The sequence below is a fragment of the Molothrus ater genome, unplaced genomic scaffold, assembly GCF_012460135.2.
Source record: "Molothrus ater isolate BHLD 08-10-18 breed brown headed cowbird unplaced genomic scaffold, BPBGC_Mater_1.1 matUn_MA503, whole genome shotgun sequence".
NCBI lineage: Eukaryota > Metazoa > Chordata > Aves > Passeriformes > Icteridae > Molothrus > Molothrus ater.
This window is the reverse complement of record NW_023416565.1, coordinates 187,179-258,579: the sequence shown is the minus strand read 5'-3', so window position 1 is coordinate 258,579 and position 71,401 is coordinate 187,179. Positions and strand designations below refer to the sequence as shown.

General features: G+C 45.8%; 1 long non-coding RNA gene across 1 annotated transcript; it reads left to right on the top strand.

Moving 5' to 3' along the window:
- Positions 1-35,883: 35,883 nt before the first annotated feature.
- Positions 35,884-37,246, top strand: LOC118700989 (uncharacterized). The gene is made up of 2 exons (XR_004982385.1): positions 35,884-36,344; positions 36,389-37,246. It is a non-coding gene; the product is annotated as an uncharacterized LOC118700989 (long non-coding RNA).
- The last annotated feature ends 34,155 nt before the right edge of the window (positions 37,247-71,401 follow it).

The window sequence follows — 71,401 nt, the reverse complement described above, 5'->3', positions numbered from 1 at the left end:
GCCAGTTTGGGGGAGAAAGAGAGGAAGAAATGGCTCCAGCCCAAATCCAATTATGGAACTGAAAAAGGGAAGCAGGGAGTAGAGTGTTCAGGTGGTTCCTAAGTGCCTCCATTTCTACCCCATTTCAGGACAGGGAGCAGAGCCAGCAGCAGCCTCATCTTTCCAGAGCATCAGAGAATTCTGTTGAGCCACGGGCAAGGAATGATGAAGAGGAACCAATAGAAGATGATGGGTATGTGAGAGAGAAAGTGTCTATCAAAACAGTAATTTCAGATAAGTGGTTGAAAGAGGTTTTTGCCAAGCTTTTGGGTTCTGCCTAGCTCTGTGCAAGTACTTCAGACCTGGAATACAGTGGCCTGCCTGGAAGAGAATTAAAATAAGCCCAGCAAAATCCAGCAGAAGCCTTTCTTCTCTGTTTGTGATGCTTTAACTTCTTAGAAGCTGTCCATCTAACATTGAATGTAAGAGAATGGCTGGCCACACTGAAATGCTTGCCGTCCATAAAAATTCTTGGAATGATTGTGTTTCTGAGCTGGGATGTTGCTGAATCAGAATAGGGGATGTATAAAGTGCCAATGTTTTCTTTGTTGGTAACCTTTGGTGCCCAGTGAAATTCTTCTCTCCATATTTAAATGGCTGCATGTTCTTCTGGTTCTGCTCTCTGTTAGTGCACGGCCAGCAGGTCCTGCTAGTCCTCCGATGAAGGAGGGTGACAACTCTCAGGTGCAGGACAGGGAGCAGAGCCAGCAGTACCCACTTGGCTCCAGAGAGGCAGAGAGTTCAGCTGAGCTACGGGCGAGTGACAACGACGAGGAACCAAGAGATAACAATGAGTATGTGACTGATGGAGAGTCTCTCCAAAGTGTAATTTCTGATATATGGTAGACACAGGTTTTTCCAGTCTTTTGGGTTCTACTTGGTTCTCTTTGGAGAATTCTTACTTGAAATGTTGTGTCTTATCTGAAAGAGAAATAACAGTAGGAAAACCCTAAAACCCAGCAAAATCCTGGAGAAACCTTTCTTCTCCATTCAGGAATTCATTATTGAATGTTTCTTACATTATGGATTGCACTGAAATGCTTGCAGTACATAAAAGCTCTTGCACTGACTGTGCTTCTGGGTTGGGATGTTTCTTAATCAGAACAAGGGTTTGTTTCAATTTTTGCAATTGTATGTCTTGGAAGCCCTCTTTGCACTGGGAAATTGACAGCTGCATGTTCTTCTGGTTCTGCTCCCTCTAGTGCATGGACAGCACGTCTCATTAGTCCTCCGATTTGTGAGAATGACAATGCAGAGGTGAGGATCCACAGCCCTTGCTGGGAGGCTCCAACTTGCCCATCCCTCCAAGTCCTTTCTTGATGGTGTCCATAGAGCGAGACGCCCTTTCCAGGATGACACTGGCAGATCAGTGTGTTTCCTATAGTTCTACAGCATTGAGTGACAGACTGCACGTAGTTTGCCTGGTGCCAATAGAGCAGCAAATTGGAATTCTGTGCTCCAAATTCCTATTGTGGTTTCTATTTTTTAGCAGCTGTCTATCTAACACAAAGCGTTTAGACGAATCATTTGGCCTTTTGGGGAAGAAAGAGGGAAAGAAAGGACTCCAGGCCAAATCAACTTAGGGAACTGATACATGAGAGCAGGTTTTTCAGGAATATTCAGGCAGCTCCTAATCTGTCTCCATTTTTACCCCATTGCTGGGAGCAGAGCCAGCAACATCCACTTGGTTCCAGAGAAGCAGAAAATGAAGCTGAAGTACCGGCGAATGACAGTGAAGAGGAACCAGAAGATATTGAAATGTATGTGACAGATAAAGTGTGTCTTCAAAGTCTAATTTCTGATACATGGTAGAAACAGGTTTCTGCCAAGCTTTATGGTTTTTCTTCCCTGTTCATGAACTCCTAATTAAATGTATCTTTCAGTAACACTTTAGTAACACTGAAGAGGCTGAAGTACATAAAACTAATTGAAAGGGGGCGGGAATGTTTCTAAATTAGAATAAGGGGTGTTTTACTTTTTGGCATTTCTCTATCAGTAACCTGTCATGAATGGTGAAATTAATGTTCTAATGTTCTAATGCTGCATGTTCTTTCTGCACCTGTTCTCTATAGCACAAGGCCCTCTAGTAGTCTCCTCTGCGTGATTTGCATGAGATGCTACTCACAGGTAAGGATCCACATGTTTTTGTCCTGTCACATTAGTGGGAGGGGAAAGAACAAAAAGGGGAGCTGCACAACTGAGCTGTTTGAGGTGGGTGCCACGGGCAGCTGGCTGGAAGCACAGCCCCTTCTGGGAAGCTCCAACTTGCACATCCTTCCAAGTGCCTCCTTGGTGGTGTCCTTAGAGGGAGAAGCCCTTTCCAGCAATGGCACTGGCAGATCTGTGTGTTCCTTGTAGTTCTAGCATTGACTGATAGAATTCTTTACTCACAAATTTCTGTTGTGGCTTCCTTCCTTCAGCAGCTGTTCATCTAAGATGAAGTGTTAAGGTTATCATAGCAGAATTTGCCAGTTTTGGGGAGAACAAGGGAAAGGAAGAGCTCCAGGTCAAATCTGAATAGGGAACAGGAACAGGGGACCAGGGAGGAGGCTGTTCAGGGGGTTCCTAAGCTGCCTCTCTTTCTACCCTGTTGCAGCAATGAGAGCAGAATCAGCAGCACCCACTTCTTTGTTTTTCAGGGCAGCAGCTCTTTGTGCTACTGCTTTGAATGTTCCCAACCAAACATAGAGGGTGATACCCTACCCTTGCTCACCTCCCCTGCTGTAACTGCTTTCTGAGCTGAGGCTTGTGTGAAGCACCAGTGGGCTCACCAAATCTAATTGTATCTTCTTTTCTCTCCCTTCCCATGTGTTCCCTTCCCATCAATGGAAGCTTCTTGAAGGTGAGTTGATGTTTTACAATTGGTAATGGACTTTTACCTAAAAGGTAATAGTTATTTTTGTTGTTCTTTTCCAAGAAAGTCGAGCAGCAGGGATTGAAACTGCTTTTTAGCAAAAGGCAAAGCACTGGGCTAAAGCCTCTGGCCAGTGTCTCAGAGAACAGATGCAATGTGCGTGTGATGGCCTCTGTCAGTCACAGTGGGAAATCCCTGCAAGAAAAGTGGTAGCTGAATACTTATGCAGAAGGAACTTTTTAAGTGGTAACACTTTCTGCACTTTTAGCTGATTGGTGGTTGATTAGTGTGACATGGACACTGGAGTTGCAGAGGTCACCATTGCCTGCGGTTTCTGAGAGTTAAAGAGCAAACAGCATTTCTTGACCCTTTGGCTGTTACAGACCAGGCATTAGAAATGGTTCTCCCTGTAACTTGGTCAATATGTTGTCCACAAAAATTGGACTTGTTGCTGGGGTGCAACAGGTAAATAATGATACACTTGAGGGAGACATTGGTTGTTTGTTTCAGTGTTTCACCAGTCTGGGTGCTCAGTGATATTTCACAGATCTGACACACCCACTATCAAAATAACTTCTCTTATTCATAAATTTAAACAAACAAGAAATTAGCTGTAACTGGTTGCAAGTGACAAGGTTATCTTCTGAGCTAGTATTCTGTCTCCTTTTGGTTAGTGATTGTCTCACTTCTCACTGTAATTAGTCCACTCAGTGCATTGCTCAGTCTCCCTCTTCTTTTGGGCTGGGGGGTTAATCTTGAGTTGCTGCTCCATGAGTCGGGGCTCACCATCTCCCCCTGCAGGAATTACTTTTTACCAGTCAGAGCTGATTTCAGGAGAGTTGGGTTTCTTAGTTTCTTCCTTATCTTGGAGTTGTGCCAGATGTCCATGTGGCCCCTCAATTCTGCAGTTTTTGTGTCCACTCTCAGTGGGCATCCTTCTCCCCAAGCTTTGTTAAGCCTTCCCTGGCTCTGAGCTCCTTGAAGCATGTCAAGCCCTGAACCTTAACAAGGCAATTCTACCAACAAGGAATTTGCCCATGGGCAGCACTTAGATCTTGTTTGTGAGTTGTTGTCTATTTAATGGAATAAATCTCCCTTCCAGCTGATTTGGCTTGCAGGTGTACAATGATCTGACCTAGAAACACACAGAGCATCCCTCCTTAAGAAATCTTTTACATGTTCTGCATTTTGCATCACATATAACTTATGAAAATTAAATTACAGTTTATCGACAGCAAAAGAGAAGGGCCACCCTGAAGAGACATGGACAGGTGGATGGCTCTGGTAATGGAACAGGAGCTAATGATGCACCTGGTGCTGACTCAGCCCCTGCAGAACAGGGAGCAGCAGAGGAGGGAACTTCACTTTCAGAGTATGTATGCCTCATGCCCCTACCAAACGTGAATTGTTTTACCTTTTTTTTTGTTTTCTGCATCGGACTAACTTATACTGCTGTGCCTGGTTTATTTTTGAAGCCTTCCCATACTCTATGTATTTCCCTCCCTCTCCCATTTTGCATGATGATCAAATGATACCATTTGCATTTTGGGAGAAAAAGGCAGCCCAGGGCAGATGTACAACCTTGCACAGAACCTGAGAGATGAGTGTGGGGGTATGGAGATGGGAATTACTTGCATCAAATCCGAGAGCTGGGTGACTGACTACACCTTTCTTCTAGTGAAACCAGGACACCCTTTCCCTCAGGACAGGGAGACCCCAAATCCTCATTAAATGCAGCACACAGAGACTTAAAGAGAGCTGGGTTCTTCAGAGGAAATGTGTCATGGCTAGTCAGTGCAGTTGCATGATTATGTGAGATGTTATGTATCAATAACTATTGAAGTGTGCTGATCTTAACAGCTGCGTGTTCTTTCTCGTTCTGTTCCCTCAAGTGCACAGCAAGGAGTTGTCATTAGGTGTCCCATTTGCATGGATTCTTACTCAGAGGTAAGGATCCACCTGTGATGGTCCTTTCTGCTTTGTGGGAGGAGAAAGCCAGAAGGGGAGCTGCACAAGTCAGTTGGATGATGTGGGGTGCTGTGGGCAGCTGGCTGGAAGCACAGCCCTTGCTGTGAAGCTCCACAAGTCACTTCTTGGTGAAGTGAAACCAGCAGATCTGATAGTCCCTTGTAATTTTTATTCCAGGTGCTTTAAGTCTCATTTGCCTGGTGCCAATAGAGCAGCACACTCAAATTCTTTCCTCTCAATACCTGTGATTTTCTTTCCTTCAGATTTTACAACGTGGACGACTGATTGTGGCAACCATGTGTGGCCATGTCTTCTGCAGCGAGTGCCTCCCTGTTGCCCTGGAGACTATCGGCGCGTGCCCAACCTGCAGGGAGGAACTTACTCCAGATCTATACCACCCCATTTATTATGAGTACTTCTGCTTCTCAGGACAGACTCAGATAGATTTGGACTATAGGCAGTGTAGAGAGTTGTTTCTTTATGTATATAGTTCTTCCTGTATATGTTTCATTTTGCTCAATTCAATTATAAATAAAGTTTTGATAGTTGAAATATTGTCTGTCTGCTCTTCTGTGTTGGACTGTGCTGATAGGCAGAGATGTTGTGTAACAGGTGGAAGTAAGGCTCTTGGTAGAGCAGTCAGAAGCTTGTTCTTTTCCTCTCCCTGTAGTCATTGATTTGGGGGCAATGTGCTAGAGCCACAAGCTTTGTAGTTCTTGTGGCCAGCGTGTGTTGTACGGGGAAAAAGAAGCAGGGCCTGCTCGGGGTGAGAGGGATCCGATTTCTCAGGGCAGACTCTGGTGCACGCTTTGGTGAAAATGTGCTGATTTCATAGCTCAGAAGATAGAAAGAGTAGCAGGTTGTGCACACATCCAAAGAAAGCAAGGTTCTTTGAGAATAACTGGTACATTAACAAACTGCTGCTTTGAGTGTTGTAAGGTTTCATTAGAATTAGAATCTGGAGGCTTTTGAAGGAATGTGGTTTTGAATGCATATAGTTGGTAGCTGACTTTGAGCTGTTGGCAGTACAAGTGTGTTGTAGCTCCAGTTCCTTCAATTACAGCCAGACAGTCCTAAGTTCCACTGAAGAGAAATGCAATTGTCCAGAGATAAATTCACTGGACATAAGAGAGGAAAGAAAATGATTCTGTTATCCAAAAGTAATAAAGAGACAAAGGCAGATCTCAGCTAGAAATGCAACTGTAAATTCATTGTACCATGAAACAGAAAACTCAGATGAACAAATTGAACTGAGGTCCTCTGTGTGTTTAAAGTTGGTCATCTATGTGGACATGTATCCTTTATTTTGGTTTTTAATTTTTGTCTTTAGTGTGTTATTTATCTGCTTCCTCAGTCATATCTCAAGATGTCTTAATATCACCATATTTAGGCAGAGGTAGTAATAAACAAGGTTCATTGTACCCCCTATTTTTATGTGGCTTGATCTTAATAAAAAAATGAAAACATTTGTATTGTCCTGATAAAGTGATCTTTTGATTTTTGTTTTTAAGAAAAACTACTTGAGTTGTCAAAATTACTCAAAGATATTTCTTCAACAGATACAAATAAAATCATGTACTTACAGGATGGCCATAAAGTTTAGAGCGGTGCTTTCTGTTTCCCATTTTTGCTAGACTTTTAGCTACTTGGTGGATGCAACGACAGTAAGCAGAAATGTCTTTCTAAATTGTCTAAATTGTCTTTCTAAACTAAATTGTCTAAATTGTCTTTCTAAAAGCTGTATTCCTAGGTGACATGCAAGGCCAGGTATTCTCAGTCAAGAGAGCAATTGTTGGTAAAGTAAGTTTGATCTTAAGTAACCTGCAATGAAATGGCACTGCGCTGATTTTACAATAGGTTTAAACAGATGTTAGTATGGCTCAACAGCATAAGCTGAGGCAATTTTCTTTGAATATTTTGGTATATGGTTAATAATTAACCCTTTTCTTGTCTAAACAAATATATATAATTTTTAGAAAGTATTGATCTTGGAATGCACTGAATAGCAAAAGGTAACTGAAGAGTTGAAGCACTGGTTTCAGTCTTGGTGTGCAGTTGTCAGCTGAAGGAAAAGCACATTTTCAGCTCATTTCATCATTGATCTGTAGGCATAGGAGAAGTGGGGTTTTTGAGCTTTGAAAAGCCAGACCAGAAAGAAAGCATATTTACATGGTTCATTTCTCATAATCAGTGCTTTGGGAGTCATACAAGGTGCTTAATTATTCATATATTAAATGTATGTTTGGAATTGCTTTAGCATCTTAGCATTTTTATGTAAAGTGTTAAATCTCCTTTGGGATTTTTCAAAAAATGGAAAAGTCATCCCTCCCATACTTCAACACTCACCATGCTGTCAATTACCCAAAAGGATGGATTGTAATAACAGAGAAACTTTTGTAAGAAATGAGCCGCCTGACGTAGAGCATGAGCGGAACAAATCCTTGTGCTCTCCACAGCACTGGGTCAATTCCCACCATTCTCCCCACAGCACAGAGCACCCAGCAGGACCAGGGCCTGAGATGGGTTCCCTGCTGCTCTCAGGAGCCCCAGCCCACCCTTCTGAATGCAGGTGCCGTGGCAGAGTGGCTGGAAGGAAAACTGAGCAGTAATTCTGCTGCTTCTGCTGTGTCACCTTCCACAGCAGAGCAGGGCCTCAGGAGGAAGGTGCTGTCCCCGGGAGCAGAGCAAAACTCCTCAGCCCTGTTGGGAAATTCTGATAGAGGAGTAGTTGAAGACCTGAAAATGTCAAGACTTCAGAGACTTGAAATAAGGATCAGACTGCTTAGATCTTTTCATCAGTTTGGAAAAAAACCCAACAAAACTGGATTTTGTTTTAATTGCTATTTACTAGGGTTAAAGTTAAAACACTCTGGTAGGAGTTTAAAACAGCAACAGACTAATAAACCTGGAGGAGGAGGGTTAAGGAAGGGTTTAAATTTCCTTCTGATTGGGGGAGGTGTGGTTTGGTGAGGTTTCTTTAGCCACAGAAGACTCCAGTGATGCCTGGGTTGCTCAGGCTGAGGGTGGCGGGAGGTGCAGCTCTGTCCCTGCTCTACCCCCGAGGCCTCACGTGTGGAGCTGTGCCCGGCCGTGCCAGCAGTGCCCAGCAGGATGTGCCTGTGGAGCTGTGCCCAGCAGTGCCCAGCAGGATGTGCCTGTGGAGCTGGGCCCAGCAGCAGCAGCAGCAGCAGGATGGGCCTGTGGAGCAGGGCCGGAGGAGGCCGTGGGGATGTGTGCAGGCCTGGAGCAGCCGTGCTCTGCAGCCAGGCTGGGAGAGCTGGGGCTGTCCAGCCTGGGGAGGAGCAGAGGCCGGGAGGCCTCACTGTGGCCTTGCAGTGCCCAAAGGGGGCAGAGAGCAATGGGGAAGGGAAGGGTTTTAGATCAGAAGGGGGAGACTGGGATCAGATGTTCAGAGGAGCTGTGAAGGCAGTGAGACATTGGACCAGGCTGCCCAGAGAAGCTGTGGATGGCCTGGAACGTTCCAGGCCAGGCTGGGCAGGGCCCCTGAGCACCCTGATCTGGTGGGTGGCAGCAGCAGCAGGGGATGGTTGAGGTGCCTCCATTGCCCTCTGGAACTCCATGGGTGGGCAGAGCAGACACCCGTTAGCTGAGCATGGAATGTTGCCCCTGGTTGCCAGGGGCACTCCTGCTCCCAAGGTTCTGTTGGCATGGACTCTGTTGACGGGTTGAACCCGAGCCAGTTGACGGGTTCTCTGCTGCACAGCAGACGTGGAGCATCCGTCTTCTCCATCCCGGCTGGGAATAGAGAGCAATTTGCTGACATTTGCGAGCCAAACTCTGCACTGACTGTACAGGTGAGGGCAGACGATTCTTGGAAAGGCTTCTGATGCTCGGGGGCTGGGCTGGGCTGCAGGATGGGTGGATGGGCTGCAGGTGGGCTCAAGTACCAGAGTCACGGATTCCCCTCTGGATTTGGACAGGAATTGGGGACTCCGGAATGGGAGTCTTGGGGCATGGGGGTGTTCAAGAAAACTGGCATTCCAAATAGATAATCTCCCCTCTACTTTTCTGATAGGTTTGGAAGAGTAGTTTTCTGTCACACCGAAAAATCTGCAGTGGGCTGCCTGAAGGAACCAAAGGGATTGATCACATCCCTGACGTTCCTTTTTTGGTGTTTGCCCCACTTATTTTGCTGGTGGTTTTTGATCAGAAACCACCATGAGCTCAGTAAGTACTTTGCTACTCAATGGAAACCTGATTCTTAAAACATTTTCCGGGGGTACTTCTAGAAAGCATTTCAAGAGTTTGTAGCAAATGCAGAGGAACCTTTGAAAACTTCATGTAACTTGATATTCTGGAATAGTGAAGGTTTTGAATCTCTGTGGGTGTTAGCAGTAGTGCAGAAATGCTTACGGTGGGGGCGGGAAGGTGCTGGAATTGGGAACTGGTCTTTTCATTCCCAAGCCATTGGGACAGGCTCGCTCTTGGGGAGGAGGTTTGTGGGAGATCAGGGGTGATGTCTTTTCCCTGATGTGATGTGCTCCGGTGGAATGGCCCATAGCACCATTTGGTGTGTATTCCAGCCTTTTCAGGAGAGTTTTCTGTATCCTTGTGTGCTGTCATTGGTGTTGCAAAAACGAGGTCTGTGTTGAGATTGGTGCCACAGAAAATGCTCAGGCTTTGTTCCCTGTCAGCGTCAGCGAAAGCGCCCTGGAGGAGCAGTTCGTTCCAGACCAGCTCGGAAACGGAGCAGGCTGCTGCCCTCCAGCGCAGGTGGAACTTCGCAGACGGAGCCAAGAGACCTTGAGCAAAGTGGTGCACCTGCCTTTGAGCCTGGTGAGAACAGAAACTGCTTCTGGAGGGTTGAAGACCATCTGGCCATGTGCTTTTGCCAGGTTCTAGGCCCTTTACTGGGGAGGAAGGGAACCTTGGGATTGAGGAAGCACCTGGAATGGCATCCCTAAACAGCAAGCCTTCTGACAACTCTCTGGGTGCTACTGAGCTCGATACACTGGCTGCTAGTGGCAGAGGAGCTGTGTAGCAAAAGTCCTCAAGTGCTGCTCAAAGCCCTGACTGTGTGTTCTGATGAGCTGGCAGTCACTGCAGCTGCCACAGTGGAGGGTGGCAAGCTGAGTTTGGGATCTCCCAAGCTGGATGAAGATGAGGGAAGCCTTTCAAAATACTGTGCCCCGTCCTTCAAGGAACCAATCTACAGCATGGTACCATGAAATTGGTGTCCCCTCTAGTGTTGGTTGGGATATGGTTTTGCCCGGTGTGCTAAACATTCCTATATATGAACTGAATAATCTGTTGATGTGAACATCCTGTAAGCTGTTGTCATCCAACAGAAGTTGTGTGGAGCTCAGCTGCTCTTCCTGTTGTTTTGTCCCTTCAGAGGGACAGGGCTGGCAATGCACCCTGTGGACTGTTGAGGGCAAAGCTTGAGTGAAATGTGGTACACGTTCCTGAAAAAAGAGACCGAGGGCACAATGAATCCAACCACAGCCTGTTCTACAGTGGCAGCCCACCTAATTCCTTAGTAATCTCTGACCTTGGTTCTAATGTTCTCCCTTTTCAGCTGGTGGAGAATTCATAGATATCACAGCTGAATCTGCAGAGCCTGAGGTCATCGCTATCAGTGAAAATGAGTCTCCTGTGGTAAGTACTGAAGGGCACACTCCTCTCCATCTTGCATTCAAATTAGTTTTCTTGTCTGTCTTCTGGAATCTTACTGAGTACTCTGGCCTCAAGGGTTGAAAGAAGGCTCTGATTTATCACTTTAGACACAGTTCCCAGTCAGCCCCAAACACACTCATGAACACATCAGCATGCCTGAGAAGTGCTTGCAGAGAGTGGGTGAACAACCTAAAAGAGGTTGTTGCTTCCCTGATTTTAAGGAGAGCACAGGAAGTCTTTGACTTCCCAAGTAAGAAGTTTTTAGCTGCAACATCTGCTTAAGGAATCTCTGTCATTGAGCTGTAAAATGCAACTACAGCTGACTGGGGTATGCACTAATTCTGTTTCTTATTCCAAGAAGTCTTTAAAATGGTCACATTTGGAATTTTTTCATTTTCCCCCTGCTATCTTAAAAGAATATGCTTGGATCCAGTCCACAGTGCAGTGTATCTGCTCAAATTTGGGATGCCACTGCTGCTGTGCAATACAGAAACGTGCAGCAAGCAGCACGGGAGTTTTATCCTGACAGGGCTGTTCCTGAACCTTTGCAAAGAAAAGGCCTCAAGTTTTACAACACGATTTTCATGACCCAGCTCCATGTGCACCAAACACAAGAGCAGGTTTGGGTATGGGGTTTTTTTCTCCTCACTAGTTGTTCACATGCTAAGTAGTGTTCAGGCTGTCACAGGTGAAACTGCCAGTTTGGGGGAGAAAGAGAGGAAGAAATGGCTCCAGCCCAAATCCAATTATGGAACTGAAAAAGGGAAGCAGGGAGTAGAGTGTTCAGGTGGTTCCTAAGTGCCTCCATTTCTACCCCATTTCAGGACAGGGAGCAGAGCCAGCAGCAGCCTCATCTTTCCAGAGCATCAGAGAATTCTGTTGAGCCACGGGCAAGGAATGATGAAGAGGAACCAATAGAAGATGATGGGTATGTGAGAGAGAAAGTGTCTATCAAAACAGTAATTTCAGATAAGTGGTTGAAAGAGGTTTTTGCCAAGCTTTTGGGTTCTGCCTAGCTCTGTGCAAGTACTTCAGACCTGGAATACAGTGGCCTGCCTGGAAGAGAATTAAAATAAGCCCAGCAAAATCCAGCAGAAGCCTTTCTTCTCTGTTTGTGATGCTTTAACTTCTTAGAAGCTGTCCATCTAACATTGAATGTAAGAGAATGGCTGGCCACACTGAAATGCTTGCCGTCCATAAAAATTCTTGGAATGATTGTGTTTCTGAGCTGGGATGTTGCTGAATCCGAATAGGGGATGTATAAAGTGCCAATGTTTTCTTTGTTGGTAACCTTTGGTGCCCAGTGAAATTCTTCTCTCCATATTTAAATGGCTGCATGTTCTTCTGGTTCTGCTCTCTGTTAGTGCACGGCCAGCAGGTCCTGCTAGTCCTCCGATGAAGGAGGGTGACAACTCTCAGGTGCAGGACAGGGAGCAGAGCCAGCAGTACCCACTTGGCTCCAGAGAGGCAGAGAGTTCAGCTGAGCTACGGGCTAGTGACAACGACGAGGAACCAAGAGATAACAATGAGTATGTGACTGATGGAGAGTCTCTCCAAAGTGTAATTTCTGATATATGGTAGACACAGGTTTTTCCAGTCTTTTGGGTTCTACTTGGTTCTCTTTGGAGAATTCTTACTTGAAATGTTGTGTCTTATCTGAAAGAGAAATAACAGTAGGAAAACCCCTAAAACCCAGCAAAATCCTGGAGAAACCTTTCTTCTCCATTCAGGAATTCATTATTGAATGTTTCTTACATTATGGATTGCACTGAAATGCTTGCAGTACATAAAAGCTCTTGCACTGACTGTGCTTCTGGGTTGGGATGTTTCTTAATCAGAACAAGGGTTTGTTTCAATTTTTGCAATTGTATGTCTTGGAAGCCCTCTTTGCACTGGGAAATTGACAGCTGCATGTTCTTCTGGTTCTGCTCCCTCTAGTGCATGGACAGCACGTCTCATTAGTCCTCCGATTTGTGAGAATGACAATGCAGAGGTGAGGATCCACAGCCCTTGCTGGGAGGCTCCAACTTGCCCATCCCTCCAAGTCCTTTCTTGATGGTGTCCATAGAGCGAGACGCCCTTTCCAGGATGACACTGGCAGATCAGTGTGTTTCCTATAGTTCTACAGCATTGAGTGACAGACTGCACGTAGTTTGCCTGGTGCCAATAGAGCAGCAAATTGGAATTCTGTGCTCCAAATTCCTATTGTGGTTTCTATTTTTTAGCAGCTGTCTATCTAACACAAAGCGTTTAGACGAATCATTTGGCCTTTTGGGGAAGAAAGAGGGAAAGAAAGGACTCCAGGCCAAATCAACTTAGGGAACTGATACATGAGAGCAGGTTTTTCAGGAATATTCAGGCAGCTCCTAATCTGTCTCCATTTTTACCCCATTGCTGGGAGCAGAGCCAGCAACATCCACTTGGTTCCAGAGAAGCAGAAAATGAAGCTGAAGTACCGGCGAATGACAGTGAAGAGGAACCAGAAGATATTGAAATGTATGTGACAGATAAAGTGTGTCTTCAAAGTCTAATTTCTGATACATGGTAGAAACAGGTTTCTGCCAAGCTTTATGGTTTTTCTTCCCTGTTCATGAACTCCTAATTAAATGTATCTTTCAGTAACACTTTAGTAACACTGAAGAGGCTGAAGTACATAAAACTAATTGAAAGGGGGCGGGAATGTTTCTAAATTAGAATAAGGGGTGTTTTACTTTTTGGCATTTCTCTATCAGTAACCTGTCATGAATGGTGAAATTAATGGTCTAATGTTCTAATGCTGCATGTTCTTTCTGCACCTGTTCTCTATAGCACAAGGCCCTCTAGTAGTCTCCTCTGCGTGATTTGCATGAGATGCTACTCACAGGTAAGGATCCACATGTTTTTGTCCTGTCACATTAGTGGGAGGGGAAAGAACAAAAAGGGGAGCTGCACAACTGAGCTGTTTGAGGTGGGTGCCACGGGCAGCTGGCTGGAAGCACAGCCCCTTCTGGGAAGCTCCAACTTGCACATCCTTCCAAGTGCCTCCTTGGTGGTGTCCTTAGAGGGAGAAGCCCTTTCCAGCAATGGCACTGGCAGATCTGTGTGTTCCTTGTAGTTCTAGCATTGACTGATAGAATTCTTTACTCACAAATTTCTGTTGTGGCTTCCTTCCTTCAGCAGCTGTTCATCTAAGATGAAGTGTTAAGGTTATCATAGCAGAATTTGCCAGTTTTGGGGAGAACAAGGGAAAGGAAGAGCTCCAGGTCAAATGTGAATAGGGAACAGGAACAGGGGACCAGGGAGGAGGCTGTTCAGGGGGTTCCTAAGCTGCCTCTCTTTCTACCCTGTTGCAGCAATGAGAGCAGAATCAGCAGCACCCACTTCTTTGTTTTTCAGGGCAGCAGCTCTTTGTGCTACTGCTTTGAATGTTCCCAACCAAACATAGAGGGTGATACCCTACCCTTGCTCACCTCCCCTGCTGTAACTGCTTTCTGAGCTGAGGCTTGTGTGAAGCACCAGTGGGCTCACCAAATCTAATTGTATCTTCTTTTCTCTCCCTTCCCATGTGTTCCCTTCCCATCAATGGAAGCTTCTTGAAGGTGAGTTGATGTTTTACAATTGGTAATGGACTTTTACCTAAAAGGTAATAGTTATTTTTGTTGTTCTTTTCCAAGAAAGTCGAGCAGCAGGGATTGAAACTGCTTTTTAGCAAAAGGCAAAGCACTGGGCTAAAGCCTCTGGCCAGTGTCTCAGAGAACAGATGCAATGTGCGTGTGATGGCCTCTGTCAGTCACAGTGGGAAATCCCTGCAAGAAAAGTGGTAGCTGAATACTTATGCAGAAGGAACTTTTTAAGTGGTAACACTTTCTGCACTTTTAGCTGATTGGTGGTTGATTAGTGTGACACGGACACTGGAGTTGCAGAGGTCACCATTGCCTGCGGTTTCTGAGAGTTAAAGAGCAAACAGCATTTCTTGACCCTTTGGCTGTTACAGACCAGGCCATTAGAAATGGTTCTCCCTGTAACTTGGTCAATATGTTGTCCACAAAAAATTGGACTTGTTGCTGGGGTGCAACAGGTAAATAATGATACACTTGAGGGAGACATTGGTTGTTTGTTTCAGTGTTTCACCAGTCTGGGTGCTCAGTGATATTTCACAGATCTGACACACCCACTATCAAAATAACTTCTCTTATTCATAAATTTAAACAAACAAGAAATTAGCTGTAACTGGTTGCAAGTGACAAGGTTATCTTCTGAGCTAGTATTCTGTCTCCTTTTGGTTAGTGATTGTCTCACTTCTCACTGTAATTAGTCCACTCAGTGCATTGCTCAGTCTCCCTCTTCTTTTGGGCTGGGGGGTTAATCTTGAGTTGCTGCTCCATGAGTCGGGGCTCACCATCTCCCCCTGCAGGAATTACTTTTTACCAGTCAGAGCTGATTTCAGGAGAGTTGGGTTTCTTAGTTTCTTCCTTATCTTGGGAGTTGTGCCAGATGTCCATGTGGCCCCTCAATTCTGCAGTTTTTGTGTCCACTCTCAGTGGACATCCTTCTCCCCAAGCTTTGTTAAGCCTTCCCTGGCTCTGAGCTCCTTGAAGCATGTCAAGCCCTGAACCTTAACAAGGCAATTCTACCAACAAGGAATTTGCCCATGGGCAGCACTTAGATCTTGTTTGTGAGTTGTTGTCTATTTAATGGAATAAATCTCCCTTCCAGCTGATTTGGCTTGCAGGTGTACAATGATCTGACCTAGAAACACACAGAGCATCCCTCCTTAAGAAATCTTTTACATGTTCTGCATTTTGCATCACATATAACTTATGAAAATTAAATTACAGTTTATCGACAGCAAAAGAGAAGGGCCACCCTGAAGAGACATGGACAGGTGGATGGCTCTGGTAATGGAACAGGAGCTAATGATGCACCTGGTGCTGACTCAGCCCCTGCAGAACAGGGAGCAGCAGAGGAGGGAACTTCACTTTCAGAGTATGTATGCCTCATGCCCCTACCAAACGTGAATTGTTTTACCTTTTTTTTTGTTTTCTGCATCGGACTAACTTATACTGCTGTGCCTGGTTTATTTTTGAAGCCTTCCCATACTCTATGTATTTCCCTCCCTCTCCCATTTTGCATGATGATCAAATGATACCATTTGCATTTTGGGAGAAAAAGGCAGCCCAGGGCAGATGTACAACCTTGCACAGAACCTGAGAGATGAGTGTGGGGGTATGGAGATGGGAATTACTTGCATCAAATCCGAGAGCTGGGTGACTGACTACACCTTTCTTCTAGTGAAACCAGGACACCCTTTCCCTCAGGACAGGGAGACCCCAAATCCTCATTAAATGCAGCACACAGAGACTTAAAGAGAGCTGGGTTCTTCAGAGGAAATGTGTCATGGCTAGTCAGTGCAGTTGCATGATTATGTGAGATGTTATGTATCAATAACTATTGAAGTGTGCTGATCTTAACAGCTGCGTGTTCTTTCTCGTTCTGTTCCCTCAAGTGCACAGCAAGGAGTTGTCATTAGGTGTCCCATTTGCATGGATTCTTACTCAGAGGTAAGGATCCACCTGTGATGGTCCTTTCTGCTTTGTGGGAGGAGAAAGCCAGAAGGGGAGCTGCACAAGTCAGTTGGATGATGTGGGGTGCTGTGGGCAGCTGGCTGGAAGCACAGCCCTTCCTTGCTGTGAAGCTCCACAAGTCACTTGTTGTTGGTGAAGTGAAACCAGCAGATCTGATAGTCCCTTGTAATTTTTATTCCAGGTGCTTTAAGTCTCATTTGCCTGGTGCCAATAGAGCAGCACACTCAAATTCTTTCCTCTCAATACCTGTGATTTTCTTTCCTTCAGATTTTACAACGTGGACGACTGATTGTGGCAACCATGTGTGGCCATGTCTTCTGCAGCGAGTGCCTCCCTGTTGCCCTGGAGACTATCGGCGCGTGCCCAACCTGCAGGGTGGAACTTACTCCAGATCTATACCACCCCATTTATATATGAGTACTTCTGCTTCTCAGGACAGACTCAGATAGATTTGGACTATAGGCAGTGTAGAGAGTTGTTTCTTTATGTATATAGTTCTTCCTGTATATAGTTTCATTTTTGCTCAATTCAATTATAAATAAAGTTTTGAATAGTTGAAATATTGTCTGTCTGCTCTTCTGTGTTGGACTGTGCTGATAGGCAGAGATGTTGTGTAACAGGTGGAAGTAAGGCTCTTGGTAGAGCAGTCAGAAGCTTGTTCTTTTCCTCTCCCTGTAGTCATTGATTTGGGGGCAATGTGCTAGAGCCACAAGCTTTGTAGTTCTTGTGGCCGGCGTGTGTTGTACGGGGAAAAAGAAGCAGGGCCTGCTCGGGGTGAGAGGGATCCGATTTCTCAGGGCAGACTCTGGTGCACGCTTTGGTGAAAATGTGCTGATTTCATAGCTCAGAAGATAGAAAGAGTAGCAGGTTGTGCACACATCCAAAGAAAGCAAGGTTCTTTGAGAATAACTGGTACATTAACAAACTGCTGCTTTGAGTGTTGTAAGGTTTCATTAGAATTAGAATCTGGAGGCTTTTGAAGGAATGTGGTTTTGAATGCATATAGTTGGTAGCTGACTTTGAGCTGTTGGCAGTACAAGTGTGTTGTAGCTCCAGTTCCTTCAATTACAGCCAGACAGTCCTAAGTTCCACTGAAGAGAAATGCAATTGTCCAGAGATAAATTCGCTGGACATAAGAGAGGAAAGAAAATGATTCTGTTATCCAAAAGTAATAAAGAGACAAAGGCAGATCTCAGCTAGAAATGCAACTGTAAATTCATTGTACCATGAAACAGAAAACTCAGATGAACAAATTGAACCGAGGTCCTCTGTGTGTTTAAAGTTGGTCATCTATGTGGACATGTATCCTTTATTTTGGTTTTTAATTTTTGTCTTTAGTGTGTTATTTATCTGCTTCCTCAGTCATATCTCAAGATGTCTTAATATCACCATATTTAGGCAGAGGTAGTAATAAACAAGGTTCATTGTACCCCCTATTTTTATGTGGCTTGATCTTAATAAAAAAATGAAAACATTTGTATTGTCCTGATAAAGTGATCTTTTGATTTTTGTTTTTAAGAAAAACTACTTGAGTTGTCAAAATTACTCAAAGATATTTCTTCAACAGATACAAATAAAATCATGTACTTACAGGATGGCCATAAAGTTTAGAGCGGTGCTTTCTGTTTCCCATTTTTGCTAGACTTTTAGCTACTTGGTGGATGCAACGACAGTAAGCAGAAATGTCTTTCTAAATTGTCTAAATTGTCTTTCTAAACTAAATTGTCTAAATTGTCTTTCTAAAAGCTGTATTCCTAGGTGACATGCAAGGCCAGGTATTCTCAGTCAAGAGAGCAATTGTTGGTAAAGTAAGTTTGATCTTAAGTAACCTGCAATGAAATGGCACTGCGCTGATTTTACAATAGGTTTAAACAGATGTTAGTATGGCTCAACAGCATAAGCTGAGGCAATTTTCTTTGAATATTTTGGTATATGGTTAATAATTAACCCTTTTCTTGTCTAAACAAATATATATAATTTTTAGAAAGTATTGATCTTGGAATGCACTGAATAGCAAAAGGTAACTGAAGAGTTGAAGCACTGGTTTCAGTCTTGGTGTGCAGTTGTCAGCTGAAGGAAAAGCACATTTTCAGCTCATTTCATCATTGATCTGTAGGCATAGGAGAAGTGGGGTTTTTGAGCTTTGAAAAGCCAGACCAGAAAGAAAGCATATTTACATGGTTCATTTCTCATAATCAGTGCTTTGGGAGTCATACAAGGTGCTTAATTATTCATATATTAAATGTAGGTTTGGAATTGCTTTAGCATCTTAGCATTTTTATGTAAAGTGTTAAATCTCCTTTGGGATTTTTCAAAAAATGGAAAAGTCATCCCTCCCATACTTCAACACTCACCATGCTGTCAATTACCCAAAAGGATGGATTGTAATAACAGAGAAACTTTTGTAAGAAATGAGCCGCCTGACGTAGAGCATGAGCGGAACAAATCCTTGTGCTCTCCACAGCACTGGGTCAATTCCCACCATTCTCCCCACAGCACAGAGCACCCAGCAGGACCAGGGCCTGAGGAGCAGTCCTGCACCTGGCAGGCCTGAGATGGGTTCCCTGCTGCTCTCAGGAGCCCCAGCCCACCCTTCTGAATGCAGGTGCCGTGGCAGAGTGGCTGGAAGGAAAACTGAGCAGTAATTCTGCTGCTTCTGCTGTGTCACCTTCCACAGCAGAGCAGGGCCTCAGGAGGAAGGTGCTGTCCCCGGGAGCAGAGCAAAACTCCTCAGCCCTGTTGGGAAATTCTGATAGAGGAGTAGTTGAAGACCTGAAAATGTCAAGACTTCAGAGACTTGAAATAAGGATCAGACTGCTTAGATCTTTTCATCAGTTTGGAAAAAACTCAACAGACTTGGATTTTGTTTTATTTGCTATTTACTAGGTTTAAAGTTAAAACACTCTGGTAGGAGTTAAAACAGCAACAGACTAATAAACCTGGAGGAGGAGGGTTAAGGAAGGGTTTAACTTTCCTTCTGATTGGGGAAGGTGATGTTTGGTGAGGTTTCTTTAGCCACAGAAGACTCCAGTGATGCCTGGGTTGCTCAGGCTGAGGGTGGCGGGAGGTGCAGCTCTGTCCCTGCTCTACCCCTGAGGCCTCACGTGTGGAGCTGTGCCCGGCCGTCCCCAGCAGTGCCCAGCAGGATGTGCCTGTGGAGCTGTGCCCAGCAGTGCCCAGCAGGATGTGCCTGTGGAGCTGGGCCCAGCAGTGCCCAGCAGGATGGGCCTGTGGAGCTGTGCCCAGCAGTGCCCAGCAGGATGTACCTGTGGAGTTGTGCCCAGCAGTGCCCAGCAGGATGTGCCTGTGGAGCTGTGCCCAGCAGTGCCCAGCAGGATGGGCCTGTGGAGCTGTGCCCAGCAGTGCCCAGCAGGATGGGCCTGTGGAGCTGTGCCCAGCAGTGCCCAGCAGGATGTGCCTGTGGAGTTGTGCCCAGCAGTGCCCAGCAGGATGTGCCTGTGGAGCAGGGCCCAGCAGCAGCAGCAGCAGGATGTGCCTGTGGAGCTGGGCCCAGCAGCAGCAGCAGCAGCAGGATGGGCCTGTGGAGCAGGGCCGGAGGAGGCCGTGGGGACTGCTCTGCAGCCAGGCTGGGAGAGCTGGGGCTGTCCAGCCTGGGGAGGAGCAGGGCCGGGGAGGCCTCACTGTGGCCTTGCAGTGCCCAAAGGGGGCAGAGAGAGATGGGGAAGGGAAGGGTTTTAGATCAGAAGGGGGAGACTGGGATCAGATGTTCAGAGGAGCTGTGAAGGCAGTGAGACATTGGACCAGGCTGCCCAGAGAAGCTGTGGATGGCCTGGAACGTTCCAGGCCAGGCTGGGCAGGGCCCTGAGCACCCTGATCTGGTGGGTGGCAGCAGCAGCAGGGGATGGTTGAGGTGCCTCCATTGCCCTCTGGAACTCCATGGGTGGGCAGAGCAGACACCCGTTAGCTGAGCATGGAATGTTGCCCCTGGTTGCCAGGGGCACTCCTGCTCCCAAGGTTCTGTTGGCATGGACTCTGTTGACGGGTTGAACCCGAGCCAGTTGACGGGTTCTCTGCTGCACAGCAGACGTGGAGCATCCGTCTTCTCCATCCCGGCTGGGAATAGAGAGCGATTTGCTGACATTTGCGAGCCAAACTCTGCACTGACTGTACAGGTGAGGGCAGACGATTCTTGGAAAGGCTTCTGATGCTCGGGGGCTGGGCTGGGCTGCAGGATGGGTGGATGGGCTGCAGGTGGGCTCAAGTACCAGAGTCACGGATTCCCCTCTGGATTTGGACAGGAATTGGGGACTCCGGAATGGGAGTCTTGGGGCATGGGGGTGTTCAAGAAAACTGGCATTCCAAATAGATAATCTCCCCTCTACTTTTCTGATAGGTTTGGAAGAGTAGTTTTCTGTCACACCGAAAAATCTGCAGTGGGCTGCCTGAAGGAACCAAAGGGATTGATCACATCCCTGACGTTCCTTTTTAGGTGTTTGCCCCACTTATTTTGCTGGTGGTTTTTGATCAGAAACCACCATGAGCTCAGTAAGTACTTTGCTACTCAATGGAAACCTGATTCTTAAAACATTTTCCGGGGTACTTCTAGAAAGCATTTCAAGAGTTTGTAGCAAATGCAGAGGAACCTTTGAAAACTTCATGTAACTTGACATTCTGGAATAGTGAAGGTTTTGAATCTCTGTGGGTGTTAGCAGTAGTGCAGAAATGCTTACGGTGGGGACGGGAAGGTGCTGGAATTGGGAACTGGTCTTTTCATTCCCAAGCCATTGGGACAGGCTCGCTCTTGGGGAGGAGGTTTGTGGGAGATCAGGGGTGATGTCTTTTCCCTGATGTGATGTGCTCCGGTGGGAATGGCCCATAGCACCATTTGGTGTGTATTCCAGCCTTTTCAGGAGAGTTTTCTGTATCCTTGTGTGCTGTCATTGGTGTTGCAAAAACCGAGGTCTGTGTTGAGATTGGTGCCACAGAAAATGCTCAGGCTTTGTTCCCTGTCAGCGTCAGCGAAAGCGCCCTGGAGGAGCAGTTCGTTCCAGACCAGCTCGGAAACGGAGCAGGCTGCTGCCCTCCAGCGCAGGTGGAACTTCGCAGACGGAGCCAAGAGACCTTGAGGAAAGTGGTGCACCTGCCTTTGAGCCTGGTGAGAACAGAAACTGCTTCTGGAGGGTTGAAGACCATCTGGCCATGTGCTTTTGCCAGGTTCTAGGCCCTTTACTGGGGAGGAAGGGAACCTTGGGATTGAGGAAGCACCTGGAATGGCATCCCTAAACAGCAAGCCTTCTGACAACTGTCTGGGTGCTACTGAGCTCGATACACTGGCTGCTAGTGGCAGAGGAGCTGTGTAGCAAAAGTCCTCAAGTGCTGCTCAAAGCCCTGACTGTGTGTTCTGATGAGCTGGCAGTCACTGCAGCTGCCACAGTGGAGGGTGGCAAGCTGAGTTTGGGATCTCCCCAAGCTGGATGAAGAGGAGGGAACTTCACTTTCAGAGTATGTATGCCTCATGCCCCTACCAAACGTGAATTGTTTTACCTTTTTTTTTGTTTTCTGCATCGGACTAACTTATACTGCTGTGCCTGGTTTATTTTTGAAGCCTTCCCATACTCTATGTATTTCCCTCCCTCTCCCATTTTGCATGATGATCAAATGATACCATTTGCATTTTGGGAGAAAAAGGCAGCCCAGGGCAGATGTACAACCTTGCACAGAACCTGAGAGATGAGTGTGGGGGTATGGAGATGGGAATTACTTGCATCAAATCCGAGAGCTGGGTGACTGACTACACCTTTCTTCTAGTGAAACCAGGACACCCTTTCCCTCAGGACAGGGAGACCCCAAATCCTCATTAAATGCAGCACACAGAGACTTAAAGAGAGCTGGGTTCTTCAGAGGAAATGTGTCATGGCTAGTCAGTGCAGTTGCATGATTATGTGAGATGTTATGTATCAATAACTATTGAAGTGTGCTGATCTTAACAGCTGCGTGTTCTTTCTCGTTCTGTTCCCTCAAGTGCACAGCAAGGAGTTGTCATTAGGTGTCCCATTTGCATGGATTCTTACTCAGAGGTAAGGATCCACCTGTGATGGTCCTTTCTGCTTTGTGGGAGGAGAAAGCCAGAAGGGGAGCTGCACAAGTCAGTTGGATGATGTGGGGTGCTGTGGGCAGCTGGCTGGAAGCACAGCCCTTGCTGTGAAGCTCCACAAGTCACTTCTTGGTGAAGTGAAACCAGCAGATCTGATAGTCCCTTGTAATTTTTATTCCAGGTGCTTTAAGTCTCATTTGCCTGGTGCCAATAGAGCAGCACACTCAAATTCTTTCCTCTCAATACCTGTGATTTTCTTTCCTTCAGATTTTACAACGTGGACGACTGATTGTGGCAACCATGTGTGGCCATGTCTTCTGCAGCGAGTGCCTCCCTGTTGCCCTGGAGACTATCGGCGCGTGCCCAACCTGCAGGGTGGAACTTACTCCAGATCTATACCACCCCATTTATATATGAGTACTTCTGCTTCTCAGGACAGACTCAGATAGATTTGGACTATAGGCAGTGTAGAGAGTTGTTTCTTTATGTATATAGTTCTTCCTGTATATAGTTTCATTTTTGCTCAATTCAATTATAAATAAAGTTTTGAATAGTTGAAATATTGTCTGTCTGCTCTTCTGTGTTGGACTGTGCTGATAGGCAGAGATGTTGTGTAACAGGTGGAAGTAAGGCTCTTGGTAGAGCAGTCAGAAGCTTGTTCTTTTCCTCTCCCTGTAGTCATTGATTTGGGGGCAATGTGCTAGAGCCACAAGCTTTGTAGTTCTTGTGGCCAGCGTGTGTTGTACGGGGAAAAAGAAGCAGGGCCTGCTCGGGGTGAGAGGGATCCGATTTCTCAGGGCAGACTCTGGTGCACGCTTTGGTGAAAATGTGCTGATTTCATAGCTCAGAAGATAGAAAGAGTAGCAGGTTGTGCACACATCCAAAGAAAGCAAGGTTCTTTGAGAATAACTGGTACATTAACAAACTGCTGCTTTGAGTGTTGTAAGGTTTCATTAGAATTAGAATCTGGAGGCTTTTGAAGGAATGTGGTTTTGAATGCATATAGTTGGTAGCTGACTTTGAGCTGTTGGCAGTACAAGTGTGTTGTAGCTCCAGTTCCTTCAATTACAGCCAGACAGTCCTAAGTTCCACTGAAGAGAAATGCAATTGTCCAGAGATAAATTCACTGGACATAAGAGAGGAAAGAAAATGATTCTGTTATCCAAAAGTAATAAAGAGACAAAGGCAGATCTCAGCTAGAAATGCAACTGTAAATTCATTGTACCATGAAACAGAAAACTCAGATGAACAAATTGAACTGAGGTCCTCTGTGTGTTTAAAGTTGGTCATCTATGTGGACATGTATCCTTTATTTTGGTTTTTAATTTTTGTCTTTAGTGTGTTATTTATCTGCTTCCTCAGTCATATCTCAAGATGTCTTAATATCACCATATTTAGGCAGAGGTAGTAATAAACAAGGTTCATTGTACCCCCTATTTTTATGTGGCTTGATCTTAATAAAAAAATGAAAACATTTGTATTGTCCTGATAAAGTGATCTTTTGATTTTTGTTTTTAAGAAAAACTACTTGAGTTGTCAAAATTACTCAAAGATATTTCTTCAACAGATACAAATAAAATCATGTACTTACAGGATGGCCATAAAGTTTAGAGCGGTGCTTTCTGTTTCCCATTTTTGCTAGACTTTTAGCTACTTGGTGGATGCAACGACAGTAAGCAGAAATGTCTTTCTAAATTGTCTAAATTGTCTTTCTAAACTAAATTGTCTAAATTGTCTTTCTAAAAGCTGTATTCCTAGGTGACATGCAAGGCCAGGTATTCTCAGTCAAGAGAGCAATTGTTGGTAAAGTAAGTTTGATCTTAAGTAACCTGCAATGAAATGGCACTGCGCTGATTTTACAATAGGTTTAAACAGATGTTAGTATGGCTCAACAGCATAAGCTGAGGCAATTTTCTTTGAATATTTTGGTATATGGTTAATAATTAACCCTTTTCTTGTCTAAACAAATATATATAATTTTTAGAAAGTATTGATCTTGGAATGCACTGAATAGCAAAAGGTAACTGAAGAGTTGAAGCACTGGTTTCAGTCTTGGTGTGCAGTTGTCAGCTGAAGGAAAAGCACATTTTCAGCTCATTTCATCATTGATCTGTAGGCATAGGAGAAGTGGGGTTTTTGAGCTTTGAAAAGCCAGACCAGAAAGAAAGCATATTTACATGGTTCATTTCTCATAATCAGTGCTTTGGGAGTCATACAAGGTGCTTAATTATTCATATATTAAATGTATGTTTGGAATTGCTTTAGCATCTTAGCATTTTTATGTAAAGTGTTAAATCTCCTTTGGGATTTTTCAAAAAATGGAAAAGTCATCCCTCCCATACTTCAACACTCACCATGCTGTCAATTACCCAAAAGGATGGATTGTAATAACAGAGAAACTTTTGTAAGAAATGAGCCGCCTGACGTAGAGCATGAGCGGAACAAATCCTTGTGCTCTCCACAGCACTGGGTCAATTCCCACCGTTCTCCCCACAGCACAGAGCACCCAGCAGGACCAGGGCCTGAGATGGGTTCCCTGCTGCTCTCAGGAGCCCCAGCCCACCCTTCTGAATGCAGGTGCCGTGGCAGAGTGGCTGGAAGGAAAACTGAGCAGTAATTCTGCTGCTTCTGCTGTGTCACCTTCCACAGCAGAGCAGGGCCTCAGGAGGAAGGTGCTGTCCCCGGGAGCAGAGCAAAACTCCTCAGCCCTGTTGGGAAATTCTGATAGAGGAGTAGTTGAAGACCTGAAAATGTCAAGACTTCAGAGACTTGAAATAAGGATCAGACTGCTTAGATCTTTTCATCAGTTTGGAAAAAAACCCAACAAAACTGGATTTTGTTTTAATTGCTATTTACTAGGGTTAAAGTTAAAACACTCTGGTAGGAGTTAAAACAGCAACAGACTAATAAACCTGGAGGAGGAGGGTTAAGGAAGGGTTTAAATTTCCTTCTGATTGGGGGAGGTGTGGTTTGGTGAGGTTTCTTTAGCCACAGAAGACTCCAGTGATGCCTGGGTTGCTCAGGCTGAGGGTGGCAAGAGGTGCAGCTCTGTCCCTGCTCTACCCCTGAGGCCTCACGTGTGGAGCTGTGCCCAGCTGTGCCCAGCAGTGCCCAGCAGGATGTGCCTGTGGAGCTGTGCCCAGCAGTTCCCAGCAGGATGTGCCTGTGGAGCTGTGCCCAGCAGTGCCCAGCAGGATGGGCCTGTGGAGCTGTGCCCAGCAGTGCCCAGCAGGATGTGCCTGTGGAGCTGTGCCCAGCAGTGCCCAGCAGGATGTGCCTGTGGAGCTGTGCCCAGCAGTGCCCAGCAGGATGTGCCTGTGGAGCTGGGCCCAGCAGCAGCAGCAGCAGCAGCAGGATGGGCCTGTGGAGCAGGGCCGGAGGAGGCCGTGGGGATGTGTGCAGGCCTGGAGCAGCCGTGCTCTGCAGCCAGGCTGGGAGAGCTGGGGCTGTCCAGCCTGGGGAGGAGCAGGGGCCGGGGAGGCCTCACTGTGGCCTTGCAGTGCCCAAAGGGGGCAGAGAGCAATGGGGAAGGGAAGGGTTTTAGATCAGAAGGGGGAGACTGGGATCAGATGTTCAGAGGAGCTGTGAAGGCAGTGAGACATTGGACCAGGCTGCCCAGAGAAGCTGTGGATGGCCTGGAACGTTCCAGGCCAGGCTGGGCAGGGCCCTGAGCACCCTGATCTGGTGGGTGGCAGCAGCAGCAGTGGATGGTTGAGGTGCCTCCATTGCCCTCTGGAACTCCATGGGTGGGCAGAGCAGACACCCGTTAGCTGGGCATGGAATGTTGCCCCTGGTTGCCAGGGGCACTCCTGCTCCCAAGGTTCTGTTGGCATGGACTCTGTTGACGGGTTGAACCCGAGCCAGTTGACGGGTTCTCTGCTGCACAGCAGACGTGGAGCATCCGTCTTCTCCATCCCGGCTGGGAATAGAGAGCGATTTGCTGACATTTGCGAGCCAAACTCTGCACTGACTGTACAGGTGAGGGCAGACGATTCTTGGAAAGGCTTCTGATGCTCGGGGGCTGGGCTGGGCTGCAGGATGGGTGGATGGGCTGCAGGTGGGCTCAAGTACCAGAGTCACGGATTCCCCTCTGGATTTGGACAGGAATTGGGGACTCCGGAATGGGAGTCTTGGGGCATGGGGGTGTTCAAGAAAACTGGCATTCCAAATAGATAATCTCCCCTCTACTTTTCTGATAGGTTTGGAAGAGTAGTTTTCTGTCACACCGAAAAATCTGCAGTGGGCTGCCTGAAGGAACCAAAGGGATTGATCACATCCCTGACGTTCCTTTTTAGGTGTTTGCCCCACTTATTTTGCTGGTGGTTTTTGATCAGAAACCACCATGAGCTCAGTAAGTACTTTGCTACTCAATGGAAACCTGATTCTTAAAACATTTTCCGGGGTACTTCTAGAAAGCATTTCAAGAGTTTGTAGCAAATGCAGAGGAACCTTTGAAAACTTCATGTAACTTGATATTCTGGAATAGTGAAGGTTTTGAATCTCTGTGGGTGTTAGCAGTAGTGCAGAAATGCTTACGGTGGGGACGGGAAGGTGCTGGAATTGGGAACTGGTCTTTTCATTCCCAAGCCATTGGGACAGGCTCGCTCTTGGGGAGGAGGTTTGTGGGAGATCAGGGGTGATGTCTTTTCCCTGATGTGAAGTGCTCCGGTGGGAATGGCCCATAGCACCATTGGGTGTGTATTCCAGCCTTTTCAGGAGAGTTTTCTGTATCCTTGTGTGCTGTCATTGGTGTTGCAAAAACCGAGGTCTGTGTTGAGATTGGTGCCACAGAAAATGCTCAGGCTTTGTTCCCTGTCAGCGTCAGCGAAAGCGCCCTGGAGGAGCAGTTCGTTCCAGACCAGCTCGGAAACGGAGCAGGCTGCTGCCCTCCAGCGCAGGTGGAACTTCGCAGACGGAGCCATGAAGCCCCTAAAACAGTTACTTTCAAGAGATGATGGGTTAAAGCATAGAATATAAAGCAGTTATGGGAAATATTCAATGTTAGGAAATCACATAGAGCAATAAATTGGGTAAGGTATGGAACATAATGACAGGGAAGAGATAAGGACAGACAGTGATAAGTTCAGTGCATTTCAGAGTCAAGAACAACTGCTGGGTAAAGCACGTTTAGGGCCAACATGTCAAATTGACCCTGAGACCCTTGCCAAGGCCTGGAGACTAAGCCAACTACACCGGGAATTGACCAAATTTGGGGAGAGGTTCAAAAGTTTAAAGAGGAAGACTCCTCGAAGATGATGAAGGCCGACCGGAACGACCCCTGAGAAGATCCTCAAAAGAGAAGTCCCCGCCCACGCTCCGCCTACACCACTCCCCATATGTATATGCATGAATATGATGTAATCCCAAACCTAAAACTGTATAAAAAGGTACGCTTTTGCTGTAAAGATTCAGAAATCCCATTTTAGGATTTCTCCGACGTCGTAATAAAATACCTCCTGCTTATTTGACTGAGTCTCTTAAGCAGTAATTTCTCGCCTTTTGGGGCAAAAATCGGCATCATTTCTGGCTACCCAGATGGGACGAAGCAGGAGATCCAGGATCTGAGGAGTCCCCTCGCTGGGTCCGGGGCTGGGACCCTCTGGGCGCCCCTGACGACTTTTTGTCAGAAGAGACTCCCCCTCGGACCAAGCGCTCTTTGGTGGACGAAGAGTTCCCTGCATCTCCTGCTTCTCCTGCTCCAAATTAAAGAGGTATTTTTTTTTTATCATTGTTCATTGGTTTTAGGGTAAAGCGCTTTATGGGAACACGGGGTCAGACGTGACCACCGGAGGGTAAACCAGAGGACGCTCTGGTAAAGAATCCCTAATTGGTATTTTTGGGTACCTTTTGGTAATTGGTGTCTTTGCTAACCAGTAATTGATGCCTTTGGTGGGTACCTTTTGGTAATTGGTGTCTTTGCTAACCAGTAATTGATGCCTTTGGTGGGTACCTTTTGGTAATTGGTGTCTTTGCTAACCAGTAATTGATGCCTTTGGTGGGTACCTTTTGGTAATTGGTGTCTTTGCTAACCAGTAATTGATGCCTTTGGTGGGTACCTTTTGGTAATTGGTGTCTTTGCTAACTAGTAATTGATGCCTTTGGTGGGTACCTTTTGGTAATTGGTGTCTTTGCTAACCAGTAATTGATGCCTTTGGTGGGTACCTTTTGGTAATTGGAAAAAAAAAAAAAAAAAAAAAAAAAAAAAAAAAAAGAAAAAGAGAAAAAAAAAAAAATAAGGAGAGTAAAAAAAAAGAGGCAAAACTCTGATGCACTTGTTCTTCTTGTATTGATCTTGTTGGTTTGTTTGAAACCGTGATTTAAGGGTTAAAAAGAGTGGTCAGTTTTTGTTTTTATCTGAACTGAACTAAATCCCGGGAACGGTTCCGGGCTGACCGGGAGAACGTCCAACAAATCCCGGGACTCGGTCCAATTTTCTCCACTCCCTTGGAGGAACTTGGAAGGAGTGTATACGTTTTATACCTTTGTTTAACCCTGTTGTATGCTTTAATGTATTGACTGTAAGATTTTTGCAAAAGGGACGAGTTTAGTGGTTTTTATGTTGTCTGAAATTTGTTGTGATAATATCGGCAAAACCGTACTATTGATTTACAGTTTTGCGAGTGTGTGACGGCCTGGAGCCGACCAATATCGGTATCTTACGGTCTGCCGGCGACATCTTACGGTAAAGCAGTGTATTCTGATAGAACGGAAAGGTAGGACAGTTTGAATGAATTGGCACCGTGTATGAGAGAGTGTGTCTGAGACGCAGCCCGGCTGCGAAGCGAGTGGGAGTCCGGCTCTGCAGTTCCTGTCCCTCGCGAGAGGCCAGGTCAGAAAAGGACGAAGCGCTTAGATATTGTATGAATGAGGTGCTAAGATAAACTGGTATATAGTGCTTGTGGGAAGGAGATTTACTTGGTGAGATAAGAAACACCGACCCAGAAAATAGCAATGGGGAGTCAACCGAGCAAAGATATAAATATGAAAACCCCCTTAGGATGTATTCTGAAGCATTGGAAGGACTTAGGGGGGATTCCAGGAAGAAATATAAGTAAAAAGACACTCCTTAAATACTGCACGCAGTGGTGGCCGTTGTATAAATTAGATGATGGTGAGAAATGGCCACCAAAGGAGACAATTAATTATAATACCATTTTACAACTAATGCTCTTCCTCCGCCGGCTCAATAAATGAGATGAAGTGATGTATGCAGACATGTTCTTCACCCTGAAGAATAAACCTGAGTGGCAAAAAGAGTGTGGAATTAATGCAGCCCCTCAAGACCCTCTGGTACTAGCCCTGGAAAAGGATAAGAAAGGCTCAAAACCTAAAGAACGTTGCTGCGATGCATGTAGCATTGGGCAGCGATGTCTTAAGCTAACAAAGAGAGACAGTGGAAAAGAGAGTGAAATAAGCCTGTGAGAATACCATCCAGGGCCCCTCCCCAAACCAGGAGAGGAACGAGAGGATCCGACCCCATTAAAAGAACTGGAACGATGGTGGAAATCTAAGTTTGAGTGCAGCCCTGATAAGTTAGACAAGAGTTGGGGGAAGGCTAGCCCGTTAAGGTCGGAAGATAACAGGGGAGAAGGCAGCCCACAGGGATTGGATAGTCCGCAGGGGTCGGGAAGCTACAGAGATGCTGGAAGCCCACCTAGATTAGAGATTGAGAGAGAAGAAGGTAGTCCGCCGGGAGCAGAGAGCCGAGGGGAGACTCCAACCCCACCCAACTAGAGTGGGGCCAAACCAGTGTGCGTACTGCCTGAAAATGGGACACTGGAAGCAGGAATGCCCCCAGTTAAGGGAGAGACTATTGGGCACTACTACGGCCACACAGCAGGATAACGACTGAGGGGGACCGGTGGGCTGTTCCCTAGCAGACCCACTGGTTAAAATGGAGCTAGGGGAAGGTGAAAAGGAATTGGACTTTTTGATTGATACGGGAGCAACCTTTTCGGTTCTAAATCAGGAATTGGTACCTAAAAGTGATGAATTTGTGCAAGTTGTGGGAGCAACAGGCCAACCAGAAAAAGCTTACTTTTTGAAACCCATCAAATACAAAATTGGGAAACAAATGGGAATTCATCAGTTCCTGTATTTACCAAATTCGCCAAAGCCCTTATTGGGGAGAGACCTATTGGAGAATTTGAGAGCCATAATAAAGTTCAACAAAGACAAATTGGAATTCCAAGTAAATGAGGAACAGCTGATCACAGCTCTAAGCCTGACAATCAGCTGTGTGGAACCAAAGCCTGAGAATCATAACATCAGGCGAATCCTAAGTGAAGTATACCCACTAGTATGGGCTACTGATACACCTGGGAAATCAAAACAAGCAACACCTATCATTATTGAACTTATACCTGGAGCAAGGCCGGTGGTTAGGAAACAATACCCACTGAGGTTAGAGGATAGAAAGGGAATCGAGCCCATAATTAAAAGGTTCTTAGAATTAGGATTATTGATAGAATGTGAATCAGATTTTAACACCCCAATTCTGCCAGTAAAGAAACCTAACGGAACTTATAGATTAGTCCAAGACTTGAGAGCAGTAAATGAGATAACCAAGACATTACATCCGGTAGTTGCTAACCCATACACGCTTTTAACTAAACTGAAAGATAGTTTGACATGGTTCACCGTATTGGATTTGAAAGACGCGTTCTTCTGCCTTCCTTTAGCTCCTGAGAGTCAAAAGATTTTTGCCTTTGAGTGGGAATTTGTGGATAGAGGAAGAAAGACCCAACTTACGTGGACAGTATTGCCCCAAGGATGGTGTAACTCCCCCACGATTTTCGGGAATCAGTTAGCCAAAGAGTTAGAGCAGTGGGAAAGGCCGCTGGGAGATGGCACTCTCCTACAGTACGTAGACGACCTCCTAATAGCAACAGTGACAGAGGAAGAGTGCATTGCATGGACTATTTCCCTGTTGAACTTTCTGGGTTTAAGTGGATATCGAGTCTCCCAACAGAAAGCGCAGCTGGTGCAAAAAGAAGTGGTGTACCTGGGATACGAAGTCTCCAGAGGACAGCGATCCCTGGGAGCAGCCAGAAAAGAGGCCATCTGCCAGATGCCTAAACCAGAGACGGTGAGAGAACTGCGTGCCTTTCTGGGGATGACAGGTTGGTGTCGGCTATGGATCTACCAGTACGGGATGCTCGCTAAACCGCTGTATGATTTGTTGAAGGAGACCAAGAGTGTCCTAGTTTGGACTCCCGAAGCAGAGGGGGCCTTCAAAAAGCTGAAACAGGAGCTAATGAGAGCACCAGCTTTAGGTCTCCCAGATGTATCAAAACCATTCTGGCTGTTCTCCCACGAGCGACAGGGGATGGCCCTAGGAGTCCTGGCACAGTAGTTAGGACCACGTAAGAGAGCTGTGGCCTACTTCTCCAAACAGTTGGATGAAGTAAGCAAGGGATGGCCTGGCTGCCTGAGAGCAGTGGCCGCAGTAATCATTAATATAGAAGAGGCCAGGAAACTCACGCTGGGCCAAAAGGTAACGGTGCTGGTGTCTCACACCGTCTCAGCTGTGTTGGAGCAGAAAGGTAACCACTGGCTGTCACCTTCCAGATTTTTAAAATACCAGGCCATTTTGGCTGAGTCAGATGACGTGACTATTCAGGTCACTAACATTGTGAACCCAGCTTTATTCCTAGAAGGGAGAGCCCCAGCAGAGCCGATCGAGCACGACTGCCTGGAAACAATTGAGGCCGTCTACTCCAGCCGCCCGGACCTCAAAGAAGAACCATTCGAAGATGCGGACGACTGGTTCACGGATGGAAGCAGCTTCGTGAGGCAGGGAGTGAGAATGGCCGGCTATGCAATTACCACCGCAGAAGAAGTAATTGAGTCGAACCCTTTACCCGCAGGGACTTCAGCCCAGAAGGCAGAACTGATAGCTCTGATTCGAGCCCTGGAATTGGCGGAGAACATGCGGATCAACATATGGACAGACTCTAAGTATGCCTTTTCCGTCGTACATGCTCATGGGGCCATCTGGAAAGAAAGGGGACTGTTAACTGCTCAAGGAAAAAGAGTCAAACACGCAAAAGAGGTCCTGCGACTGCTGGAAGCAGTCCAGCTCCCAGCACAGGTGGCCATAATGCATTGTAAGGGACATTTAAAGGGGGACACTATCCCGGAGATAGGGAATAAAAAAGCAGACGCAGAGGCTAAATTAGCTGCTGCAAGAACTGAAGAAATAAAAGTAGCAGCTCTAGTACCAGGTGAGTTAGACACAAATTTTCGGCCAGAATATCAGGAGTCAGATCACAGGTGGATTCAGAGAAATAAAGGTAAAATGTTAGAGAATGGTTGGGGTCAATTGGAAACGGGACAGTTAATAATACCAGGGAATACGATGTGGCAGTTTGTGAAAGCAGAACACGAGAAAGCCCATTGGAGTTTGGACCCGCTATATCAGTATTTGCAGGCTCGGATAGCAGGACCAAAATTGTTCACCACTGTAAAACATGTCACATCCCAGTGTGAGAGGTGCTTGAAGAACAACCCGAATACAGGAACTAAGATACATCCAGGGGCCATAAATCGAGGTAAATTCCCAGGTGAAGTGTGGCAAATTGATTTTTCTGAGCTCCCAAGAAAAGGAGGGTTTCGATATTTGCTGGTATTAACTGATACATTTTCTGGGTGGCCTGAAGCATTCCCTTGCAGAACAAATAAGGAAAGAGAAGTGACCAAAGTACTGTTGAATGAAATCATTCCACGGTTTGGGGTACCGAAGAGCATTTCTTCGGATAGGGGTACACATTTCTGTGCAAAAGTGGTAAGGGCAATAAGCAAAGCACTACAAATCAAATGGCAATTACACACGCCCTATCGCCCACAGGCCAGCGGCCAGGTGGAAAAGATGAACCATCTTATTAAGCAGCAGATTGCCAAAATATGCCAGGAGACTAATTTGCATTGGTATCAAGCTTTGCCTATTGCTCTGCTTAGACTGAGAGTCAAGCCAAGATCGAAAGAAAGGCTAAGCCCATTTGAAATTCTGTACGGCAGACCTTATGCTATGCAAACTGTAAATGGGGACGCTGTAGATCAAATAGGTAATCAGTATATTTATGATTATGTGATTATGGTGGGGAAGCAATTTGACAAGAATGCTGCGGTGGTGATTGACCACCAACCTAAACAACCTAACTGTAAGTTGCATCCTTTTAATCCCGGTGATTGGGTGTATGTTAAGAATCTTTTAGGAAAACCCCTACAAGAAAAGTGGGAGGGACCTTTCCAAGTGCTGCTGACCACCTTCACCGCGGTTCGAATTAAGGAGCGACCTACGTGGATCCATTACTCACGGGTCAAGAAAGCACCGGGGAGTAAACAAGAGGAGTAGACACCGTGACCCGGATTCCACTCCAGACCCCTACTAACCTGATCATCAGACCCTTGGGGTTCCATATGAATGCCAGCCAAGTTCTCTTTGGATCCCAGCTAAATGGATAAGACCTGCCTTGGATGTGGAGCCTTCTGAATCAGCTGACTCCTCGGGATCACGAGAGAATCCAGCACAAACTGACATTAACCTTACCGAAACTTTTATTTCCCATAGCAGAATTTAATGCTGAAGCTAGAGCTGCACTAGACAGCGCACCGCTATCGTGGACAACGTGGATTGAAACATACAGTCATCAGGGGCCGGACCCACAGGAACCTGTCTACGACCAACCGTGTTACTGCTGTGGTAAAAAGAATTGTGTTGGACAGATTGGTTTTCTTTGTGGCGGGTGTGATAGGAAATTTTGGAATGTGCAAAGCAATTTAGAGGATCTTCAATGTTATGAATGTATTTCCAAAGAAATAGGAGATGATGATCCTTATTTAGCTTTGGAAAAGTTTGCTGATAAGTCTATTTTGGATGCCAGAGAATTATATGAGGCCCCTGAACAAGTGGTATTAGGGTGGTGTTTTTGGAAAGCGCAACGCTGGTTTCAAAAGTGTTTAAAGCTTAGTCGCTCTAAAGTATTAACAGCCCGATGTCATGCATCTGTTCCAAAACATTCTCTTACAATTGAACAAATAGGACCATTTAAGAAACAGAGAGATTTGGACTCAGAATTAGAAAAGGTTATTACACGAGTTAACCAAATTTATTTTAGGCAATATAGACGTCAGAATCCAGCACCACCCACACTAAGGAAATACAAATGGCAGGAAGATCAATGGGGGAAGCCATACTTATGATAGTTATTTTTCTAACATCCATACAATTCGGGCAGAATGTAGTTTTTCCTCGAAACTCTGCCCCAATAGACCCATGGTCCAATGCACACCAGTGTATTCACCCGGAGTCAGGGATGAAGGGGCCCTATTTCGAAGTTTATGCCTTACGTAACAATCAGCCATACCCAAAAGAGGAATGGGATAAGCGGACATACCTAGTGGCACAGAAGGGAGATCAAATCCAAATTGGGTGCCGGGAACTTGACCCAGTAGAAGGAAAAACAAGGCGGCTGGTATTAACAATCCAACCCTTGATGCCAACTTTTAAACATAATCTGATTACCTTTAGTCCAGTGAAAATGGGCAAGCCCACCGTTTGGATCCAGCAAAAGGGCCCAATTTCATGTCTGTGGAGTGACTTCAGGGAAGACCCACCTGGATCACAACCCCGAAAGTCGGTAATTTATAGAAAAGATTCACTTGGGGAACTACATCCTCAAAATATAACCTTTGACCCTCACCCTCTCCTCTTTCCTGTGGGAAAGATCGTAGCATCTAGCGGCCCCGAGGAAGGGAAAGCACAGTGTGAGATGGCATTTAGATTAGATCAGTCAATGACGTTCGCATGTGAAAGGGAGTCGAAAACGCTGGAACAGGGTACTAGTTTCCCCAGACGTGTTACCAGATACGAAGTGGCATCACCGGAAGACGTGATCTCCTTATATCCAAATTTAGACTTGCCCCAAGAAATTACTCCACCAATTGAATGTAGAAAGGTGCATAACTTAACCTTTATCGGGCCCCAGGTAGTAAGGAGGTCAAATGAACTGAAACTGCTGCTAGACCCCACGTACTCTCTGAAAAAGGTGCAGATGAATATTCAGACTAACATTACCCATCTGCAAAAGGACTGTCAACCGTTCATACAACAAAGCCTTAAAGGATGGGAGGCATGGCTAGCTACTAGGTCTTATCACAGGCGGGCGCAAAGGGATATAAGTGGATGGGTCGGCACTGGATTTGGAATACTGAATACCATAGATCAAGAGGTATTGGTTAACAAATTGAGTACTGTCACCACCAACTTAGGAAAACTTAAAGTGCCCCTGAGTTCATCCATGCTTACATTGGCAGAAACACAATCACTGGTAGTTAGGTTACTAACCCTGGTAGCAAATCACACTGCTGAAGATTTTGCTAGAATTGCTGGCTATACAGGAGACATTAGCAAGGAAATTGCGCTTGCTATCCAATGCACACAAACACAACAGTGGGTACAGTCAGTGGCAGCAGGGATAATAAGAGAAGGAACGTCAGGAACGCTGTCCCAGGAAATAAGAGAAACGATACTAAAGGATAGTCATACTACACAATTTGAAAGGGACCATCAAGCCTGGTGGCAATTAGTAAACTTTACTTATGTACCACAGCATGAGCACATTGAAGCCTATGTTCTTACCATCAGTGCTGCAGAGGAAAGGGCGATTTTCCCTATCCTTACCTTAGGGACCATACATCAGAATGTCCTTGTTAGGCCAGTAGATCATAATGTTTGAGCGAGTTATGATGACGCCAGTGGCAGTCTGTTAGTACAGAAGCATGTATTCCTAGGGGGCAACTAGGATACATATGTGAAAATGCTATAGTAGAAACAGAAGATTTATGCTTAGATGCTGAAAATAGTGTATGCACTTTTGAAATGCTTCCACACAATAGAGTACGGTCGCAGGTTTATTATGTAGGGAATGGATGCGCCTGCGTCAGAACAACTTGCAGTAACGTAACTGTAGATAGTTGCCAAGAGGAAACTAACAATACTAACTTTTGTGTATGTAATTTTACCAAGATTATAGGTTGTGATTTTAACTATACCGCTCCTGTAACCACCCAGCAGCTAATTAATGCAGACTACGACCTGTATCATGAGTTGCCAAAATTACAGATAGGTATAGATGTCGAGGTTCTTAAGGCGATGCTCGTGCATCCAGAAGTAAGAAGACTGGTGCAAAAAGTGAACCAAACAGTTAAGCGCATGGTCCTACAGGTGGAGCACAACTCAGAAAGAATAAAAAGCGCATGGTCCTACAGGTGGAGCACAACTCAGAAAGAATAAAAAACATCCTGACTGAAGTAGAACAAGTAGGCCAACATCACTGGTGGGACGTTTTCACAGGATTTTCCCCAACAGCAACACAGGTCTTTCATTACCTGATACACCCGATACTAATTTTAACTATAGCAATGCTTATACTGACTTTTATGAACCTATGCTTGTGGTGGAGGCTGAAATCCTTGATGAGTAAGATCCAAATGATTTGGGCGATGGTGCGGGCGTATCAACGCCCCGAAGGATTAGAACTTGACGAAAGAATTCGTAAGTTATAAGAAAAGGAGGGAAATGAAGCCCCTAAAACAGTTACTTTCAAGAGATGATGGGTTAAAGCATAGAATATAAAGCAGTTATGGGAAATATTCAATGTTAGGAAATCACATAGAGCAATAAATTGGGTAAGGTATGGAACATAATGACAGGGAAGAGATAAGGACAGACAGTGATAAGTTCAGTGCATTTCAGAGTCAAGAACAACTGCTGGGTAAAGCACGTTTAGGGCCAACATGTCAAATTGACCCTGAGACCCTTGCCAAGGCCTGGAGACTAAGCCAACTACACCGGGAATTGACCAAATTTGGGGAGAGGTTCAAAAGTTTAAAGAGGAAGACTCCTCGAAGATGATGAAGGCCGACCGGAACGACCCCTGAGAAGATCCTCAAAAGAGAAGTCCCCGCCCACGCTCCGCCTACACCACTCCCCATATGTATATGCATGAATATGATGTAATCCCAAACCTAAAACTGTATAAAAAGGTACGCTTTTGCTGTAAAGATTCAGAAATCCCATTTTAGGATTTCTCCGACGTCGTAATAAAATACCTCCTGCTTATTTGACTGAGTCTCTTAAGCAGTAATTTCTCGCCTTTTGGGGCAAAAATCGGCATCAGCCAAGAGACCTTGAGCAAAGTGGTGCACCTGCCTTTGAGCCTGGTGAGAACAGAAACTGCTTCTGGAGGGTTGAAGACCATCTGGCCATGTGCTTTTGCCAGGTTCTAGGCCCTTTACTGGGGAGGAAGGGAACCTTGGGATTGAGGAAGCACCTGGAATGGCATCCCTAAACAGCAAGCCTTCTGACAACTGTCTGGGTGCTACTGAGCTCGATACACTGGCTGCTAGTGGCAGAGGAGCTGTGTAGCAAAAGTCCTCAAGTGCTGCTCAAAGCCCTGACTGTGTGTTCTGATGAGCTGGCAGTCACTGCAGCTGCCACAGTGGAGGGTGGCAAGCTGAGTTTGGGATCTCCCAAGCTGGATGAAGATGAGGGAAGCCTTTCAAAAAACTGTGCCCCATCCTTCAAGGAACCAATCTACAGCATGGTACCATTTAATTGGTGTCTCCCCTCCATTGTTGGTTGGGATATGTTTTTTCCTGGTGTGCTAAACATTCCCCTATATGAACTGAATAATCTGTTGATGTGAACATCCTGTATGCTGTTGTCATCCAACAGAAGTTGTGTGGAGCTCAGCTGCTCTTCCTGTTGTTTTGTCCCTTCAGAGGGACAGGGCTGGCAATGCACCCTGTGGACTGTTGAGGGCAAAGCTTGAGTGAAATGTGGTACACGTTCCTGAAAAAAGAGACCGAGGGCACAATGAATCCAACCACAGCCTGTTCTACAGTGGCAGCCCACCTAATTCCTTAGTAATCTCTGACCTTGGTTCTAATGTTCTCCCTTTTCAGCTGGTGGAGAATTCATAGATATCACAGCTGAATCTGCAGAGCCTGAGGTCATCGCTATCAGTGAAAATGAGTCTCCTGTGGTAAGTAGTGAAGGGCACACTCCTCTCCATCTTGCATTCAAATTAGTTTTCTTGTCTGTCTTCTGGAATCTTACTGAGTACTCTGGCCTCAAGGGTTGAAAGAAGGCTCTGATTTATCACTTTAGACACAGTTCCCAGTCAGCCCCAAACACACTCATGAACACATCAGCATGCCTGAGAAGTGCTTGCAGAGAGTGGGTGAACAACCTAAAAGAGGTTGTTGCTTCCCTGATTTTAAGGAGAGCACAGGAAGTCTTTGACTTCCCAAGTAAGAAGTTTTTAGCTGCAACATCAGCTTAAGGAATCTCTGTCATTGAGCTGTAAAATGCAACTACAGCTGACTGGGGTATGCACTAATTCTGTTTCTTATTCCAAGAAGTCTTTAAAATGGTCACATTTGGAATTTTTTCATTTTCCCCCTGCTATCTTAAAAGAATATGCTTGGATCCAGTCCACAGTGCAGTGTATCTGCTCAAATTTGGGATGCCACTGCTGCTGTGCAATACAGAAACGTGCAGCAAGCAGCACGGGAGTTTTATCCTGACAGGGCTGTTCCTGAACCTTTGCAAAGAAAAGGCCTCAAGTTTTACAACACGATTTTCATGACCCAGCTCCACGTGCACCAAACACAAGAGCAGGTTTGGGTATGGGGTTTTTTCTCCTCACTAGTTGTTCACATGCTAAGTAGTGTTCAGGCTGTCACAGGTGAAATTGCCAGTTTGGGGGAGAAAGAGAGGAAGAAATGGCTCCAGCCCAAATCCAATTATGGAACTGAAAAAGGGAAGCAGGGAGTAGAGTGTTCAGGTGGTTCCTAAGTGCCTCCATTTCTACCCCATTTCAGGACAGGGAGCAGAGCCAGCAGCAGCCTCATCTTTCCAGAGCATCAGAGAATTCTGTTGAGCCACGGGCAAGGAATGATGAAGAGGAACCAATAGAAGATGATGGGTATGTGAGAGAGAAAGTGTCTATCAAAACAGTAATTTCAGATAAGTGGTTGAAAGAGGTTTTTGCCAAGCTTTTGGGTTCTGCCTAGCTCTGTGCAAGTACTTCAGACCTGGAATACAGTGGCCTGCCTGGAAGAGAATTAAAATAAGCCCAGCAAAATCCAGCAGAAGCCTTTCTTCTCTGTTTGTGAAGCTTTAACTTCTTAGAAGCTGTCCATCTAACATTGAATGTAAGAGAATGGCTGGCCACACTGAAATGCTTGCCGTCCATAAAAATTCTTGGAATGATTGTGTTTCTGAGCTGGGATGTTGCTGAATCCGAATAGGGGATGTATAAAGTGCCAATGTTTTCTTTGTTGGTAACCTTTGGTGCCCAGTGAAATTCTTCTCTCCATATTTAAATGGCTGCATGTTCTTCTGGTTCTGCTCTCTGTTAGTGCACGGCCAGCAGGTCCTGCTAGTCCTCCGATGAAGGAGGGTGACAACTCTCAGGTGCAGGACAGGGAGCAGAGCCAGCAGTACCCACTTGGCTCCAGAGAGGCAGAGAGTTCAGCTGAGCTACGGGCGAGTGACAACGACGAGGAACCAAGAGATAACAATGAGTATGTGACTGATGGAGAGTCTCTCCAAAGTGTAATTTCTGATATATGGTAGACACAGGTTTTTCCAGTCTTTTGGGTTCTACTTGGTTCTCTTTGGAGAATTCTTACTTGAAATGTTGTGTCTTATCTGAAAGAGAAATAACAGTAGGAAAACCCCTAAAACCCAGCAAAATCCTGGAGAAACCTTTCTTCTCCATTCAGGAATTCATTATTGAATGTTTCTTACATTATGGATTGCACTGAAATGCTTGCAGTACATAAAAGCTCTTGCACTGACTGTGCTTCTGGGTTGGGATGTTTCTTAATCAGAACAAGGGTTTGTTTCAATTTTTGCAATTGTATGTCTTGGAAGCCCTCTTTGCACTGGGAAATTGACAGCTGCATGTTCTTCTGGTTCTGCTCCCTCTAGTGCATGGACAGCACGTCTCATTAGTCCTCCGATTTGTGAGAATGACAATGCAGAGGTGAGGATCCACAGCCCTTGCTGGGAGGCTCCAACTTGCCCATCCCTCCAAGTCCTTTCTTGATGGTGTCCATAGAGCGAGACGCCCTTTCCAGGATGACACTGGCAGATCTGTGTGTTTCCTATAGTTCTACAGCATTGAGTGACAGACTGCACGTAGTTTGCCTGGTGCCAATAGAGCAGCAAATTGGAATTCTGTGCTCCAAATTCCTATTGTGGTTTCTATTTTTTAGCAGCTGTCTATCTAACACAAAGCGTTTAGACGAATCATTTGGCCTTTTGGGGAAGAAAGAGGGAAAGAAAGGACTCCAGGCCAAATCAACTTAGGGAACTGATACATGAGAGCAGGTTTTTCAGGAATATTCAGGCAGCTCCTAATCTGTCTCCATTTTTACCCCATTGCTGGGAGCAGAGCCAGCAACATCCACTTGGTTCCAGAGAAGCAGAAAATGAAGCTGAAGTACCGGCGAATGACAGTGAAGAGGAACCAGAAGATATTGAAATGTATGTGACAGATAAAGTGTGTCTTCAAAGTCTAATTTCTGATACATGGTAGAAACAGGTTTCTGCCAAGCTTTATGGTTTTTCTTCCCTGTTCATGAACTCCTAATTAAATGTATCTTTCAGTAACACTTTAGTAACACTGAAGAGGCTGAAGTACATAAAACTAATTGAAAGGGGGCGGGAATGTTTCTAAATTAGAATAAGGGGTGTTTTACTTTTTGGCATTTCTCTATCAGTAACCTGTCATGAATGGTGAAATTAATGTTCTAATGTTCTAATGCTGCATGTTCTTTCTGCACCTGTTCTCTATAGCACAAGGCCCTCTAGTAGTCTCCTCTGCGTGATTTGCATGAGATGCTACTCACAGGTAAGGATCCACATGTTTTTGTCCTGTCACATTAGTGGGAGGGGAAAGAACAAAAAGGGGAGCTGCACAACTGAGCTGTTTGAGGTGGGTGCCACGGGCAGCTGGCTGGAAGCACAGCCCCTTCTGGGAAGCTCCAACTTGCACATCCTTCCAAGTGCCTCCTTGGTGGTGTCCTTAGAGGGAGAAGCCCTTTCCAGCAATGGCACTGGCAGATCTGTGTGTTCCTTGTAGTTCTAGCATTGACTGATAGAATTCTTTACTCACAAATTTCTGTTGTGGCTTCCTTCCTTCAGCAGCTGTTCATCTAAGATGAAGTGTTAAGGTTATCATAGCAGAATTTGCCAGTTTTGGGGAGAACAAGGGAAAGGAAGAGCTCCAGGTCAAATCTGAATAGGGAACAGGAACAGGGGACCAGGGAGGAGGCTGTTCAGGGGGTTCCTAAGCTGCCTCTCTTTCTACCCTGTTGCAGCAATGAGAGCAGAATCAGCAGCACCCACTTCTTTGTTTTTCAGGGCAGCAGCTCTTTGTGCTACTGCTTTGAATGTTCCCAACCAAACATAGAGGGTGATACCCTACCCTTGCTCACCTCCCCTGCTGTAACTGCTTTCTGAGCTGAGGCTTGTGTGAAGCACCAGTGGGCTCACCAAATCTAATTGTATCTTCTTTTCTCTCCCTTCCCATGTGTTCCCTTCCCATCAATGGAAGCTTCTTGAAGGTGAGTTGATGTTTTACAATTGGTAATGGACTTTTACCTAAAAGGTAATAGTTATTTTTGTTGTTCTTTTCCAAGAAAGTCGAGCAGCAGGGATTGAAACTGCTTTTTAGCAAAAGGCAAAGCACTGGGCTAAAGCCTCTGGCCAGTGTCTCAGAGAACAGATGCAATGTGCGTGTGATGGCCTCTGTCAGTCACAGTGGGAAATCCCTGCAAGAAAAGTGGTAGCTGAATACTTATGCAGAAGGAACTTTTTAAGTGGTAACACTTTCTGCACTTTTAGCTGATTGGTGGTTGATTAGTGTGACATGGACACTGGAGTTGCAGAGGTCACCATTGCCTGCGGTTTCTGAGAGTTAAAGAGCAAACAGCATTTCTTGACCCTTTGGCTGTTACAGACCAGGCCATTAGAAATGGTTCTCCCTGTAACTTGGTCAATATGTTGTCCACAAAAATTGGACTTGTTGCTGGGGTGCAACAGGTAAATAATGATACACTTGAGGGAGACATTGGTTGTTTGTTTCAGTGTTTCACCAGTCTGGGTGCTCAGTGATATTTCACAGATCTGACACACCCACTATCAAAATAACTTCTCTTATTCATAAATTTAAACAAACAAGAAATTAGCTGTAACTGGTTGCAAGTGACAAGGTTATCTTCTGAGCTAGTATTCTGTCTCCTTTTGGTTAGTGATTGTCTCACTTCTCACTGTAATTAGTCCACTCAGTGCATTGCTCAGTCTCCCTCTTCTTTTGGGCTGGGGGGTTAATCTTGAGTTGCTGCTCCATGAGTCGGGGCTCACCATCTCCCCCTGCAGGAATTACTTTTTACCAGTCAGAGCTGATTTCAGGAGAGTTGGGTTTCTTAGTTTCTTCCTTATCTTGGGAGTTGTGCCAGATGTCCATGTGGCCCCTCAATTCTGCAGTTTTTGTGTCCACTCTCAGTGGGCATCCTTCTCCCCAAGCTTTGTTAAGCCTTCCCTGGCTCTGAGCTCCTTGAAGCATGTCAAGCCCTGAACCTTAACAAGGCAATTCTACCAACAAGGAATTTGCCCATGGGCAGCACTTAGATCTTGTTTGTGAGTTGTTGTCTATTTAATGGAATAAATCTCCCTTCCAGCTGATTTGGCTTGCAGGTGTACAATGATCTGACCTAGAAACACACAGAGCATCCCTCCTTAAGAAATCTTTTACATGTTCTGCATTTTGCATCACATATAACTTATGAAAATTAAATTACAGTTTATCGACAGCAAAAGAGAAGGGCCACCCTGAAGAGACATGGACAGGTGGATGGCTCTGGTAATGGAACAGGAGCTAATGATGCACCTGGTGCTGACTCAGCCCCTGCAGAACAGGGAGCAGCAGAGGAGGGAACTTCACTTTCAGAGTATGTATGCCTCATGCCCCTACCAAACGTGAATTGTTTTACCTTTTTTTTTGTTTTCTGCATCGGACTAACTTATACTGCTGTGCCTGGTTTATTTTTGAAGCCTTCCCATACTCTATGTATTTCCCTCCCTCTCCCATTTTGCATGATGATCAAATGATACCATTTGCATTTTGGGAGAAAAAGGCAGCCCAGGGCAGATGTACAACCTTGCACAGAACCTGAGAGATGAGTGTGGGGGTATGGAGATGGGAATTACTTGCATCAAATCCGAGAGCTGGGTGACTGACTACACCTTTCTCCTGGTGAAACCAGGACACCCTTTCCCTCAGGACAGGGAGACCCCAAATCCTCATTAAATGCAGCACACAGAGACTTAAAGAGAGCTGGGTTCTTCAGAGGAAATGTGTCATGGCTAGTCAGTGCAGTTGCATGATTATGTGAGATGTTATGTATCAATAACTATTGAAGTGTGCTGATCTTAACAGCTGCGTGTTCTTTCTCGTTCTGTTCCCTCAAGTGCACAGCAAGGAGTTGTCATTAGGTGTCCCATTTGCATGGATTCTTACTCAGAGGTAAGGATCCACCTGTGATGGTCCTTTCTGCTTTGTGGGAGGAGAAAGCCAGAAGGGGAGCTGCACAAGTCAGTTGGATGATGTGGGGTGCTGTGGGCAGCTGGCTGGAAGCACAGCCCTTGCTGTGAAGCTCCACAAGTCACTTCTTGGTGAAGTGAAACCAGCAGATCTGATAGTCCCTTGTAATTTTTATTCCAGGTGCTTTAAGTCTCATTTGCCTGGTGCCAATAGAGCAGCACACTCAAATTCTTTCCTCTCAATACCTGTGATTTTCTTTCCTTCAGATTTTACAACGTGGACGACTGATTGTGGCAACCATGTGTGGCCATGTCTTCTGCAGCGAGTGCCTCCCTGTTGCCCTGGAGACTATCGGCGCGTGCCCAACCTGCAGGGTGGAACTTACTCCAGATCTATACCACCCCATTTATATATGAGTACTTCTGCTTCTCAGGACAGACTCAGATAGATTTGGACTATAGGCAGTGTAGAGAGTTGTTTCTTTATGTATATAGTTCTTCCTGTATATAGTTTCATTTTTGCTCAATTCAATTATAAATAAAGTTTTGAATAGTTGAAATATTGTCTGTCTGCTCTTCTGTGTTGGACTGTGCTGATAGGCAGAGATGTTGTGTAACAGGTGGAAGTAAGGCTCTTGGTAGAGCAGTCAGAAGCTTGTTCTTTTCCTCTCCCTGTAGTCATTGATTTGGGGGCAATGTGCTAGAGCCACAAGCTTTGTAGTTCTTGTGGCCAGCGTGTGTTGTACGGGGAAAAAGAAGCAGGGCCTGCTCGGGGTGAGAGGGATCCGATTTCTCAGGGCAGACTCTGGTGCACGCTTTGGTGAAAATGTGCTGATTTCATAGCTCAGAAGATAGAAAGAGTAGCAGGTTGTGCACACATCCAAAGAAAGCAAGGTTCTTTGAGAATAACTGGTACATTAACAAACTGCTGCTTTGAGTGTTGTAAGGTTTCATTAGAATTAGAATCTGGAGGCTTTTGAAGGAATGTGGTTTTGAATGCATATAGTTGGTAGCTGACTTTGAGCTGTTGGCAGTACAAGTGTGTTGTAGCTCCAGTTCCTTCAATTACAGCCAGACAGTCCTAAGTTCCACTGAAGAGAAATGCAATTGTCCAGAGATAAATTCACTGGACATAAGAGAGGAAAGAAAATGATTCTGTTATCCAAAAGTAATAAAGAGACAAAGGCAGATCTCAGCTAGAAATGCAACTGTAAATTCATTGTACCATGAAACAGAAAACTCAGATGAACAAATTGAACTGAGGTCCTCTGTGTGTTTAAAGTTGGTCATCTATGTGGACATGTATCCTTTATTTTGGTTTTTAATTTTTGTCTTTAGTGTGTTATTTATCTGCTTCCTCAGTCATATCTCAAGATGTCTTAATATCACCATATTTAGGCAGAGGTAGTAATAAACAAGGTTCATTGTACCCCCTATTTTTATGTGGCTTGATCTTAATAAAAAAATGAAAACATTTGTATTGTCCTGATAAAGTGATCTTTTGATTTTTGTTTTTAAGAAAAACTACTTGAGTTGTCAAAATTACTCAAAGATATTTCTTCAACAGATACAAATAAAATCATGTACTTACAGGATGGCCATAAAGTTTAGAGCGGTGCTTTCTGTTTCCCATTTTTGCTAGACTTTTAGCTACTTGGTGGATGCAACGACAGTAAGCAGAAATGTCTTTCTAAATTGTCTAAATTGTCTTTCTAAACTAAATTGTCTAAATTGTCTTTCTAAAAGCTGTATTCCTAGGTGACATGCAAGGCCAGGTATTCTCAGTCAAGAGAGCAATTGTTGGTAAAGTAAGTTTGATCTTAAGTAACCTGCAATGAAATGGCACTGCGCTGATTTTACAATAGGTTTAAACAGATGTTAGTATGGCTCAACAGCATAAGCTGAGGCAATTTTCTTTGAATATTTTGGTATATGGTTAATAATTAACCCTTTTCTTGTCTAAACAAATATATATAATTTTTAGAAAGTATTGATCTTGGAATGCACTGAATAGCAAAAGGTAACTGAAGACTTGAAGCACTGGTTTCAGTCTTGGTGTGCAGTTGTCAGCTGAAGGAAAAGCACATTTTCAGCTCATTTCATCATTGATCTGTAGGCATAGGAGAAGTGGGGTTTTTGAGCTTTGAAAAGCCAGACCAGAAAGAAAGCATATTTACATGGTTCATTTCTCATCATCAGTGCTTTGGGAGTCATACAAGGTGCTTAATTATTCATATATTAAATGTATGTTTGGAATTGCTTTAGCATCTTAGCATTTTTATGTAAAGTGTTAAATCTCCTTTGGGATTTTTCAAAAAATGGAAAAGTCATCCCTCCCATACTTCAACACTCACCATGCTGTCAATTACCCAAAAGGATGGATTGTAATAACAGAGAAACTTTTGTAAGAAATGAGCCGCCTGACGTAGAGCATGAGCGGAACAAATCCTTGTGCTCTCCACAGCACTGGGTCAATTCCCACCGTTCTCCCCACAGCACAGAGCACCCAGCAGGACCAGGGCCTGAGATGGGTTCCCTGCTGCTCTCAGGAGCCCCAGCCCACCCTTCTGAATGCAGGTGCCGTGGCAGAGTGGCTGGAAGGAAAACTGAGCAGTAATTCTGCTGCTTCTGCTGTGTCACCTTCCACAGCAGAGCAGGGCCTCAGGAGGAAGGTGCTGTCCCCGGGAGCAGAGCAAAACTCCTCAGCCCTGTTGGGAAATTCTGATAGAGGAGTAGTTGAAGACCTGAAAATGTCAAGACTTCAGAGACTTGAAATAAGGATCAGACTGCTTAGATCTTTTCATCAGTTTGGAAAAAAACCCAACAAAACTGGATTTTGTTTTATTTGCTATTTACTAGGGTTAAAGTTAAAACACTCTGGTAGGAGTTAAAACAGCAACAGACTAATAAACCTGGAGGAGGAGGGTTAAGGAAGGGTTTAAATTTCCTTCTGATTGGGGAGGTGTGGTTTGGTGAGGTTTCTTTAGCCACAGAAGACTCCAGTGATGCCTGGGTTGCTCAGGCTGAGGGTGGCAAGAGGTGCAGCTCTGTCCCTGCTCTACCCCTGAGGCCTCACGTGTGGAGCTGTGCCCAGCTGTGCCCAGCAGTGCCCAGCAGGATGTGCCTGTGGAGCTGTGCCCAGCAGTGCCCAGCAGGATGGGCCTGTGGAGCTGTGCCCAGCAGTGCCCAGCAGGATGTGCCTGTGGAGCTGTGCCCAGCAGCAGCAGCAGCAGCAGCAGGATGTGCCTGTGGAGCTGGGCCCAGCAGCAGCAGCAGCAGCAGCAGGATGGGCCTGTGGAGCAGGGCCGGAGGAGGCCGTGGGGATGTGTGCAGGCCTGGAGCAGCCATGCTCTGCAGCCAGGCTGGGAGAGCTGGGGCTGTCCAGCCTGGGGAGGAGCAGAGGCCGGGAAGGCCTCACTGTGGCCTTGCAGTGCCCAAAGGGGGCAGAGAGAGATGGGGAAGGGAAGGGTTTTAGATCAGAAGGGGGAGACTGGGATCAGATGTTCAGAGGAGCTGTGAAGGCAGTGAGACATTGGACCAGGCTGCCCAGAGAAGCTGTGGATGGCCTGGAACGTTCCAGGCCAGGCTGGGCAGGGCCCTGAGCACCCTGATCTGGTGGGTGGCAGCAGCAGCAGGGGATGGTTGAGGTGCCTCCATTGCCCTCTGGAACTCCATGGGTGGGCAGAGCAGACACCCGTTAGCTGGGCATGGAATGTTGCCCCTGGTTGCCAGGGGCACTCCTGCTCCCAAGGTTCTGTTGGCATGGACTCTGTTGACGGGTTGAACCCGAGCCAGTTGACGGGTTCTCTGCTGCACAGCAGACGTGGAGCATCCGTCTTCTCCATCCCGGCTGGGAATAGAGAGCGATTTGCTGACATTTGCGAGCCAAACTCTGCACTGACTGTACAGGTGAGGGCAGACGATTCTTGGAAAGGCTTCTGATGCTCGGGGGCTGGGCTGGGCTGCAGGATGGGTGGATGGGCTGCAGGTGGGCTCAAGTACCAGAGTCACGGATTCCCCTCTGGATTTGGACAGGAATTGGGGACTCCGGAATGGGAGTCTTGGGGCATGGGGGTGTTCAAGAAAACTGGCATTCCAAATAGATAATCTCCCCTCTACTTTTCTGATAGGTTTGGAAGAGTAGTTTTCTGTCACACCGAAAAATCTGCAGTGGGCTGCCTGAAGGAACCAAAGGGATTGATCACATCCCTGACGTTCCTTTTTAGGTGTTTGCCCCACTTATTTTGCTGGTGGTTTTTGATCAGAAACCACCATGAGCTCAGTAAGTACTTTGCTACTCAATGGAAACCTGATTCTTAAAACATTTTCCGGGGTACTTCTAGAAAGCATTTCAAGAGTTTGTAGCAAATGCAGAGGAACCTTTGAAAACTTCATGTAACTTGACATTCTGGAATAGTGAAAGTTTTGAATCTCTGTGGGTGTTAGCAGTAGTGCAGAAATGCTTACGGTGGGGGCGGGAAGGTGCTGGAATTGGGAACTGGTCTTTTCATTCCCAAGCCATTGGGACAGGCTCGCTCTTGGGGAGGAGGTTTGTGGGAGATCAGGGGTGATGTCTTTTCCCTGATGTGAAGTGCTCCGGTGGGAATGGCCCATAGCACCATTTGGTGTGTATTCCAGCCTTTTCAGGAGAGTTTTCTGTATCCTTGTGTGCTGTCATTGGTGTTGCAAAAACCGAGGTCTGTGTTGAGATTGGTGCCACAGAAAATGCTCAGGCTTTGTTCCCTGTCAGCGTCAGCGAAAGCGCCCTGGAGGAGCAGTTCGTTCCAGACCAGCTCGGAAACGGAGCAGGCTGCTGCCCTCCAGCGCAGGTGGAACTTCGCAGACGGAGCCAAGAGACCTTGAGCAAAGTGGTGCACCTGCCTTTGAGCCTGGTGAGAACAGAAACTGCTTCTGGAGGGTTGAAGACCATCTGGCCATGTGCTTTTGCCAGGTTCTAGGCCCTTTACTGGGGAGGAAGGGAACCTTGGGATTGAGGAAGCACCTGGAATGGCATCCCTAAACAGCAAGCCTTCTGACAACTGTCTGGGTGCTACTGAGCTCGATACACTGGCTGCTAGTGGCAGAGGAGCTGTGTAGCAAAAGTCCTCAAGTGCTGCTCAAAGCCCTGACTGTGTGTTCTGATGAGCTGGCAGTCACTGCAGCTGCCACAGTGGAGGGTGGCAAGCTGAGTTTGGGATCTCCCAAGCTGGATGAAGATGAGGGAAGCCTTTCAAAATACTGTGCCCCGTCCTTCAAGGAACCAATCTACAGCATGGTACCATGAAATTGGTGTCCCCTCCATTGTTGGTTGGGATATGTTTTTGCCCGGTGTGCTAAACATTCCTATATATGAACTGAATAATCTGTTGATGTGAACATCCTGTAAGCTGTTGTCATCCAACAGAAGTTGTGTGGAGCTCAGCTGCTCTTCCTGTTGTTTTGTCCCTTCAGAGGGACAGGGCTGGCAATGCACCCTGTGGACTGTTGAGGGCAAAGCTTGAGTGAAATGTGGTACACGTTCCTGAAAAAAGAGACCGAGGGCACAATGAATCCAACCACAGCCTGTTCTACAGTGGCAGCCCACCTAATTCCTTAGTAATCTCTGACCTTGGTTCTAATGTTCTCCCTTTTCAGCTGGTGGAGAATTCATAGATATCACAGCTGAATCTGCAGAGCCTGAGGTCATCGCTATCAGTGAAAATGAGTCTCCTGTGGTAAGTACTGAAGGGCACACTCCTCTCCATCTTGCATTCAAATTAGTTTTCTTGTCTGTCTTCTGGAATCTTACTGAGTACTCTGGCCTCAAGGGTTGAAAGAAGGCTCTGATTTATCACTTTAGACACAGTTCCCAGTCAGCCCCAAACACACTCATGAACACATCAGCATGCCTGAGAAGTGCTTGCAGAGAGTGGGTGAACAACCTAAAAGAGGTTGTTGCTTCCCTGATTTTAAGGAGAGCACAGGAAGTCTTTGACTTCCCAAGTAAGAAGTTTTTAGCTGCAACATCAGCTTAAGGAATCTCTGTCATTGAGCTGTAAAATGCAACTACAGCTGACTGGGGTATGCACTAATTCTGTTTCTTATTCCAAGAAGTCTTTAAAATGGTCACATTTGGAATTTTTTCATTTTCCCCCTGCTATCTTAAAAGAATATGCTTGGATCCAGTCCACAGTGCAGTGTATCTGCTCAAATTTGGGATGCCACTGCTGCTGTGCAATACAGAAACGTGCAGCAAGCAGCACGGGAGTTTTATCCTGACAGGGCTGTTCCTGAACCTTTGCAAAGAAAAGGCCTCAAGTTTTACAACACGATTTTCATGACCCAGCTCCACGTGCACCAAACACAAGAGCAGGTTTGGGTATGGGGTTTTTTCTCCTCACTAGTTGTTCACATGCTAAGTAGTGTTCAGGCTGTCACAGGTGAAATTGCCAGTTTGGGGGAGAAAGAGAGGAAGAAATGGCTCCAGCCCAAATCCAATTATGGAACTGAAAAAGGGAAGCAGGGAGTAGAGTGTTCAGGTGGTTCCTAAGTGCCTCCATTTCTACCCCATTTCAGGACAGGGAGCAGAGCCAGCAGCAGCCTCATCTTTCCAGAGCATCAGAGAATTCTGTTGAGCCACGGGCAAGGAATGATGAAGAGGAACCAATAGAAGATGATGGGTATGTGAGAGAGAAAGTGTCTATCAAAACAGTAATTTCAGATAAGTGGTTGAAAGAGGTTTTTGCCAAGCTTTTGGGTTCTGCCTAGCTCTGTGCAAGTACTTCAGACCTGGAATACAGTGGCCTGCCTGGAAGAGAATTAAAATAAGCCCAGCAAAATCCAGCAGAAGCCTTTCTTCTCTGTTTGTGAAGCTTTAACTTCTTAGAAGCTGTCCATCTAACATTGAATGTAAGAGAATGGCTGGCCACACTGAAATGCTTGCCGTCCATAAAAATTCTTGGAATGATTGTGTTTCTGAGCTGGGATGTTGCTGAATCCGAATAGGGGATGTATAAAGTGCCAATGTTTTCTTTGTTGGTAACCTTTGGTGCCCAGTGAAATTCTTCTCTCCATATTTAAATGGCTGCATGTTCTTCTGGTTCTGCTCTCTGTTAGTGCACGGCCAGCAGGTCCTGCTAGTCCTCCGATGAAGGAGGGTGACAACTCTCAGGTGCAGGACAGGGAGCAGAGCCAGCAGTACCCACTTGGCTCCAGAGAGGCAGAGAGTTCAGCTGAGCTACGGGCGAGTGACAACGACGAGGAACCAAGAGATAACAATGAGTATGTGACTGATGGAGAGTCTCTCCAAAGTGTAATTTCTGATATATGGTAGACACAGGTTTTTCCAGTCTTTTGGGTTCTACTTGGTTCTCTTTGGAGAATTCTTACTTGAAATGTTGTGTCTTATCTGAAAGAGAAATAACAGTAGGAAAACCCCTAAAACCCAGCAAAATCCTGGAGAAACCTTTCTTCTCCATTCAGGAATTCATTATTGAATGTTTCTTACATTATGGATTGCACTGAAATGCTTGCAGTACATAAAAGCTCTTGCACTGACTGTGCTTCTGGGTTGGGATGTTTCTTAATCAGAACAAGGGTTTGTTTCAATTTTTGCAATTGTATGTCTTGGAAGCCCTCTTTGCACTGGGAAATTGACAGCTGCATGTTCTTCTGGTTCTGCTCCCTCTAGTGCATGGACAGCACGTCTCATTAGTCCTCCGATTTGTGAGAATGACAATGCAGAGGTGAGGATCCACAGCCCTTGCTGGGAGGCTCCAACTTGCCCATCCCTCCAAGTCCTTTCTTGATGGTGTCCATAGAGCGAGACGCCCTTTCCAGGATGACACTGGCAGATCTGTGTGTTTCCTATAGTTCTACAGCATTGAGTGACAGACTGCACGTAGTTTGCCTGGTGCCAATAGAGCAGCAAATTGGAATTCTGTGCTCCAAATTCCTATTGTGGTTTCTATTTTTTAGCAGCTGTCTATCTAACACAAAGCGTTTAGACGAATCATTTGGCCTTTTGGGGAAGAAAGAGGGAAAGAAAGGACTCCAGGCCAAATCAACTTAGGGAACTGATACATGAGAGCAGGTTTTTCAGGAATATTCAGGCAGCTCCTAATCTGTCTCCATTTTTACCCCATTGCTGGGAGCAGAGCCAGCAACATCCACTTGGTTCCAGAGAAGCAGAAAATGAAGCTGAAGTACCGGCGAATGACAGTGAAGAGGAACCAGAAGATATTGAAATGTATGTGACAGATAAAGTGTGTCTTCAAAGTCTAATTTCTGATACATGGTAGAAACAGGTTTCTGCCAAGCTTTATGGTTTTTCTTCCCTGTTCATGAACTCCTAATTAAATGTATCTTTCAGTAACACTTTAGTAACACTGAAGAGGCTGAAGTACATAAAACTAATTGAAAGGGGGCGGGAATGTTTCTAAATTAGAATAAGGGGTGTTTTACTTTTTGGCATTTCTCTATCAGTAACCTGTCATGAATGGTGAAATTAATGTTCTAATGTTCTAATGCTGCATGTTCTTTCTGCACCTGTTCTCTATAGCACAAGGCCCTCTAGTAGTCTCCTCTGCGTGATTTGCATGAGATGCTACTCACAGGTAAGGATCCACATGTTTTTGTCCTGTCACATTAGTGGGAGGGGAAAGAACAAAAAGGGGAGCTGCACAACTGAGCTGTTTGAGGTGGGTGCCACGGGCAGCTGGCTGGAAGCACAGCCCCTTCTGGGAAGCTCCAACTTGCACATCCTTCCAAGTGCCTCCTTGGTGGTGTCCTTAGAGGGAGAAGCCCTTTCCAGCAATGGCACTGGCAGATCTGTGTGTTCCTTGTAGTTCTAGCATTGACTGATAGAATTCTTTACTCACAAATTTCTGTTGTGGCTTCCTTCCTTCAGCAGCTGTTCATCTAAGATGAAGTGTTAAGGTTATCATAGCAGAATTTGCCAGTTTTGGGGAGAACAAGGGAAAGGAAGAGCTCCAGGTCAAATCTGAATAGGGAACAGGAACAGGGGACCAGGGAGGAGGCTGTTCAGGGGGTTCCTAAGCTGCCTCTCTTTCTACCCTGTTGCAGCAATGAGAGCAGAATCAGCAGCACCCACTTCTTTGTTTTTCAGGGCAGCAGCTCTTTGTGCTACTGCTTTGAATGTTCCCAACCAAACATAGAGGGTGATACCCTACCCTTGCTCACCTCCCCTGCTGTAACTGCTTTCTGAGCTGAGGCTTGTGTGAAGCACCAGTGGGCTCACCAAATCTAATTGTATCTTCTTTTCTCTCCCTTCCCATGTGTTCCCTTCCCATCAATGGAAGCTTCTTGAAGGTGAGTTGATGTTTTACAATTGGTAATGGACTTTTACCTAAAAGGTAATAGTTATTTTTGTTGTTCTTTTCCAAGAAAGTCGAGCAGCAGGGATTGAAACTGCTTTTTAGCAAAAGGCAAAGCACTGGGCTAAAGCCTCTGGCCAGTGTCTCAGAGAACAGATGCAATGTGCGTGTGATGGCCTCTGTCAGTCACAGTGGGAAATCCCTGCAAGAAAAGTGGTAGCTGAATACTTATGCAGAAGGAACTTTTGAAGTGGTAACACTTTCTGCACTTTTAGCTGATTGGTGGTTGATTAGTGTGACATGGACACTGGAGTTGCAGAGGTCACCATTGCCTGCGGTTTCTGAGAGTTAAAGAGCAAACAGCATTTCTTGACCCTTTGGCTGTTACAGACCAGGCCATTAGAAATGGTTCTCCCTGTAACTTGGTCAATATGTTGTCCACAAAAATTGGACTTGTTGCTGGGGTGCAACAGGTAAATAATGATACACTTGAGGGAGACATTGGTTGTTTGTTTCAGTGTTTCACCAGTCTGGGTGCTCAGTGATATTTCACAGATCTGACACACCCACTATCAAAATAACTTCTCTTATTCATAAATTTAAACAAACAAGAAATTAGCTGTAACTGGTTGCAAGTGACAAGGTTATCTTCTGAGCTAGTATTCTGTCTCCTTTTGGTTAGTGATTGTCTCACTTCTCACTGTAATTAGTCCACTCAGTGCATTGCTCAGTCTCCCTCTTCTTTTGGGCTGGGGGGTTAATCTTGAGTTGCTGCTCCATGAGTCGGGGCTCACCATCTCCCCCTGCAGGAATTACTTTTTACCAGTCAGAGCTGATTTCAGGAGAGTTGGGTTTCTTAGTTTCTTCCTTATCTTGGCAGTTGTGCCAGATGTCCATGTGGCCCCTCAATTCTGCAGTTTTTGTGTCCACTCTCAGTGGGCATCCTTCTCCCCAAGCTTTGTTAAGCCTTCCCTGGCTCTGAGCTCCTTGAAGCATGTCAAGCCCTGAACCTTAACAAGGCAATTCTACCAACAAGGAATTTGCCCATGGGCAGCACTTAGATCTTGTTTGTGAGTTGTTGTCTATTTAATGGAATAAATCTCCCTTCCAGCTGATTTGGCTTGCAGGTGTACAATGATCTGACCTAGAAACACACAGAGCATCCCTCCTTAAGAAATCTTTTACATGTTCTGCATTTTGCATCACATATAACTTATGAAAATTAAATTACAGTTTATCGACAGCAAAAGAGAAGGGCCACCCTGAAGAGACATGGACAGGTGGATGGCTCTGGTAATGGAACAGGAGCTAATGATGCACCTGGTGCTGACTCAGCCCCTGCAGAACAGGGAGCAGCAGAGGAGGGAACTTCACTTTCAGAGTATGTATGCCTCATGCCCCTACCAAACGTGAATTGTTTTACCTTTTTTTTTGTTTTCTGCATCGGACTAACTTATACTGCTGTGCCTGGTTTATTTTTGAAGCCTTCCCATACTCTATGTATTTCCCTCCCTCTCCCATTTTGCATGATGATCAAATGATACCATTTGCATTTTGGGAGAAAAAGGCAGCCCAGGGCAGATGTACAACCTTGCACAGAACCTGAGAGATGAGTGTGGGGGTATGGAGATGGGAATTACTTGCATCAAATCCGAGAGCTGGGTGACTGACTACACCTTTCTTCTAGTGAAACCAGGACACCCTTTCCCTCAGGACAGGGAGACCCCAAATCCTCATTAAATGCAGCACACAGAGACTTAAAGAGAGCTGGGTTCTTCAGAGGAAATGTGTCATGGCTAGTCAGTGCAGTTGCATGATTATGTGAGATGTTATGTATCAATAACTATTGAAGTGTGCTGATCTTAACAGCTGCGTGTTCTTTCTCGTTCTGTTCCCTCAAGTGCACAGCAAGGAGTTGTCATTAGGTGTCCCATTTGCATGGATTCTTACTCAGAGGTAAGGATCCACCTGTGATGGTCCTTTCTGCTTTGTGGGAGGAGAAAGCCAGAAGGGGAGCTGCACAAGTCAGTTGGATGATGTGGGGTGCTGTGGGCAGCTGGCTGGAAGCACAGCCCTTGCTGTGAAGCTCCACAAGTCACTTCTTGGTGAAGTGAAACCAGCAGATCTGATAGTCCCTTGTAATTTTTATTCCAGGTGCTTTAAGTCTCATTTGCCTGGTGCCAATAGAGCAGCACACTCAAATTCTTTCCTCTCAATACCTGTGATTTTCTTTCCTTCAGATTTTACAACGTGGACGACTGATTGTGGCAACCATGTGTGGCCATGTCTTCTGCAGCGAGTGCCTCCCTGTTGCCCTGGAGACTATCGGCGCGTGCCCAACCTGCAGGGTGGAACTTACTCCAGATCTATACCACCCCATTTATATATGAGTACTTCTGCTTCTCAGGACAGACTCAGATAGATTTGGACTATAGGCAGTGTAGAGAGTTGTTTCTTTATGTATATAGTTCTTCCTGTATATAGTTTCATTTTTGCTCAATTCAATTATAAATAAAGTTTTGAATAGTTGAAATATTGTCTGTCTGCTCTTCTGTGTTGGACTGTGCTGATAGGCAGAGATGTTGTGTAACAGGTGGAAGTAAGGCTCTTGGTAGAGCAGTCAGAAGCTTGTTCTTTTCCTCTCCCTGTAGTCATTGATTTGGGGGCAATGTGCTAGAGCCACAAGCTTTGTAGTTCTTGTGGCCAGCGTGTGTTGTACGGGGAAAAAGAAGCAGGGCCTGCTCGGGGTGAGAGGGATCCGATTTCTCAGGGCAGACTCTGGTGCACGCTTTGGTGAAAATGTGCTGATTTCATAGCTCAGAAGATAGAAAGAGTAGCAGGTTGTGCACACATCCAAAGAAAGCAAGGTTCTTTGAGAATAACTGGTACATTAACAAACTGCTGCTTTGAGTGTTGTAAGGTTTCATTAGAATTAGAATCTGGAGGCTTTTGAAGGAATGTGGTTTTGAATGCATATAGTTGGTAGCTGACTTTGAGCTGTTGGCAGTACAAGTGTGTTGTAGCTCCAGTTCCTTCAATTACAGCCAGACAGTCCTAAGTTCCACTGAAGAGAAATGCAATTGTCCAGAGATAAATTCACTGGACATAAGAGAGGAAAGAAAATGATTCTGTTATCCAAAAGTAATAAAGAGACAAAGGCAGATCTCAGCTAGAAATGCAACTGTAAATTCATTGTACCATGAAACAGAAAACTCAGATGAACAAATTGAACTGAGGTCCTCTGTGTGTTTAAAGTTGGTCATCTATGTGGACATGTATCCTTTATTTTGGTTTTTAATTTTTGTCTTTAGTGTGTTATTTATCTGCTTCCTCAGTCATATCTCAAGATGTCTTAATATCACCATATTTAGGCAGAGGTAGTAATAAACAAGGTTCATTGTACCCCCTATTTTTATGTGGCTTGATCTTAATAAAAAAATGAAAACATTTGTATTGTCCTGATAAAGTGATCTTTTGATTTTTGTTTTTAAGAAAAACTACTTGAGTTGTCAAAATTACTCAAAGATATTTCTTCAACAGATACAAATAAAATCATGTACTTACAGGATGGCCATAAAGTTTAGAGCGGTGCTTTCTGTTTCCCATTTTTGCTAGACTTTTAGCTACTTGGTGGATGCAACGACAGTAAGCAGAAATGTCTTTCTAAATTGTCTAAATTGTCTTTCTAAACTAAATTGTCTAAATTGTCTTTCTAAAAGCTGTATTCCTAGGTGACATGCAAGGCCAGGTATTCTCAGTCAAGAGAGCAATTGTTGGTAAAGTAAGTTTGATCTTAAGTAACCTGCAATGAAATGGCACTGCGCTGATTTTACAATAGGTTTAAACAGATGTTAGTATGGCTCAACAGCATAAGCTGAGGCAATTTTCTTTGAATATTTTGGTATATGGTTAATAATTAACCCTTTTCTTGTCTAAACAAATATATATAATTTTTAGAAAGTATTGATCTTGGAATGCACTGAATAGCAAAAGGTAACTGAAGAGTTGAAGCACTGGTTTCAGTCTTGGTGTGCAGTTGTCAGCTGAAGGAAAAGCACATTTTCAGCTCATTTCATCATTGATCTGTAGGCATAGGAGAAGTGGGGTTTTTGAGCTTTGAAAAGCCAGACCAGAAAGAAAGCATATTTACATGGTTCATTTCTCATCATCAGTGCTTTGGGAGTCATACAAGGTGCTTAATTATTCATATATTAAATGTATGTTTGGAATTGCTTTAGCATCTTAGCATTTTTATGTAAAGTGTTAAATCTCCTTTGGGATTTTTCAAAAAATGGAAAAGTCATCCCTCCCATACTTCAACACTCACCATGCTGTCAATTACCCAAAAGGATGGATTGTAATAACAGAGAAACTTTTGTAAGAAATGAGCCGCCTGACGTAGAGCATGAGCGGAACAAATCCTTGTGCTCTCCACAGCACTGGGTCAATTCCCACCGTTCTCCCCACAGCACAGAGCACCCAGCAGGACCAGGGCCTGAGATGGGTTCCCTGCTGCTCTCAGGAGCCCCAGCCCACCCTTCTGAATGCAGGTGCCGTGGCAGAGTGGCTGGAAGGAAAACTGAGCAGTAATTCTGCTGCTTCTGCTGTGTCACCTTCCACAGCAGAGCAGGGCCTCAGGAGGAAGGTGCTGTCCCCGGGAGCAGAGCAAAACTCCTCAGCCCTGTTGGGAAATTCTGATAGAGGAGTAGTTGAAGACCTGAAAATGTCAAGACTTCAGAGACTTGAAATAAGGATCAGACTGCTTAGATCTTTTCATCAGTTTGGAAAAAAACCCAACAAAACTGGATTTTGTTTTAATTGCTATTTACTAGGGTTAAAGTTAAAACACTCTGGTAGGAGTTAAAACAGCAACAGACTAATAAACCTGGAGGAGGAGGGTTAAGGAAGGGTTTAACTTTCCTTCTGATTGGGGAGGTGTGGTTTGGTGAGGTTTCTTTAGCCACAGAAGACTCCAGTGATGCCTGGGTTGCTCAGGCTGAGGGTGGCGGGAAGGTGCAGCTCTGTCCCTGCTCTACCCCTGAGGCCTCACGTGTGGAGCTGTGCCCGGCTGTGCCCAGCAGTGCCCAGCAGGATGTGCCTGTGGAGCTGTGCCCAGCAGTGCCCAGCAGGATGGGCCTGTGGAGCTGTGCCCAGCAGTGCCCAGCAGGATGTGCCTGTGGAGCTGTGCCCAGCAGCAGCAGCAGCAGGATGTGCCTGTGGAGCTGGGCCCAGCAGCAGCAGCAGCAGCAGCAGGATGGGCCTGTGGAGCAGGGCCGGAGGAGGCCGTGGGGATGTGTGCAGGCCTGGAGCAGCCCTGCTCTGCAGCCAGGCTGGGAGAGCTGGGGCTGTCCAGCCTGGGGAGGAGCAGAGGCCGGGAAGGCCTCACTGTGGCCTTGCAGTGCCCAAAGGGGGCAGAGAGAGATGGGGAAGGGAAGGGTTTTAGATCAGAAGGGGGAGACTGGGATCAGATGTTCAGAGGAGCTGTGAAGGCAGTGAGACATTGGACCAGGCTGCCCAGAGAAGCTGTGGATGGCCTGGAACGTTCCAGGCCAGGCTGGGCAGGGCCCTGAGCACCCTGATCTGGTGGGTGGCAGCAGCAGCAGGGGATGGTTGAGGTGCCTCCATTGCCCTCTGGAACTCCATGGGTGGGCAGAGCAGACACCCGTTAGCTGGGCATGGAATGTTGCCCCTGGTTGCCAGGGGCACTCCTGCTCCCAAGGTTCTGTTGGCATGGACTCTGTTGACGGGTTGAACCCGAGCCAGTTGACGGGTTCTCTGCTGCACAGCAGACGTGGAGCATCCGTCTTCTCCATCCCGGCTGGGAATAGAGAGCGATTTGCTGACATTTGCGAGCCAAACTCTGCACTGACTGTACAGGTGAGGGCAGACGATTCTTGGAAAGGCTTCTGATGCTCGGGGGCTGGGCTGGGCTGCAGGATGGGTGGATGGGCTGCAGGTGGGCTCAAGTACCAGAGTCACGGATTCCCCTCTGGATTTGGACAGGAATTGGGGACTCCGGAATGGGAGTCTTGGGGCATGGGGGTGTTCAAGAAAACTGGCATTCCAAATAGATAATCTCCCCTCTACTTTTCTGATAGGTTTGGAAGAGTAGTTTTCTGTCACACCGAAAAATCTGCAGTGGGCTGCCTGAAGGAACCAAAGGGATTGATCACATCCCTGACGTTCCTTTTTAGGTGTTTGCCCCACTTATTTTGCTGGTGGTTTTTGATCAGAAACCACCATGAGCTCAGTAAGTACTTTGCTACTCAATGGAAACCTGATTCTTAAAACATTTTCCGGGGTACTTCTAGAAAGCATTTCAAGAGTTTGTAGCAAATGCAGAGGAACCTTTGAAAACTTCATGTAACTTGACATTCTGGAATAGTGAAAGTTTTGAATCTCTGTGGGTGTTAGCAGTAGTGCAGAAATGCTTACGGTGGGGGCGGGAAGGTGCTGGAATTGGGAACTGGTCTTTTCATTCCCAAGCCATTGGGACAGGCTCGCTCTTGGGGAGGAGGTTTGTGGGAGATCAGGGGTGATGTCTTTTCCCTGATGTGAAGTGCTCCGGTGGGAATGGCCCATAGCACCATTTGGTGTGTATTCCAGCCTTTTCAGGAGAGTTTTCTGTATCCTTGTGTGCTGTCATTGGTGTTGCAAAAACCGAGGTCTGTGTTGAGATTGGTGCCACAGAAAATGCTCAGGCTTTGTTCCCTGTCAGCGTCAGCGAAAGCGCCCTGGAGGAGCAGTTCGTTCCAGACCAGCTCGGAAACGGAGCAGGCTGCTGCCCTCCAGCGCAGGTGGAACTTCGCAGACGGAGCCAAGAGACCTTGAGCAAAGTGGTGCACCTGCCTTTGAGCCTGGTGAGAACAGAAACTGCTTCTGGAGGGTTGAAGACCATCTGGCCATGTGCTTTTGCCAGGTTCTAGGCCCTTTACTGGGGAGGAAGGGAACCTTGGGATTGAGGAAGCACCTGGAATGGCATCCCTAAACAGCAAGCCTTCTGACAACTGTCTGGGTGCTACTGAGCTCGATACACTGGCTGCTAGTGGCAGAGGAGCTGTGTAGCAAAAGTCCTCAAGTGCTGCTCAAAGCCCTGACTGTGTGTTCTGATGAGCTGGCAGTCACTGCAGCTGCCACAGTGGAGGGTGGCAAGCTGAGTTTGGGATCTCCCAAGCTGGATGAAGATGAGGGAAGCCTTTCAAAATACTGTGCCCCGTCCTTCAAGGAACCAATCTACAGCATGGTACCATGAAATTGGTGTCCCCTCTAGTGTTGGTTGGGATATGTTTTTGCCCGGTGTGCTAAACATTCCTATATATGAACTGAATAATCTGTTGATGTGAACATCCTGTAAGCTGTTGTCATCCAACAGAAGTTGTGTGGAGCTCAGCTGCTCTTCCTGTTGTTTTGTCCCTTCAGAGGGACAGGGCTGGCAATGCACCCTGTGGACTGTTGAGGGCAAAGCTTGAGTGAAATGTGGTACACGTTCCTGAAAAAAGAGACCGAGGGCACAATGAATCCAACCACAGCCTGTTCTACAGTGGCAGCCCACCTAATTCCTTAGTAATCTCTGACCTTGGTTCTAATGTTCTCCCTTTTCAGCTGGTGGAGAATTCATAGATATCACAGCTGAATCTGCAGAGCCTGAGGTCATCGCTATCAGTGAAAATGAGTCTCCTGTGGTAAGTAGTGAAGGGCACACTCCTCTCCATCTTGCATTCAAATTAGTTTTCTTGTCTGTCTTCTGGAATCTTACTGAGTACTCTGGCCTCAAGGGTTGAAAGAAGGCTCTGATTTATCACTTTAGACACAGTTCCCAGTCAGCCCCAAACACACTCATGAACACATCAGCATGCCTGAGAAGTGCTTGCAGAGAGTGGGTGAACAACCTAAAAGAGGTTGTTGCTTCCCTGATTTTAAGGAGAGCACAGGAAGTCTTTGACTTCCCAAGTAAGAAGTTTTTAGCTGCAACATCAGCTTAAGGAATCTCTGTCATTGAGCTGTAAAATGCAACTACAGCTGACTGGGGTATGCACTAATTCTGTTTCTTATTCCAAGAAGTCTTTAAAATGGTCACATTTGGAATTTTTTCATTTTCCCCCTGCTATCTTAAAAGAATATGCTTGGATCCAGTCCACAGTGCAGTGTATCTGCTCAAATTTGGGATGCCACTGCTGCTGTGCAATACAGAAACGTGCAGCAAGCAGCACGGGAGTTTTATCCTGACAGGGCTGTTCCTGAACCTTTGCAAAGAAAAGGCCTCAAGTTTTACAACACGATTTTCATGACCCAGCTCCATGTGCACCAAACACAAGAGCAGGTTTGGGTATGGGGTTTTTTCTCCTCACTAGTTGTTCACATGCTAAGTAGTGTTCAGGCTGTCACAGGTGAAATTGCCAGTTTGGGGGAGAAAGAGAGGAAGAAATGGCTCCAGCCCAAATCCAATTATGGAACTGAAAAAGGGAAGCAGGGAGTAGAGTGTTCAGGTGGTTCCTAAGTGCCTCCATTTCTACCCCATTTCAGGACAGGGAGCAGAGCCAGCAGCAGCCTCATCTTTCCAGAGCATCAGAGAATTCTGTTGAGCCACGGGCAAGGAATGATGAAGAGGAACCAATAGAAGATGATGGGTATGTGAGAGAGAAAGTGTCTATCAAAACAGTAATTTCAGATAAGTGGTTGAAAGAGGTTTTTGCCAAGCTTTTGGGTTCTGCCTAGCTCTGTGCAAGTACTTCAGACCTGGAATACAGTGGCCTGCCTGGAAGAGAATTAAAATAAGCCCAGCAAAATCCAGCAGAAGCCTTTCTTCTCTGTTTGTGAAGCTTTAACTTCTTAGAAGCTGTCCATCTAACATTGAATGTAAGAGAATGGCTGGCCACACTGAAATGCTTGCCGTCCATAAAAATTCTTGGAATGATTGTGTTTCTGAGCTGGGATGTTGCTGAATCAGAATAGGGGATGTATAAAGTGCCAATGTTTTCTTTGTTGGTAACCTTTGGTGCCCAGTGAAATTCTTCTCTCCATATTTAAATGGCTGCATGTTCTTCTGGTTCTGCTCTCTGTTAGTGCACGGCCAGCAGGTCCTGCTAGTCCTCCGATGAAGGAGGGTGACAACTCTCAGGTGCAGGACAGGGAGCAGAGCCAGCAGTACCCACTTGGCTCCAGAGAGGCAGAGAGTTCAGCTGAGCTACGGGCGAGTGACAACGACGAGGAACCAAGAGATAACAATGAGTATGTGACTGATGGAGAGTCTCTCCAAAGTGTAATTTCTGATATATGGTAGACACAGGTTTTTCCAGTCTTTTGGGTTCTACTTGGTTCTCTTTGGAGAATTCTTACTTGAAATGTTGTGTCTTATCTGAAAGAGAAATAACAGTAGGAAAACCCCTAAAACCCAGCAAAATCCTGGAGAAACCTTTCTTCTCCATTCAGGAATTCATTATTGAATGTTTCTTACATTATGGATTGCACTGAAATGCTTGCAGTACATAAAAGCTCTTGCACTGACTGTGCTTCTGGGTTGGGATGTTTCTTAATCAGAACAAGGGTTTGTTTCAATTTTTGCAATTGTATGTCTTGGAAGCCCTCTTTGCACTGGGAAATTGACAGCTGCATGTTCTTCTGGTTCTGCTCCCTCTAGTGCATGGACAGCACGTCTCATTAGTCCTCCGATTTGTGAGAATGACAATGCAGAGGTGAGGATCCACAGCCCTTGCTGGGAGGCTCCAACTTGCCCATCCCTCCAAGTCCTTTCTTGATGGTGTCCATAGAGCGAGACGCCCTTTCCAGGATGACACTGGCAGATCTGTGTGTTTCCTATAGTTCTACAGCATTGAGTGACAGACTGCACGTAGTTTGCCTGGTGCCAATAGAGCAGCAAATTGGAATTCTGTGCTCCAAATTCCTATTGTGGTTTCTATTTTTTAGCAGCTGTCTATCTAACACAAAGCGTTTAGACGAATCATTTGGCCTTTTGGGGAAGAAAGAGGGAAAGAAAGGACTCCAGGCCAAATCAACTTAGGGAACTGATACATGAGAGCAGGTTTTTCAGGAATATTCAGGCAGCTCCTAATCTGTCTCCATTTTTACCCCATTGCTGGGAGCAGAGCCAGCAACATCCACTTGGTTCCAGAGAAGCAGAAAATGAAGCTGAAGTACCGGCGAATGACAGTGAAGAGGAACCAGAAGATATTGAAATGTATGTGACAGATAAAGTGTGTCTTCAAAGTCTAATTTCTGATACATGGTAGAAACAGGTTTCTGCCAAGCTTTATGGTTTTTCTTCCCTGTTCATGAACTCCTAATTAAATGTATCTTTCAGTAACACTTTAGTAACACTGAAGAGGCTGAAGTACATAAAACTAATTGAAAGGGGGCGGGAATGTTTCTAAATTAGAATAAGGGGTGTTTTACTTTTTGGCATTTCTCTATCAGTAACCTGTCATGAATGGTGAAATTAATGTTCTAATGTTCTAATGCTGCATGTTCTTTCTGCACCTGTTCTCTATAGCACAAGGCCCTCTAGTAGTCTCCTCTGCGTGATTTGCATGAGATGCTACTCACAGGTAAGGATCCACATGTTTTTGTCCTGTCACATTAGTGGGAGGGGAAAGAACAAAAAGGGGAGCTGCACAACTGAGCTGTTTGAGGTGGGTGCCACGGGCAGCTGGCTGGAAGCACAGCCCCTTCTGGGAAGCTCCAACTTGCACATCCTTCCAAGTGCCTCCTTGGTGGTGTCCTTAGAGGGAGAAGCCCTTTCCAGCAATGGCACTGGCAGATCTGTGTGTTCCTTGTAGTTCTAGCATTGACTGATAGAATTCTTTACTCACAAATTTCTGTTGTGGCTTCCTTCCTTCAGCAGCTGTTCATCTAAGATGAAGTGTTAAGGTTATCATAGCAGAATTTGCCAGTTTTGGGGAGAACAAGGGAAAGGAAGAGCTCCAGGTCAAATCTGAATAGGGAACAGGAACAGGGGACCAGGGAGGAGGCTGTTCAGGGGGTTCCTAAGCTGCCTCTCTTTCTACCCTGTTGCAGCAATGAGAGCAGAATCAGCAGCACCCACTTCTTTGTTTTTCAGGGCAGCAGCTCTTTGTGCTACTGCTTTGAATGTTCCCAACCAAACATAGAGGGTGATACCCTACCCTTGCTCACCTCCCCTGCTGTAACTGCTTTCTGAGCTGAGGCTTGTGTGAAGCACCAGTGGGCTCACCAAATCTAATTGTATCTTCTTTTCTCTCCCTTCCCATGTGTTCCCTTCCCATCAATGGAAGCTTCTTGAAGGTGAGTTGATGTTTTACAATTGGTAATGGACTTTTACCTAAAAGGTAATAGTTATTTTTGTTGTTCTTTTCCAAGAAAGTCGAGCAGCAGGGATTGAAACTGCTTTTTAGCAAAAGGCAAAGCACTGGGCTAAAGCCTCTGGCCAGTGTCTCAGAGAACAGATGCAATGTGCGTGTGATGGCCTCTGTCAGTCACAGTGGGAAATCCCTGCAAGAAAAGTGGTAGCTGAATACTTATGCAGAAGGAACTTTTGAAGTGGTAACACTTTCTGCACTTTTAGCTGATTGGTGGTTGATTAGTGTGACATGGACACTGGAGTTGCAGAGGTCACCATTGCCTGCGGTTTCTGAGAGTTAAAGAGCAAACAGCATTTCTTGACCCTTTGGCTGTTACAGACCAGGCCATTAGAAATGGTTCTCCCTGTAACTTGGTCAATATGTTGTCCACAAAAATTGGACTTGTTGCTGGGGTGCAACAGGTAAATAATGATACACTTGAGGGAGACATTGGTTGTTTGTTTCAGTGTTTCACCAGTCTGGGTGCTCAGTGATATTTCACAGATCTGACACACCCACTATCAAAATAACTTCTCTTATTCATAAATTTAAACAAACAAGAAATTAGCTGTAACTGGTTGCAAGTGACAAGGTTATCTTCTGAGCTAGTATTCTGTCTCCTTTTGGTTAGTGATTGTCTCACTTCTCACTGTAATTAGTCCACTCAGTGCATTGCTCAGTCTCCCTCTTCTTTTGGGCTGGGGGGTTAATCTTGAGTTGCTGCTCCATGAGTCGGGGCTCACCATCTCCCCCTGCAGGAATTACTTTTTACCAGTCAGAGCTGATTTCAGGAGAGTTGGGTTTCTTCGTTTCTTCCTTATCTTGGCAGTTGTGCCAGATGTCCATGTGGCCCCTCAATTCTGCAGTTTTTGTGTCCACTCTCAGTGGGCATCCTTCTCCCCAAGCTTTGTTAAGCCTTCCCTGGCTCTGAGCTCCTTGAAGCATGTCAAGCCCTGAACCTTAACAAGGCAATTCTACCAACAAGGAATTTGCCCATGGGCAGCACTTAGATCTTGTTTGTGAGTTGTTGTCTATTTAATGGAATAAATCTCCCTTCCAGCTGATTTGGCTTGCAGGTGTACAATGATCTGACCTAGAAACACACAGAGCATCCCTCCTTAAGAAATCTTTTACATGTTCTGCATTTTGCATCACATATAACTTATGAAAATTAAATTACAGTTTATCGACAGCAAAAGAGAAGGGCCACCCTGAAGAGACATGGACAGGTGGATGGCTCTGGTAATGGAACAGGAGCTAATGATGCACCTGGTGCTGACTCAGCCCCTGCAGAACAGGGAGCAGCAGAGGAGGGAACTTCACTTTCAGAGTATGTATGCCTCATGCCCCTACCAAACGTGAATTGTTTTACCTTTTTTTTTGTTTTCTGCATCGGACTAACTTATACTGCTGTGCCTGGTTTATTTTTGAAGCCTTCCCATACTCTATGTATTTCCCTCCCTCTCCCATTTTGCATGATGATCAAATGATACCATTTGCATTTTGGGAGAAAAAGGCAGCCCAGGGCAGATGTACAACCTTGCACAGAACCTGAGAGATGAGTGTGGGGGTATGGAGATGGGAATTACTTGCATCAAATCCGAGAGCTGGGTGACTGACTACACCTTTCTTCTAGTGAAACCAGGACACCCTTTCCCTCAGGACAGGGAGACCCCAAATCCTCATTAAATGCAGCACACAGAGACTTAAAGAGAGCTGGCTTCTTCAGAGGAAATGTGTCATGGCTAGTCAGTGCAGTTGCATGATTATGTGAGATGTTATGTATCAATAACTATTGAAGTGTGCTGATCTTAACAGCTGCGTGTTCTTTCTCGTTCTGTTCCCTCAAGTGCACAGCAAGGAGTTGTCATTAGGTGTCCCATTTGCATGGATTCTTACTCAGAGGTAAGGATCCACCTGTGATGGTCCTTTCTGCTTTGTGGGAGGAGAAAGCCAGAAGGGGAGCTGCACAAGTCAGTTGGATGATGTGGGGTGCTGTGGGCAGCTGGCTGGAAGCACAGCCCTTGCTGTGAAGCTCCACAAGTCACTTCTTGGTGAAGTGAAACCAGCAGATCTGCTAGTCCCTTGTAATTTTTATTCCAGGTGCTTTAAGTCTCATTTGCCTGGTGCCAATAGAGCAGCACACTCAAATTCTTTCCTCTCAATACCTGTGATTTTCTTTCCTTCAGATTTTACAATGTGGACGACTGATTGTGGCAACCATGTGTGGCCATGTCTTCTGCAGCGAGTGCCTCCCTGTTGCCCTGGAGACTATCGGCGCGTGCCCAACCTGCAGGGTGGAACTTACTCCAGATCTATACCACCCCATTTATATATGAGTACTTCTGCTTCTCAGGACAGACTCAGATAGATTTGGACTATAGGCAGTGTAGAGAGTTGTTTCTTTATGTATATAGTTCTTCCTGTATATAGTTTCATTTTTGCTCAATTCAATTATAAATAAAGTTTTGAATAGTTGAAATATTGTCTGTCTGCTCTTCTGTGTTGGACTGTGCTGATAGGCAGAGATGTTGTGTAACAGGTGGAAGTAAGGCTCTTGGTAGAGCAGTCAGAAGCTTGTTCTTTTCCTCTCCCTGTAGTCATTGATTTGGGGGCAATGTGCTAGAGCCACAAGCTTTGTAGTTCTTGTGGCCAGCGTGTGTTGTACGGGGAAAAAGAAGCAGGGCCTGCTCGGGGTGAGAGGGATCCGATTTCTCAGGGCAGACTCTGGTGCACGCTTTGGTGAAAATGTGCTGATTTCATAGCTCAGAAGATAGAAAGAGTAGCAGGTTGTGCACACATCCAAAGAAAGCAAGGTTCTTTGAGAATAACTGGTACATTAACAAACTGCTGCTTTGAGTGTTGTAAGGTTTCATTAGAATTAGAATCTGGAGGCTTTTGAAGGAATGTGGTTTTGAATGCATATAGTTGGTAGCTGACTTTGAGCTGTTGGCAGTACAAGTGTGTTGTAGCTCCAGTTCCTTCAATTACAGCCAGACAGTCCTAAGTTCCACTGAAGAGAAATGCAATTGTCCAGAGATAAATTCACTGGACATAAGAGAGGAAAGAAAATGATTCTGTTATCCAAAAGTAATAAAGAGACAAAGGCAGATCTCAGCTAGAAATGCAACTGTAAATTCATTGTACCATGAAACAGAAAACTCAGATGAACAAATTGAACTGAGGTCCTCTGTGTGTTTAAAGTTGGTCATCTATGTGGACATGTATCCTTTATTTTGGTTTTTAATTTTTGTCTTTAGTGTGTTATTTATCTGCTTCCTCAGTCATATCTCAAGATGTCTTAATATCACCATATTTAGGCAGAGGTAGTAATAAACAAGGTTCATTGTACCCCCTATTTTTATGTGGCTTGATCTTAATAAAAAAATGAAAACATTTGTATTGTCCTGATAAAGTGATCTTTTGATTTTTGTTTTTAAGAAAAACTACTTGAGTTGTCAAAATTACTCAAAGATATTTCTTCAACAGATACAAATAAAATCATGTACTTACAGGATGGCCATAAAGTTTAGAGCGGTGCTTTCTGTTTCCCATTTTTGCTAGACTTTTAGCTACTTGGTGGATGCAACGACAGTAAGCAGAAATGTCTTTCTAAATTGTCTAAATTGTCTTTCTAAACTAAATTGTCTAAATTGTCTTTCTAAAAGCTGTATTCCTAGGTGACATGCAAGGCCAGGTATTCTCAGTCAAGAGAGCAATTGTTGGTAAAGTAAGTTTGATCTTAAGTAACCTGCAATGAAATGGCACTGCGCTGATTTTACAATAGGTTTAAACAGATGTTAGTATGGCTCAACAGCATAAGCTGAGGCAATTTTCTTTGAATATTTTGGTATATGGTTAATAATTAACCCTTTTCTTGTCTAAACAAATATATATAATTTTTAGAAAGTATTGATCTTGGAATGCACTGAATAGCAAAAGGTAACTGAAGAGTTGAAGCACTGGTTTCAGTCTTGGTGTGCAGTTGTCAGCTGAAGGAAAAGCACATTTTCAGCTCATTTCATCATTGATCTGTAGGCATAGGAGAAGTGGGGTTTTTGAGCTTTGAAAAGCCAGACCAGAAAGAAAGCATATTTACATGGTTCATTTCTCATCATCAGTGCTTTGGGAGTCATACAAGGTGCTTAATTATTCATATATTAAATGTATGTTTGGAATTGCTTTAGCATCTTAGCATTTTTATGTAAAGTGTTAAATCTCCTTTGGGATTTTTCAAAAAATGGAAAAGTCATCCCTCCCATACTTCAACACTCACCATGCTGTCAATTACCCAAAAGGATGGATTGTAATAACAGAGAAACTTTTGTAAGAAATGAGCCGCCTGACGTAGAGCATGAGCGGAACAAATCCTTGTGCTCTCCACAGCACTGGGTCAATTCCCACCGTTCTCCCCACAGCACAGAGCACCCAGCAGGACCAGGGCCTGAGATGGGTTCCCTGCTGCTCTCAGGAGCCCCAGCCCACCCTTCTGAATGCAGGTGCCGTGGCAGAGTGGCTGGAAGGAAAACTGAGCAGTAATTCTGCTGCTTCTGCTGTGTCACCTTCCACAGCAGAGCAGGGCCTCAGGAGGAAGGTGCTGTCCCCGGGAGCAGAGCAAAACTCCTCAGCCCTGTTGGGAAATTCTGATAGAGGAGTAGTTGAAGACCTGAAAATGTCAAGACTTCAGAGACTTGAAATAAGGATCAGACTGCTTAGATCTTTTCATCAGTTTGGAAAAAAACCCAACAAAACTGGATTTTGTTTTAATTGCTATTTACTAGGTTTAAAGTTAAAACACTCTGGTAGGAGTTAAAACAGCAACAGACTAATAAAACTGGAGGAGGAGGGTTAAGGAAGGGTTTAACTTTCCTTCTGATTGGGGAAGTGTGGTTTGGTGAGGTTTCTTTAGCCACAGAAGACTCCAGTGATGCCTGGGTTGCTCAGGCTGAGGGTGGCGGGAAGTGCAGCTCCTGTCCCTGCTCTACCCCTGAGGCCTCATGTGTGGAGCTGTGCCCGGCCGTGCCCAGCAGTGCCCAGCAGGATGTGCCTGTGGAGCTGTGCCCAGCAGTGCCCAGCAGGATGTGCCTGTGGAGCTGTGCCCAGCAGTGCCCAGCAGGATGTGCCTGTGGAGCTGTGCCCAGCAGTGCCCAGCAGGATGTGCCTGTGGAGCTGTGCCCAGCAGTGCCCAGCAGGATGGGCCTGTGGAGCTGGGCCCAGCAGCAGCAGCAGCAGCAGCAGGATGGGCCTGTGGAGCAGGGCCGGAGGAGGCCGTGGGGATGTGTGCAGGCCTGGAGCAGCCGTGCTCTGCAGCCAGGCTGGGAGAGCTGGGGCTGTCCAGCCTGGGGAGGAGCAGAGGCCGGGAAGGCCTCACTGTGGCCTTGCAGTGCCCAAAGGGGGCAGAGAGAGATGGGGAAGGGAAGGGTTTTAGATCAGAAGGGGGAGACTGGGATCAGATGTTCAGAGGAGCTGTGAAGGCAGTGAGACATTGGACCAGGCTGCCCAGAGAAGCTGTGGATGGCCTGGAACGTTCCAGGCCAGGCTGGGCAGGGCCCTGAGCACCCTGATCTGGTGGGTGGCAGCAGCAGCAGGGGATGGTTGAGGTGCCTCCATTGCCCTCTGGAACTCCATGGGTGGGCAGAGCAGACACCCGTTAGCTGGGCATGGAATCTTGCCCCTGGTTGCCAGGGGCACTCCTGCTCCCAAGGTTCTGTTGGCATGGACTCTGTTGACGGGTTGAACCCGAGCCAGTTGACGGGTTCTCTGCTGCACAGCAGACGTGGAGCATCCGTCTTCTCCATCCCGGCTGGGAATAGAGAGCGATTTGCTGACATTTGCGAGCCAAACTCTGCACTGACTGTACAGGTGAGGGCAGACGATTCTTGGAAAGGCTTCTGATGCTCGGGGGCTGGGCTGGGCTGCAGGATGGGTGGATGGGCTGCAGGTGGGCTCAAGTACCAGAGTCACGGATTCCCCTCTGGATTTGGACAGGAATTGGGGACTCCGGAATGGGAGTCTTGGGGCATGGGGGTGTTCAAGAAAACTGGCATTCCAAATAGATAATCTCCCCTCTACTTTTCTGATAGGTTTGGAAGAGTAGTTTTCTGTCACACCGAAAAATCTGCAGTGGGCTGCCTGAAGGAACCAAAGGGATTGATCACATCCCTGACGTTCCTTTTTTGGTGTTTGCCCCACTTATTTTGCTGGTGGTTTTTGATCAGAAACCACCATGAGCTCAGTAAGTACTTTGCTACTCAATGGAAACCTGATTCTTAAAACATTTTCCGGGGTACTTCTAGAAAGCATTTCAAGAGTTTGTAGCAAATGCAGAGGAACCTTTGAAAACTTCATGTAACTTGACATTCTGGAATAGTGAAAGTTTTGAATCTCTGTGGGTGTTAGCAGTAGTGCAGAAATGCTTACGGTGGGGGCGGGAAGGTGCTGGAATTGGGAACTGGTCTTTTCATTCCCAAGCCATTGGGACAGGCTCGCTCTTGGGGAGGAGGTTTGTGGGAGATCAGGGGTACTGTCTTTTCCCTGATGTGAAGTGCTCCGGTGGGAATGGCCCATAGCACCATTTGGTGTGTATTCCAGCCTTTTCAGGAGAGTTTTCTGTATCCTTGTGTGCTGTCATTGGTGTTGCAAAAACCGAGGTCTGTGTTGAGATTGGTGCCACAGAAAATGCTCAGGCTTTGTTCCCTGTCAGCGTCAGCGAAAGGGCCCTGGAGGAGCAGTTCGTTCCAGACCAGCTCGGAAACGGAGCAGGCTGCTGCCCTCCAGCGCAGGTGGAACTTCGCAGACGGAGCCAAGAGACCTTGAGCAAAGTGGTGCACCTGCCTTTGAGCCTGGTGAGAACAGAAACTGCTTCTGGAGGGTTGAAGACCATCTGGCCATGTGCTTTTGCCAGGTTCTAGGCCCTTTACTGGGGAGGAAGGGAACCTTGGGATTGAGGAAGCACCTGGAATGGCATCCCTAAACAGCAAGCCTTCTGACAACTGTCTGGGTGCTACTGAGCTCG